The sequence below is a fragment of the Eptatretus burgeri genome, chromosome 17 (genome assembly GCF_056783735.1).
Source record: "Eptatretus burgeri isolate ZD-2024b chromosome 17, Ebu_testis_v1, whole genome shotgun sequence".
NCBI lineage: Eukaryota > Metazoa > Chordata > Myxini > Myxiniformes > Myxinidae > Eptatretus > Eptatretus burgeri.
The window spans coordinates 10,227,037-10,299,125 of NC_140977.1; the positions used below are offsets into that span (position 1 = coordinate 10,227,037).

The window sequence follows — 72,089 nt, forward strand, 5'->3', positions numbered from 1 at the left end:
GTGTGATGGAACCAAGCTTGATTGTACAAATGCATGTTTATGTTCCACCGATGTTTGGCATCATCTGCCTTGGAGCAGTCTTGGCAGTTTCACTTCCCTTTTTGTTTGCTTGTGTGTGGACTGGGGACTCATGTGACAAGCACGGTTTTTGTTTTTTTTTTACTGTCATGTTCGATTGATTTAAAATAAAGTTATGAGTCATTTAAACCTCGAGTGTTGGTAGGTTGCCTGGAACATTCTTCTTTTTTTAAAGAACCATGAAATAATGGCTGTTCCAAGATAGTAAAAAAAAAACTATTTCATTCTCGTCTCGCTGCTGTGGCTGAAACGAGCCGACATGTCAAACTCGCGTCGCACTGTCTGTCACTGGCTCTCAGGCTTCATTCAACTCTTCCAGATCTTCGCTCATGTTGCAGGCCATAGCAGAAGCAGCCGAGGCTTCTCTCAGAGCTGCCATGGGATGTAAATTGGACGAAACTCGATTGATACTCGATCAGCCGAAGTGGGAGGAAGAAGCTGCTGTAACTCAAGCCCGTTTGGATGTGATGTCTGGCGCTCTGAGTTTGGGTGAATTTGACTTTTTTGACACCTGGATTACCTACATCGGCAGAGAAGGTGGGAATGCTGTTATCCAGGAATACCACATCTCCGTCGCCAGTAATTTTGTCTGACGACTACATTGAAGATATTCCACAGCATACCCGGGTACGCTCTGGCCCAGCTATGTCACTCGCACCAGTGCCATTTCAATCAGACCCCCTTTCACCAGCCGTCAACATTGCATGGCCAATATCCATGGAGAATCCATCAACATAAATTGTGTCCAACAGGCAAGTTCTGTTTGCTCAGACCATTGTTAGGGTTAGTCATCCTCCTTCTCTAATGCTGCATATCAAGGTTGCACATCAACCCCCATTCTGTTAACATGCCCTGCTATGAGCTCATGGGTCAAAAATCCAGCTCCAGCTACAGCCACTGGGCATCCCACAATGCATACTGATCCCACGTCGGTGTCAATTGCGATTACAGCCAACAGCTGTACCCGTATCTTCTGTTAGGACACATACCACACATCTGGCAACAACATTAAAAGTGTTTGGCTGTTCACCATCAAATCTGGTGAGACATAAAGCCGTCAATCATGCCAACAGTGATGCCTGATATGTAGGATTATGTGGACTATCTGTCTCATCGAGACTTAGTTTCAAAGAAAATTTCTATGTTTGACGATCAGGCTTGGTAAATTCAGACATGCAGCCATCCAGAACATGATCAAAGGAGTAGCGCTCATTTACAACTAAAATGGCCACCAGTCGGCCATCTTGGATCTGATCTCAGAAAAAAAAAATGGCGTGCGTATGTAAGCCATCATTCCTTATCTGTTTGCCACGTTTGAACAAGATCAGTAACTGCATGTCAGATAAATGATTGAGGACATGTTCGACGTGAGTTTGTTGTTTTTTTCAACTGAAGTGGCTGCCAGTCGGTCATCTTTGATCGCGAAACAAAATGATGTGCAAATGTACACCATCATTTGTTGTCTTTTTGCGAAGTGCGAATAAAATCGGTGTCCGGGATATGGATGCGGACGCACACACGCGCACGCATGGACATGAAACTCGAGACCAAATGTATAAGCTCCCATTTCAGACCAAGTCTAATGGGGGCTCATAATCCAGGATTGGATGAAGAGAATAAGTCCGGTTTTAGAGTGTTCGTGAGGAGTGGTACCGCCTGCATAAGTCGGAGTAAAAAGATGCCGATCAAAAGTGACCCCTTGTTTAACCAGACCGTGGCAAATGTTTGTTTTTGATTTTCGGTGAAGGTGCATCGTCAAGTGGAGATAATAATCCCACGGCACAAATTAAAAGTTCACAGAACGAATTTTACAAGGCAATGGAAAGCGCTCAGCTGTTCATCAGTGAGAACGTTGTTGTTCTCCTTTCGGCTGCTCCCGTTAGGGGTCGCCACAGCGGATCATCCATTATGATCCGCATACTGATTTGGCACAGGTTTTACGCCGGATGCCCTTCCTGACGCAACCCTGGTCACCTCTTACGACACAGGGATAAGGATTGGGTTTCGCCATGATTCCGGGCTGCCCTACACCCTCTCATAGCGCGGCCCAGCACAGAGCACCCGTCCTCGAGCGATCCTCCAACCCAAGCCTCCGAGTAGCCGGATTACAGGCGCACGCCACTACGCCCGGGTCTGTTCATCAGTGAGAACACCAAATTCAATTTCATCATGAACTTCCTCTAATTTCAGACCACCCTGCCCTTTCAGATTCACGAGTTTTTTTTTTCCATTAGCCCCCTCCTTTATTGACCTTTTTGGAAAAGGAGGAAAATTAGTTTGCCTGTTTGAGACCCCGTGCGTTTCTTCCTATCATGTGCAGCGAGTTTTGGTTTAGATTCGCTTGTTTATCCCTTCCTTTATTGTAATGAACTGTTTTCACGTGGTTTGCAGGTAAAGCTCAAGTAGTGAAGTCAGAAACTTTCCAAAACGACCTTCTTCAGACTTCCCAGAAAGCTTTGAGTAATGATCATGTAAAGCAGGAACCGTGTGATTCTTCACCCACGGAGCCTAGCAAAGCTGCTCAGCTGCTCAAAGGTAATCCTCGCTCTCTGTAGAACGATCGCATTGTGTTTACTCGTTTTGTTCAATCCTTCATAATGAAATAATTTCGTTCCACATCTTGCACAATAATGGGTTCTTTTTTTGTATCCATTGTCGAGGCTCATATTAGAGCTAACACACAAAACATATGATAAAGGGAGCAGGAGACAAGAGGGGCAGGAGAGCGAAGCACAAAACAATCGGGAACAGAGACATTAGAAGATCTGTGGAAGGGAGAAGGATGGGGTGTTTACATGGGGTAAACAAGATGGACACTACAGGGACTTTCAGGAAAGAAAGCAGGGAATTTGAAGGAGGTGGGTTTGGGATCCCAGGATCCTGAGTTCAAATCCCCCTTAGCTGTTGAATTAATAACAGGTGAGGTTGATTTTGCCTGTCATCCTTCCGAGGTCGGCAAAATGAGTGCCAGTTTGCTGGTATCCTGTGTTGGAGTGGTGACCCTGTCCAGGATTGTACCCACGAGCCAAAGAGACTGCTTAGGCAGCACCAATGCTTTGCGTAGAGTATGGTCCCAATGAATGGATGGATGGGTTTGGGGTGGATTAACAGTAGAAAAGATCATGGTTTTGGATGGAGAAGATATGAGATGGTGGTGAACAGCTGTTTTGAAGGCCTTTGAGGGAAGAGTGGGATTGAAGAGAGTGTGGGAGTTTGTTCCAAAGGTGGGGAAAAAGAGGAATGAAAGAGTGAAGGTCAGCAGTAATTCTTGATTTTGTCAGATTCACCAGAAGGGGGTTGCTGGCAGACCTTGAGCGCCCTGCAGAAATATGGGGGGGGGACAGATCACAGACAGAAGGGGGGGTGAAATACCAGAGAGGAGACGGTAGAAGACAGAAATACTGTTGTGGAAATGGGCCCTTAGTGGGTTATTAAATATAGGATTAGCCCAGATCCCCCCTTAAATGCATGTTTAGCCAGGTTGTTTGGTAATCGGACGTTACATGTGTGTCGGGAGGTGCAGCAGGCTGTGCAATGTTCACACAGTGGTGGTGTACCAAGAGGCACATTCTTCTTCTTCCTTCCCCCCTCCTAACTAGCCCCCACCCAGCGCCCTGACAGTCGGTCAACAAGACGTGTCAGCAACCCATTGGCGGAGAGCTGCTGCAATCTCGAACGATGGACCAATCACGGGTCCGCGGATGCGGTCGGAAAGGGCCCGCCCCAAAAGGCAAGAGGAACTGGCTGCTGTGTGAGTCTGCCATCTGCTTCATGAGGAGTGGTTTGGTCGGCTGTTCTTCCTCGGTTATGAATCCAGCCTGAGGTCATCCACAGGTTCATCCTGAGTCCAGTCATGGAGCCTCTGACTGTCCTGACTCCCTACATGGGTCGACACGTCTTTCATCCCATCGATCTGCCTGCGGAGCCCAACACCTGGATTGGCCTAGTCTGGTGTACGGGCCAGGCCTGGATTCGCATACTGGACCTTGTGAGAAACCAGCTGGAACACACCATAGATCTTTCTCTCCTGTGCCGTCGACCTTACAGGGGCTGAACGCACCGTGGCTGGTGCGTGAACGGTGCCGACAAAAAGGAGGCCGTCACCGCCATCTTGCCACGCTGCATGCTCGAGCTGGGTGCTCGAATCTGACGCCATCGGCTTGTCGCGAGCCGCATTCGTGCCTTCGACACTTTTCCTCTCATCCATGAGGCACCACCAAGTACTCTGTGTCTTGTCTGCATGTTTTGCCAGGCCTAAGGTTTATTTCGCTAGGGCTCCCTTCGAAACCCGTATCCGCAGCTCCCTAGTTGAGAGGGGTTATAGATGAATGATAACGTTTGTGAATGCTTTGCTTGTGCCGTGTTTCCCCGATGTGTCCCCAATGAATCTGGCTGATTCATATGAAAGTTGCCACCTTGAATTTATTCGTGCTGCGCTGAGGAACAATCGCTCGATTTGTATTTAAAACCAAAATGATTACGAACTGGCAGACTTCCCTCGGTCTCTGACAAAGCCAGTCTGTAGCCGGGGTCTATATCCCCAACTGGTACGGCCCAGGTGTATGTTGGTATCGTGATCTGAGGCACGTGACCCGAGACCTGTGCCAAGCTAGCCGGCGTTATAACCCCTGAGACGGCGGTGCTGTTGAGTGACGCCGAATCTTCAACATTTGGTGTTCGGAGTGGGGTGCGAATCCCTCCACCGCCGATCCTTCAACAATACCACCAACATGCCAGCAGTGACAGAGTGAGACCCAAAGACTCAGCCTCATCGTGGGAAATACCAATGATCCTAAATGCTTTGGTTTCCACAGTGTGAAGCCAAGAAAAGTGAGAGGCAGGAGCACCAGCCCAGATGGGGAGAGCAGTACTCCACCAAGCTGTGGATGAAGGCTTTACAAATGGATATGATGGGACTGCAGATGTTCCCATCTATCCATCGGGACCATACTCTGTGCAGATAGTTGGTGCTGCCGAAGCAGTCTCCTTGGCTACTGGGTACAATTCTGGATGGGTCGCCACTCCGACACAGGATACCGGAAAGCTGGCACTCATTTTGCCGACCTCAGAAGGATGGCAGGCAGAGTCGACCTCACCTGGTATTCAACAGCTGAGGGGGATTTGAACTCAGGATCCGAGGATCGCAAGATCACCACCCTAACCATTAAGCCAACACCAAGCATGCAGATGCTCCAAGGAAGGACTTTGTACGTTGGAGGATGCTCAGTTCGCAACAGGCTTTGGAGGAAAGATCATGGCTGATAGCCAGTCTGGCCCAGGAGTTTGAGTGACTGAACTTCCTCAAGAGGATTGTTAAGAAAGGAGATGGGAAGGTTTGCCATGCATTCCTTTCGGAGAGAATGTGACATTTGTCAGGATTGAAAGACATATTCCAAGTGTTGACCAGCTCGTGATTTTGTCAAAGTGTGAAGAGCAGGAAGAGGATGCTGCCTGCCTATCTGAAGGATGAGCGATTGGTAGAGGGGCATAGCAATGGATGGATTCAATAGAATATTGATGTATGTATGCTAACTGCCACCGGAAGCACAGAGAAGCTGATATTCGTCAGACAAACCTCTGATTGTTCCATCGTTCTGGATAGTGTATTATGATCGAACTGTTGTTGAGTAACGAAGCTAAGTTCCAAATTTCAGTTCCAAAATTCTTCCATTTTGAATCCCAACTGGACTCTCTCCCTGGAGTGGAGTATCGAGATATGGAGAATGTTTCAATTAATTTGTGATATACTTATCAAATATGGACAACTTGGTGTGAATTGTTAATGATTTTTGTGACTTGTCTTTACAGAGAAACAAATGAAACCGGATTCTTGTTCCAACTGTTCCCAGTCGTTCAACACACAAGTTTTTAATCGTCACTTGACACAGACTGTTACTCATGAAACTGACACATTCAGCAGCGAGTCTTGTAAACGTTGTACAGAGACCCTCAAGAATATCCAAGGAAGTCTGGGACCACACAGGTGTTCCGTGTGTGGCAAATCATTTACAACGTTGTCATCTTTAAAAGTGCATCAAACAATCCATACGGGTGAGAAGCCATTCACGTGTTCCATGTGCAGCAAGGATTTTGCTCAATCATCGCATTTACACGTTCATCAAAGAACACACACCGGGGAGAAGCCTTACAAGTGTTCCGTGTGTCCTAAAGAGTTTATTCAATCATCAAATTTAAAAAATCATCAAAAAACACACACACAAGCGAAGTCACACAAGTGTTCGGTGTGCAGGAAGACTTACGCTTATATCTCCGATTTGAAAAATCATTTCCGAACACACACAGCAGATAAGCCATACAAGTGTCCTGTGTGCAGCAGGGAGTTAACTCGCTCATCCGATTTACACAATCATCTAAGAATACACACAGGAGAGAAGCCACACAAGTGTTCGATGTGTCCTAAAGCCTTTATTCAATCATCAAATTTAAGGAAACATCAAAGAATTCACACGGGAGAGAAGCCTTACAAGTGTTCTTTGTGTCCTAAAGATTTTATTCAATCATCAAATTTGAAGAAACATCAAATAATACACACAAGAGAGAAGCCTTACAAGTGTCCTTTGTGTCCTAAAGCTTTTATGCAATCATCAAATTTAAGGAAACATCAAAGAATACACACGAGAGAGAAGCCCTACAAGTGTTCCCTGTGTCCTAAAGCCTTTGTTCAATCAACACGTTTAAGGAATCATCAAAGAGTACACACAAGAGAGAAGCCTTACAATTGTTCTTTGTGCGGCGAGGCATTTGATTCTCCATTATATTTTTCCAAACATCAAAGAATACATACAAGAGAGAAGCCCTACAAGTGTTCTTTGTGCAGCAAAGCATTTGCTTCGTCATTATTTTTTCCCCAACATCAAAGATTGCACGCAGTAGAGAGCAAACTGGTCGCAATTGGAAATCAATTTGTTTTGGTGTAATACAAATTAAATACAAGAGTGATAATTACTCTGTTTCCAGGTTTCACAAACAGTCGCACAGTTCAAACACGGCAATTATATCACTCTTGCATTTGATTTGTCCGACGCCAAAACGATGATAATTTACATTATCAGTCAACATGTGTGGGTATAACACTGGGTTGTGGATGATTGAACATTCTTTGAACAATTCTTTATTATTACTTTTTGAAAAACATGCTTTTCATGTTTTTGACGATGTTGTTTTTCAACATTTTATCGTAATTTTCCACCATGTTTCCGATTTTCTGTGCCTCCTTGATAAGGTGCCACTCTATCTCAGAGGTTGGTGATTCCACAATGTTTGGTTGTATTTTATCCAACTTGGTAAAGTGAGGTTCAAGCGAGTGGAGTAACCTCTCTCGCTCAATCTGTTTGTTTATTATTCCACAGTTCAGACATTCTTATTGAAATATCTGTGACATGGTAGAAATCTGTGACATCACATGGGCCCCGAAGGATGTCACACGGATGAATTTGTAACTCCTTGTGAATTTAAGTAATCCTGATCTCTTTGCTGATTTATCATCGTGAAGAACGGTAGAACACTATTATTCTTCAAAATACATTTGGTGAACCCTTTTACGAGAACCATATTATCCCACACACTTGAGGAAATATTTTGCATTTTTTTTTTTTTTGTTGTTCTGTTTGAATTGCTTTTGGTAATGCTTTGACAACAAACTGCATCTCCAACTTTTCCCCTGTGTTTGGAATACATTTCAAGGTGTTTGTAAATGTAGTCTATACTAATAAATGTCAGTGTGTGCGTCTCCTCCATAACTCCAAAACCATGAAACCGAGCAGCCTGAACCTTTGCATGGATACCAATAAAGCAGTGCATGAATGAAAGCTGGGTGTTTGGGTTAATTTAAACACCCCTTTTGAATACAGTATAATTAACTACATTATTTAATTTTATCAAGGCTTCATCCTTGGTCAGCCCCTTGCTCAGCTCTCCCTTTGCAGGGGTCTTAATTCGCCTTTTTTGGCCACTTGAAAAAGCCTTGGTGATTTTCCACGATGACCTGTCACGGACAAATTAAAGTGTGTCATGAAAATATGGTTTTGGTTTTAAGGATCGGATCACATGGACTAAATAATCTGAAGTGAAATCTGAAATTTTCAAGAAACCAGTGATGTTTTGATTTTTGCGGATGTGTCCCATTACCTATCAGCTTACTATCACTTGCCAAGATGGCCGTTCCTTGTGAACTGGTTCGTTGGATTGCTTGCTTGAGTGCTTAAGCCACTTGGCGATGTTACGTGAGCTGTAAACCGCAGCCCCTGGCGAGGGGGTGTGGCATGCGGGGAGCGGAAACGGAGCACGAGTGAAGCGGTTTTGGGCTACGGCGGGATACCGTGCCGAGCGACGTTGCATGCTTAGTCTAGGATATTATGTAGCTATTTGGAAGATTGCATTGTTTTTAGATCCTCGTGGAGGATCCTTAAGTCTTACTCACGTTGTTGTTCTTGTGGACTTTTTTGTTTCACAGCCTACAGTTTTCATCGAAACTTCCTGAAACTTGGCGTATATATGTAAAAATACTCCGCGCAGACAGTAACGATCTCCGATTTTGAAAATTCCTCCGAGAAAAAAAAAGTTATGACGTCAAAATATCTCCGCTAATGGAAATCCCCTAAAAAATTATCTCTGAAACTAGGCAAGCTTTTTGAATTCTGTTTGCGGGAATCAAACAGGGCATTAGCAGAGATGAATTACCGCACATATGATGCATCACTATGACGTCATATCAATTTTTATGACGTCATTCCTATTTTTTGACATTTTTTGTTTCACAACCCAGAGTTTTCATCGGATCTTCATGAAACTTTCCATGTATGTATATGCAGAAAGTCCACGCGCAGGCAGTAACCATCTCCGATTTTGGAAATTCTTCCTAGAAAAAAAGTTGACGTCATAATATCGCCGCTAATGGAAATCGCCGATCCCATTATCTCTGAAACTAGGCAAGCTGTTTGAATTTTGTTTGCGGGAATCAAGCCGGGCATTAGCACAGATAATTTATCGCAAAGCTGATGCATCACAATGATGCCATTCGTTTTTATGACGTCATAATTAACAGGACGAGGATATTAGCTTATTTGAGCTTGTTTTTGCTAGATTTGGTAAGAATTTGACATGATGCGTAGTGGACACTGGAGAATCAGAAAAGTATTTGCTACATTGTTTTTTTCATGTGCAAAGGGGGGGGGGTCACCAGAAATTTCAAAATGGCCACTATTTTTTTCAATATTTCTACTAATATTTCAAGTTTCTTGACATTAAAAACTTATATTACATTAAAAATGCACCTGACATCAGTCAGAAATAAAATCGAAATAATATTCAACATGATTCCCGAATCATTACATTATAGCTAGGCACTAAAAATCCAAAATGGCCACCATTTTGATAATTTAATGCTATTTTAAGAGTTTTGTGAAATAATGATTTAATACCAGGACTGAAATACACCAGTAAACATCAAGTATGGACCTGCAACAGTTGTGAAGATGAATCCATGTAGAATTACTGGAACACCCAAGCCTTCCTCAAGTCCTCGCAATGTAAATTTCAAGCTGGGGCAAAACAGGCACGAGGTCGACTATGCTCATCAAACTGATACAGCATGGTTACTTGCATGTTACATACAGCGACAGGAACCAGAAAGAGTAGCTTCAACAAGCTCAAATGATCAGTCTCAAACCGTACCAGTTTGGCGAGCCTATAATTCGGCAATATCATCTGCAATCATTCATTCTAAGCCACTAGATAGGCCACATACAATACCCATCATGAACGCACCAGCATGAACGCACCACGAGTGGCAGACAATCGTAACAGCAATGGATGGTGTATACAAGCTAAATAGGCTAGCTTGTCCTGACAGTACTAATCCAGTACTGATGACCTATGACATGGATTTGTACAAGAGGGCTGTTAAGCTAGAGTTTCTTGATACTGAATACAAAGGAAAGTGGTGGTTAGTTCCAGGAGCATTGCATACAAGCTTCTTTGGAATAAGATGTCGTGGAAAGACTATTGAAAACAATGGTCTTCCAAGTTTATGGATTGATGCCAAGCTGTACAGTTCAGTTGTAGTCAATCAAATAATAAATGGAAGTCACTATGGGCGTGCAGTAGAAGCACATGAGATCACACTTCAAGCATTGTCAGATCTTTGGTTTGACTCTTTTTTTTTTTTTTTTTTTTTTGCAGAGTACCCCAAGGTTTTGAACATTCTAACTGACAGCATCAGCAAACTTTCTGAGGCATGCAAAAGCCAGAACAATATACTTAACAAGGAAGCTCATCAAGAGCTTCTTGTCCAGCTTGAGAGCATGAATCTTGAGATGCAATTCAAGGTGCATCATGAGAGCCGTATGCATTTCCCTTTATACAGATGGTTCAGTATTTATATGCAACAGGTTGAGACTCTGCTCCAATTCCACCAATCCATACGTGAGTCCAATTTCGGCCTCTACTTGGCATCCCTTGAAGATTTGGCTCCATATTTCTTCGCATATAATCGCATGGACTATGCGCAGAATATCATGGAGTTTCTGGCACGAGCATATGCGTCAAGAGAAATGCATCTTAATATATGGGGTAGGTTAGTATCTGGAGAATTTGCAGTGACCAAGAGCAACATTCCATTCACGACAGCAGGAGCAGACCATGGCCAAGAACAGGACAACAAAGATATCAAAGGCGACGGTGGACTGCAGGGTATAACAAATAAACCAGCGACTTCACTCAGATACTGTCTTGCTGCGCCTGTCTCAAGTCACATCTCAAAGGAAGCAGAGGATATGTTGGGGTTTTTTTTGTCATCATCCAAGAGAAATACTGATTCGCATCATCACCTGTCAGAAACCAGACTAAATAAAAAGGAAAGTGCAGTGGGTGCAGTGAGAGAGATACTCAGTCCAATGAATATATTTAAGGATGAGAAGGTTAAACTCCATCACCTCATTACCAAACAGGTGTTAACTGATGATTCCGAGGTCAGTATATTGCGTGTAGTTGGCAGAGGGGAGTCGGCCAAAGTTGCATTTGTGCAAGAGCGAATAACAGGTGGAAGAAACCTATGGGATAGGATGACAAAGGCCAAGTATGTTAATGGGGATGCTTTAAATCAAAAGGTATCAATGAAGGGCCAGACAAAGGACTTTCAATTCAGGTCAACATCCAATCTCTTCAGCAGGCTGTTGGTCATAGCTAAGTCTGGACGTGACCTTGATTTACAACAGGCAATATCCGAGTGTGAGTTTAGTAACATCAATCCTGTACTTATGAAGCCTGATGGTACCCTGCACCCTTGTGTCAACAAAAGCCATCTGATCCATGCTTTGGAAGGTCTTGTAGAGCCTGAAGCTACCAAAGAAAGTGCACCATCACAGGCCGACGCAGATGTTACATCAACAGAATTAGGAGATGTTCAAGTAATGCCATCACCAGTCACACCAAATGTGAAACGCTACCTCATCATTGATGGAATGGCAGTCGTCCAAACACTGATGAATGTTCAGACTTCCAGCACCTGCAAATATCTTGGTGAGGCATTTGTGGCGGACATGGATTCCCTACTCGGCAAATACCTTTACACTGGTGGTCGTGTCATCTTTGACAATTATGATAAGACCCTTCCGCTCAAGGACGATATCCGATACCAGTCATGTCCAACAAACATGGTAGAAATTCTTGTTGAAGATTCTACACCAATTACGAACAAATTAGTATTCTTGTCAAGCAGCAAAACTAAAGATCAACTTACAATTTATCTTGCCAAAAAAAGCTGTAAAATATTGCAAACATCCTATTGTAACAGCCACACAACAAGATGTGAACACAAACACACCAGAGGATCCCCCAACAACAACTGTGAGTACCCAAGAGGAGGCGGACACGCCAATGATTCCTCATGGAATTGAAGTGGCCGCTTCACCAGGAAACGAGGTTGTTTTCTTCACACAAGATACTGACTAGTTTGTGTTGATCCTGAGAAGACTGCCACAGCTGGGCAAAAATAGTGGCATTGTAACAGGCACATGTGACACTAGAAGAAGAGTTGCACTACAACCAGTATATAATCATCTGGGACCCGAACGGGCAGCAGGACTCCCAGGCTTCCATGCCATCACGGGATGCGACATTACTGGTCATATCAACGGTGTTGGTAAGAGAACAGCATTAAAAACGTACATGCAGTCGCCACCTCAAGTTGTAAACGCTCTAGCCAAACTCGCAGAAGGTAGTGTACCATCTTTAAATGTAAAGAAGGGGTGTGAGGCATTTTTGTGCCATCTCCTGAGTACCAAGAAAGTATCAGGTGAAAATGCTTCAACCCTCAGATGGAAACGTTTCAAAGCATTTCCAAAAAATAAAGGTGGAGCCAAACTGCCACCAACAGCTGGAGCATTGTACCATCACATTCTTCGTGCACATCTGCAGGCCAATATATGGAACCGGGATGTTATCATCCACCCAGTAATTCCTGATCCGTGCCAACTGGGCTGGTCTAAAGAGGATGGTCGACCAAGACCGGTCTTCTCAGAGAAGCAGGCTGACCCGAAGCAGTTGTGGAGCTCATAAGATGTACGTGTTCAACAAGTACATGTTCACGTAACACATGCACATGTAAGAGACATAATCTTGAGTGCACTGAATTGTGTAACTGTGAAGTAGAAGTTGGTGCATGCAATAACATTCCAATGCCAGATGTATCTGATTCATCAGATGGTGAAAGTGATGAAGAGAGCGAGTAATACAGATCAAAATAGGTAAGTATCAAATGGATACATGCATAAACATTGTTCATATCAGAACATATTTGAATAACTGTGAAAATGTGTAACAGCGTGTGTAACATATAAATGGCGGCCATTTTGAAATGAACAGTTGGTGTTATCGCAGTTATAGGTAATGATTAACAAGCAACATTTGATATTGATGTTTACCGGTGTATTTCAGTACTGGTATTAAATCATTATTTAACAAAACTCTTAAAACAGCATTAAAATTATCAAAATCGTGGCCATTTTGGATTTTTAGTGCCCAGCTTTTATGTAATGATTCGGGAATCATGTTTGATATTGTTTATATTTCATTTCTGACTGACGTTAGGTGCATTTTTAATCCAATACAGTTTGCAATCCAATTAGCTACCTGACCAGCCACTCCACAAGCGCTCACTTTGGCTAAAATTATCAAATGCCTTCTTAAAGTCTAGATATACTATGACCACTGCCTTTCCATCATCCACCCAATCAGACGCTGCCTTATAGAACTCTAAAAGATTTGTTAAACAGGAACTACCTTTGGTAAACCCATGCTGACCACCTTTAATTAGTTTGTATTGGTTTAAATGGTTCCTCATCAGGTACTTAATTAATGTTTCCAACACCTTCCCCACAACTGGTCAAGCTAACAGGTCTATCGTTTCCCAATTCTTCTCTGGATCCTTTCTTAAATAATGGTGTTGCATTTGCTACTCTCCAATCCCCCGGTACCTTTCCTGACTCCAGGGAACTATTGAAAATATCCGTTAACATCTCGCTTACCTGCTCAGCCACCTCCATCAATACTCTCAGGTGTATATTCTCTGGACCCGGAGCCTTATCTACTCTTAGATTACCTAGTTCTTCCTTTACTTCCTCTACTCCAACCTGGATCTTCTGTAAAAGCCCTTCCTCACCTCCTCAATAGATACTCTCAGCTATTGGCAATTCTCCTGACTGTTCTTGTGGAAAAGTTGAAGCAAGATACATGTTTAATAAGCCTGCCGTCTCACTTTCATCACCAACCACTCTCCTGGTGCTATTCCTCAATGGGCCCACACTGGTCCTAACCTGTTATTTTCCCCTGATATACTTAAAGAAAGCCTTGCTATTATGTTTAATATTCCTAGCCATGTCCCTTTCAAAATGTCTTCTGCTTCTCATTTACAGCGTTCCTTATCTCACTGCTCAACCACCCTGGCCTCTTTCTGCCTCTAGTTTTACACCTCATTGGAATGTACTTACTCTGCACTCTTCATATTTGCTCCTTGAAGGTTTCCCATTTTTCTGATGCTGATTGTCCTGTCCTTAGAGTCTCCCAATCTACATCACCCAACTCTCTCCTCATACCCTCAAAGTTTGCCTTCCTTAAATCTAACAGCCTGACTCTACTTTCCTGAACTCTAACCCTTAACAGAATCTTTGCACACACAATGTTATGGACACTTACTCCTAAATGCTCCCCAATCTCCACCTCCTCCACCATATTGGGATCGTTACTTAAAAGGAGGTCTAACACTGCACTCCCCCTCGTGGGCTTATCTACAAACTGGGTTAAAAAGCAATCTTGGAATAAAACCAGGAACTCCTCATCTGCTCTGCCCTTTCCCTGTTCCTGGACCCAATCTATCCCTGGAAAGTTAAAATCCCTCATAATCAATACTCTTCCCTGACCACATGCCCTTTTGAATTCTTCATGTACTCCTTCCTCCTCTTCCTTCACACCCGGAGCCCTATAAAAGCATCAATACAATTTCCTGCATTTTTGTCATTTTACCCAATTGGCGGTGAATATTTGTTGATATTTTGTTTTCTGCTTTTCATTTGTCATCTTTGCAAACATTTGGGTTGTGTTCATTGTTGTTTCAAGTTCATACGTAGCATCTTGCGTTCGCACCCGTCTTGCAAAGACTTGTCACGTGAATTAGAGATATCGTTTCTGCCTTGGTGTCTTCGTGTTTGAGTACAAATTGGATTTGGTAGTCTGATGAACTCTTCATGTAGTCAACTAACCCGACACTCGTCAGTCGAAGCACTTCATTGAGGACCATCATGCCGCCACCTCCTTCTCATTTTGGCATGTACATTCTTGGGATTCACTGGTTTTGTGGAACCTTTTTATGGATAGTGAGGAGTTTCTTTGTTTTGGTGTCGAGTTTCTTGATTTCCAATTGTGACAAGTTTAATCTCTCATTGGTTGTTGTCACCAATTGCGGGTTTCAGGAGGTGGGAGGGAGTTCTAGCAGAACTCAAAATCTCCAGCTCATTTTTGGTTATGCCAGCGGTTACTACGACGTATACCAGCGTGCTTCAGCGTGCTCTTAACGTATACAAAACTTACCCATAACGTATTCGACGTGTGCCAGCGTATCCGCCAAATTTTTCATACGTCGGCATACGCTGGCTAAAACGTCAAGGTGTGACAGCGGCTTAATATCCGTAATTTGCAACTGTCTTTGGGAGTTTGTTGCTAAATGGATTAATGATCCCTTTTCTGGTTTGTTGTTTTCTTGCTTATGTACAAATCACATCAGATAGTCTGTTGAGCTTTTCTCATCCTCCACTAATCCTACACACGATGTTCTGTGCACTCGGTTAAGCTCCATCAGACCGCCTTCTCCTTCTCGCCTCAGTAAGTACAACCTTGGTATGTATTGGTTTTTGGAAGAACAACTTGTGAATAGTTGGAAGTTTCCTTGTTTTGGTGTCTAAATTGTTGATCGCCAATTGTGGCCGGTGTATAATTGGACAGCTATATTGGAATACCAGCACTGCCAGTTGGTTTATAGTTTTGGTTTTGTTTCTTGGAGGGATGACTTCAGAATTAGTCTTATTCTGCGTAGGTACTCTTTGGTGATTATTTTACAAATTGTTTTGTGTTGGACCTGAGGGCCTTCTTCTATTCCTCAGTATTTGGGGGATGCTTTGTTTTCTTGCTCGTGCATTGTTGTACTTTCATCCATCAAAATGTTGTCTGCTCTTTTTGTTTTTCCTAGTACAAATGTGCATTTTTTTTTTGTATACCTTGTCGAGGCTCATATGAGAGCGAACACACAACGCACAGCAAGGGGGAGACAAGAGGGGCGGGAGTGGAAAGGACAAAACAGTGGGGAACAGAGACATAAGGAGATCTGTGGAAGGGAGAGGGATGGGGCGGGGAACACGAGGTATACAAGATGGACACTACAGGGACTTTCAAGAAGGAAAGCAGGGAATTTCAAAGAGGTGGGCTTGGGTGGACATTTGTCAAGACCAAACTGTCAATTTGGCACATTTGTCAAGACCAAACTCCATTTGGATGTCCTCCAAGTACTGTGTTCCTAGTGTTCGTTGATCTGCCAATTTCTTATCATTTGAGGGGAAGTCAGCCTGGTGTTGGCTAAGTGGATAGGGTGGCGGCTTGGGATCCTAGGGTCCTGAGTTTCAAGCCCCGTTGGCCGCTGAATGAATACACCAAGGGGTTGACTCAGCCGGTCATCCTTCCGAGGTCGGCAAAATGAGTAGCAGTGCGTACTGGTAGAGGGGCACTGCATCAGCAACACAGTCGTGCTTCCAAGAAATGATAGCTACCCTGGCAGCTAAGCTACCATACGCAAGAAGAAAAGGAAGGGGAAGAGTTTTCGATTATCCATGTGTAATGCAGTCGATGTGTTACCTTTCTCGTTTCTTTCATCATTTTTCTGTTGCATATCAGATGGTAATCGTGTCCTTGTTCATTGATGAGGTTACTCAGTGGGTCCAAAGCAAGACACAACAGGAGGGGGGAAAGGCTTGTCAGATACCACGTCATATTATCTTCACTCCTGAGTTCCATCAGGTAGTATCAGAGTTGTATTCCAGAATGTCATTGCTTTCTCAATCAGTGTGACTATTTGGGGGTCAATTTTGTGTACTTGCATGGACTATATAATCCATGAATGTAGGTCACTATCAAAGGATTTTTTTGTAATCTATCCAGGCTGTGTGGTTGGTTTGTCGGAGCTTGCAGTTTTCGAGGATGGTTTTATTTAATAATAAATGGTCTATTGTTCCATAGCATCCTCTCTAACATCCTTTCTGCTCTGCCTCTCAAGCTCATTGTTCAGTGAGGTGGTTGTAAATTGCATCAGTGATTACACCTGTTAAAAGTTTTAATGTTGTTGGTCAGCATGTCATTGGTCGATATGAAATGGGTAGATGGGTTGCTTCAGATTTGGGAATCAGAAGAATGTTTCCTTCTGTGAGCCATTCATCCATTGGCTGTTTCCCTTGGATGAGCTCATTGAATGCTCAAGCGTATTGAGGGTGGAGAGCATCTAATTGCTTTAGCCAGAAGTTCGGAATCACATCCGGGCCTGGGCATTTGAAGTTTGGTGTTTTTGCAAGTTGTTTTCTCATTTTTTTTCCTCGTCATTTGTCATTGGGTGCATTTCCTGGAGATGTTGGTTCACGAAAAAATATTTTCACGAAAAAATATAATTGGTTCACGAAAAAATATAAGTGACCACTATATTCGTTATTGGTGTGTGTCTGTCTGTCTGTCTGTCCCGAGCATAGCTCCGTGGGTTTTGATCCGATCCTGATAAAATTTTGGTGGGAGGTTTATATCACGATCCAGTTGTGTTTTCCTGAGAATGGGCATGGTGCGCCTATTATGGGCGGAGCCACGCCGAAAAAACATGTTTTTAGGGGGTAGCCGATTTCAATTTGCATCTTCTCCTCGGGGGTTTGTCGAATCTGACAGGGGTTTCAGTATTTGGTTAGCCCAATGACACCTGCATAGCCCCACGGAGCTCGATTTTTCATTTTCGGCCCAAGGTCAAGGTCACAAGGTCACGAACTTAGAGAATTGTGAATTTTGACATAAAAATCCATCTTCTCCGAGGGGTTTGTCGAATTTGGCAGGGTTTTCAGTATTTGGTTAACCCAATGGCACCTGCATAGCCCCACAGACCTCGATTTTTTTCATTTTCATCTCAAGGTCACGGTCACAAGGTCACGACCTTAGAAAATTGCGAATTTTGACATAAAAATCGTATGACCACCCAAACTTTGAGAGCTGGGATGACAATATTTTTTTATGCATAATCTTGAGGTCATTCCCCACCCAAAGTCTTGAAACCATTTTTCTCTTTCTCGAACACCTTGCCCGTGGCGCCAAGTTTCACGTGCCCGTGGCCAAAGCTTGTTTTTACGCTGATTTCATCAAAGTCTGGTTAATCCGAGGAGTGCGAAATGCCATATAGCCTTTATGACGTTATATTGTTCCTGGAATGTTTCAGAGGAAGTTTTGCACCAAAGGTCATAATCCTTGACCTTTGACCTTTAAAGTTCACAAAGGTCAAATTTTCAAAGTTGTAGGAATCGAACCGGGTTTTCGACCTTCTTCGACGAACTAACTCCAATAAGCTATAGCACGTATCCTGTTTCCTTATTTTAATGTCCACAACATTGTTTTGTGACCTTTAAATGTTATGCAAAGGTCAAATTTTGAAAGTTGTCGAACGAAACCGGGTTTTCGACATTTTGCAGCTAATAACCTGTCACTCGTACCACATAATGTTGATCATTTTTATAACTTGGTCAAACATTATCACATTGTCTCATCCTTGACTTCTGAAACAATCTACATCGTCAAATACCGCTCGTGAACCATCGTCATCTTCAGACTTGTTGCTTTTTATTTTCCAAGTGTCGTATCCACTCTGCTTCCTTGTTGTGTTCTTTTTCATCTTTTCAAACGGCTGATTTTTGGTTTCTTCTATTGTTGGCCTCATCCTATTTTATTTTCCTTGCTATCAATTGCATTTGGAGTTTATTAAGGGTCGCTAATGGGTCTGGATCGTTTTTTATTTGTCTGATTCTTTTCATGAGCTTTAGGCTTCTGTTTCTCTGCTCAAGTTGTTCTATTTGTCCTGTTTCCACCCTCAGTCAGTCTCTGCTTCTCAAGACTGTGTCCGTGATGATGTTTTGTTTCTGGTCAGGTTATCAGATCAATATTTTTGTGTCATTGTTTTCCTGTTATTTTCCTCTTTGACATTAAATGCTGTTTTAAAACTCACATCGATAATTTATCTTCAGTTAGGTGATTTTGGGAGCATTTTAACGATTGCTTTATTTATTCTCCTTACTTGTATCTTCAACTGTACTGTTTATTATTGTTTATTCAGTGAAGACGTAGTCTTTGCTTTGGTGATATTGTTGTGGATCCGGAGTCACGAGGGCAAGAAGGTGGGGGTATTCCTGGTTCTCCCCAGACTCACCGGGAATCGAGGCTGTCATACACGAATAACTTAGTGTCAGGGTGGGTCACTAATCGACCACGAATACAAATAACTTGACCACGTGACTCGAGGTCCTCCGTCTGACACCCATTTACCTTCAAACACGTGATCCCCTTCCAAGGAATCACGCTATTATCATTATTAATGTGGCCGAGCTTTCCGCGAGCACAATGCCGGACTGGTATCAGAGCCAATTAGTTGGGGAATTATAACCTCCTGGCTAATCTCCATACGGACATCGCTGGACCAATGGAAGAAAGGACAACCACGGGCAGACTGGAACTATAACAAGAATAATTTATTTACAATGAGCGACGAGGGAAGGGAACTCGAAAGCTTTAATGGCATCAAAGGGGAAATGCAATGAAAAGAGCAATCAAAATGTGTAGTTACAAAAAAGAAAGAAAATGTACAAGTTGCAGACTTAGTTTAACCGAAGCCTCATCTATTGGATAACAAAACAGGGTACCATCAGACCACACACATACAGGGTCTGTTTACCAGTCGTGTTTAGATGGAGGGGAATGAACAAGGATTAGAGAAAACGAAATACAGTGCAGGGGAAGACAGCAATAAATTACATTACAGGGAAGATGTCCATATGGACGAACAGACAAACAAGGACTTTGTGGGGCTTTAAACAAAAAATGGCAATTCGAGAATTTGGCACGTGTTCCAGAATGCTGGTGTGAGTCACACACGTTGAACGCCATGGCAGTAAAACACGCACGCCCTATGTGATGACGGCAGTCATGGCACACGTCATCACGCGCCGATGTCTTTATTATCCCAGTAGGTTGAGAGGGGGTGCTAACTACCCAACCCAACGCATTTAATTACATAATAACCACTAAAGGGAAGGCGCTATTCTTCACGTTCATTACGGAGATAACTATTCTAAAGAGTGTACATGCTGTGTGCGTTTCAATCTCAACATGCCGTTTATAAAACCACAACAATGTTAATTTGATTTCCTCTACTCTATTAGCCAGCTACCATAACCTCGGCTGTTCATCGTCAACCTCCTCTTCCTCAATCTGTTGTCCATTATTTTCCTCCTCATTGTAGTATATCCTTGTTGCTATTATCTGTTTTGTTTGCAAAGATGCTATTTGATCTGAGTTTGTAACTTCAAGTAGATATTTCTCTGCGGGCGCTGCTGCAGCATTTCCTTCAGTCATTCTCTAGTCCTGATGTGGAGTTTTCAGTTTTGTTTCTTGATTCAATTCTCCAATCTGTTGCCCAATTTCTGTTTCTGATATTGTGATTAAATTTGAAATCTCATCTGTTTCTGTTTTCCTCTCTCTTGCTCTACTTTCTGTGTTGCATCAATAAGTTCTGTTGGTTGTTGCATTTCTTTGGGAGTTTGTCCTCTGGGAATCTCGTTCCAAACGTATGTCCCGTCATTCCATTGTGGCATTGGCAGTGGATCACCATTTATAAGTGACCAATCATTTATTCTCTTGTTGATTGTTATTTCCATTTACGCGTTACTCTCTGAACTCAAAATCTCCATCTCCTATTTTTTGGTGACGGATCGTGATTCATGAACCAAACTGTGAAACTTCGTTCTCATCGCCTCGTTCCAAGGGCTCTTTTCAGAATCTTCACTGAAGCTCCGATATCCTCCACTTGTAGCTCGTTTGTAGTGATATTCCCAGGAATGATTTTTAAATACTCCGTAAAGGTTTTCTTCATCATTCCTGTAGCTCTACCTATCACTAGTACAATTTCGGCTTTCTTCAATTTCCACATCCTCTTGACCTCATTTTTCAGATCCTGGTATTTGGTCATTTTCCTAATTTCTGTAACATTGTCCTTTTTTTTTTTTTTTCGCTTGTTCACTTGTTCATTTTCGAGGATCGGCTCTGGTTTGTGTTTCCATGATTGTTCTGATACCGGGATGTTGAAATGTTCACAGATGTGCTAGTGGATTACTCCGTCATGCTTTTCTGTATACAGCTTTTCCGACATGAGTTTTTTTCCATCCCGAAAGGAGGTGGGCTGGTACCTTCTGTTTGTTCCCAACAAAATCTGCATTTGTCAGATTGCCTCAATCCCACTATTTTCTTGAAAGCATTAGTGCAATGTCCTTGGTCTTGGGCAATGATGATGACTTGTTCTCCATCCAAACTAATTTGACCTTCTCTTAGCCATTTCAAAGCACCTTCCTCGTCGATCCCTGTGTCCTGTCGAGCTATTTAAAAAAATCTTTCCCTCTTGTGTGTATTATTTGATGTCTCCTTAAATGTGAGGATTGAATAAAGGCTTTCAGACACAAAGAACACTTGTGTGGCTTCTCTCCAGTGTGCACTCTTTGATGATCTCTTAAATGAGATGATCGAACAAAGCCTTTAGGACACAAGGAACACTTGTGTGGCTTCTCTCCTGTGTGCGTTTTGAGATGGGTTTTTAAAATAGTCGAATCGGCAAAGGCTGAAGGACACAAAGGACACTTGCATGGCTTGTCACCTGTGTGCCCTCTTTGATGTCTCAGTAAATGTGATGATTGATTAAAGGCTTTAGGACACATCAAACACTTGTGTGGCTTCTCTCCCGTGTGTATTCTTTGATGAATGTGGAAACCTGATAAGCGAGTGAACGCCTTGCTGCACACAGAACACTTGTGTAGCTTCTCTCTTGTGTGTGTTCCTTGATGTTTCTTCAAATATGATGATTGAATGAAGGCTTTAGGACACAAAGAACACTTGAAGAGTTTCTCATCTGTGTGTGTTCCTTGATGTTTCTTCAAATATGATGATTGAATGAAGGCTTTAGGACACAAAGAACACTTGAAGAGTTTCTCATCTGTGTGTATTCTTTGATGAATGCGTAAATGTGATGAGCGAGTAAACTCCTTCCTGCAAATAGAGCACTTGAACGGTTTCTCGCCCGTGTGTATTCCTTGATGTACCTTTAAAGATGACAACGTTGTCAAGGATTTGTCACACGCAGAACACTTGTGTGGTCTCCGACTTCCTTGGATATCCTTGAGGGTTTCCATACACCATTTACAAGGCATGCTGCTGAATGTATCAGTTTCTTGAGTGACTGTCTGTGTCATGTGACGATTGAAAGCTTGTATTTTGAACAACTGGGAACAGTTGGAACAACAAACCAGTTTCATTTGTTTTTCTGTAAGGATAAGCCACAAAACAAATAATCAATAATTCACACCAACTTGTCTATGTTTGATAAGTATTGCACAAGTAAATTTAAACACTGTCAATATTTCTGTCCTCCACTCTCAGGAAGTCCAGTTCGTATTCAAAAAAATAAATAAATAAACAAATAATTAAAATCACACCCATGTCCGAGGAAGCGGTTCAATTTGGCATTTTTAACATGAAAGAGGCAAAGCCTAGAAACTAACAAAACCCACAAGAATTACCATTTTGGAACTCTTTATAACCCATTGGAATTACTCGTGGGCATGTTGGTCCATTGGACCAAATCTCCATTGGTCTTGAAGGCCTTGTTGCATACCTGTATAAGGCAAGCCAAAATGCTAAGCTAGCCAGAGTTAGATTGAGCTGGATTACTGTGGGTATCCTTCCTTTTTTCTCTCTCTCTACATGTTTGATGTAAATAAAGGCTCTTCTCTACCAAGACCAGTGTGGACAGCGCTCTATCTCAATCAGCACGGACACCCTGATCTCAACAATCACACTATTATTATTGTTGTGCATATTATTGGTACTCGCAGATACCCCTCCACGACGGGTATGGGGGACAGGATGCATCACAATACTCGGTTAAGGGAGTTTCTTTGCATGTTTTGCGCCGCATTTAACAGCTCAGTTCATATTGGTGGCGTGTCTGGGTGCCCATGGTAGCGTTTGAGACCAGTCGCTTTAGATTGTTGGCCTTGACACATTGACCATGTCCTCGTTAACGGTCGCTGGAGGATGATCCAGAACTGCAGGGTCTACCAGAATGCTCAGTTCCTCATTACTGACCACCGGCTTGTTGTAGCAACTCTAAAGCTGCACCTTAAATCCTGGAGAATGGTACCATCCCAGCCTCGGCCGGATGTTGGCAAGCTCAAGGATGAGAGAGTAGCTGAGGAGTTGCGAACAGGCTGAGTGGACACTTGGGGTGTCTGGGTGCTTTGGGGGGTCCTGAAGAGTTGTGGAGCGCCTTCAAGAACACCTTCCTTAAAGTTGCCGGTGGATGTCTTGGAACTCACTGCAGGGCAAAGAAGAATTTTGTCTCTCAAGGGACACTGGATACCATTGACCAGAGTCGCAGGGCCAGGCTGAATGGCAGAGCTGAGCTGTTCAGGGAGCTGAGGCGTAAAACTACGTGCACTGAGGGTGGACAAAGAGGCCTATGTGCGAGGAATCTGTGAGGGGGTGGAGTATCACCTGTGGGCAGGTGATTCTCGTCCCACTTACAGGGGAATTCGTGCATTGCGTTCATCCAAGCCCATCCCTCGGAGCACTGCAGTTAGAGCAGAGAGTGGTAGGCTCTTGACAAAGGACTCTGAAGTGAAGGCCCGCTGGGCCGGTTACTTTGAGCAGTTGTACCAGGCTGATCCCCCAGGTGTCAAGTTGGACGTCAAGGGTGTTACAATCCCTGTTGCTGACCCTCCAATCAACTGTGGTCCACCTTCTCTTGTGGAAACACGGGCTGCGGTGAACCGGTTGAAACGGGGTAAAGCTCCAGGGATCTGTGGCATCCATGCTGAACTTCTCAAGGCTGGTGGAAATGCTGCACTCGTGTCATTGCATGCAGTTTTGTGCTCTGCCTGGAACACAGGCATCATCCCAACTGATTGGAAGAGGGGCCTTGTTGTCCCTCTCTGGAAAGGGAAGGGTGATCGCCAAGACTGCAACAACTACCGAGGGGTGACACTGTTCTCAGTGCCGGGCAAGGTCTTTGCTCTGATAATTCTCGATAGGGTTCGCCACCATCTGCTTGAGCACCAGCGTCCAGAGCAGTCAGGCTTTACACCAAAGAGGTCAACGATTGACCGATCCTTGCTCTTCGTGTCCTCACCGAACGCAGACGAGAGTTTCGGCAGGGGCTGCTTGCAGCCTATGTTGATCTCTGTAAAGCGTTCGATTCAGTGAATCGGGATGTCCTCTGGAGGATTCTTGGTCTTCGTGGGGTGCCACCAAAACTGATCGATCTGATGTCTGAACTCTACTCTGGTACTGAGAGTGCTGTGAAGTGTGGTGGTACCATCTCTGACTTATTTCCAGTTGCTACTGGAGTTCGTCAGGGGTGTGTACTGGCCCCCACACTTTTCAGCACTTGTATGGACTGGATTTTAGGGAGGCTGTCGGAAAGATCAAGCTGCGGTGCATCGTTTGGGAATGTCAAGATCTCGGACCTTGATTTCGCAGATGATGCAGTCATCTTTGCGGAGACTTTAGATATCCTTTTGGGGGCCCTCGAGGTGCTGAATGAGGAGTCGGAGCCGCTGGGATTACGGGTTTCTTGGGTCAAAACTAAGATCCAGGCTTTCAATGACATCTTGGATGCTGCTGTCCTGTCTGTGTCTGTTTGTGGTGAGGATGTTGAGGTCATGGAGAGATTCACTTACCTTGGCAGTGATATTCATGTCTCTGCTGGCTGTGAGTCAGAGGTCAATAGACGTCTGGGTCGGGCCTGGAGAGTCATGGATTCACTGGATCATGGGGTGTGGCGCTGCCGGTACCTGTGCGGGAGGACGAAAGTCCGAGTCTTCAGGTCTTTGGTGCTTCCAGTATTGCTCTATGGATGCGAGACTTGGACTCTGACCAAGGATCTGAGACGGAGACTTAATTTCTTTGGTACCAGGTCTCTTCGGAGAATCCTTGGCTATCGCTGGTGAGATTTTGTGTCCAACGAGCGGTTGCTGAGAGAGACTCGGATGAGATTTGTTACCTGCATGGTCCGTGAGCGTCAGTTGCGGCTGTATGGACATGTGGCTCGTTTTCCTGACGCTGATCCTGCTCACCAGATTCTCTCAGCGAGGGAGTCTCATGAGTGGAGGAGGCCAATGGGTAGACCACGTGCCTCGTGGTTGCAGCAGGTTGACCATCATCTCAAGTGTTGGGGATGGGCCTGGCATCTGCCTGGGGGAAGGCCAGACGGAGGCCCCTGGAGTACCGGTGGGAAGTGGACGCAGCGACGTGCTGTTCGGGCACCTGCTCCCATACCTGACCTGACCTGACACATTGTGCCGGATGAGTAACAGGAACGATTTGACATATTCATAGTTTCTATATAACCTCCATCAACAGATTAACAACATGGCAGGATAAAAGTCGTAAATGCTGAGTTGAACAAACGTCCTGAACTCATGGACTTGGTTAAGTAAAGCACGTCGTCTGGGACCCAGCTGTCGGTTTGCCGCCGAACGCTGCTGATTGTGACTTCGTCGATTCCATCTTTGAAAATTCTATCTATATTCAATTATTTGAATCCGCTATCACCTGCGTAAATACATGGAACACATAATGTGAAGATTTCGGAAGTATGAACAGAATATGTTCGGAGAAAAGTGTGTTCGAAGTTCCAGGCTTACGCCCATTATATTATGATGACTTAATTTGTGGTTTGCTTCAATGTTATCAATATTTTTGTTATTTATTTTGTAAATAGAATGCCATGCCAGGGAAGGACCCATTAAGCCGCCCTATACACCTTAACATGGCATGCATTTAAAACATGGGCATTCTTCCGGGTTATTGGTAGTTCATTAGCCTAATCAACTCAGGAGATCATTTTGGTTTGTCATATTCCACATCAGAATGCTCCAGTAGAACTCCACAAAAAACATGCTTCACACACCTCATCCATTTTTCATAGTGTCTTAAAAGGATTTACAAGATCTACAGGATCTTCTGGGTCTTTGGGGCCTTTTGTGTCATCTGGGTCCTCAGGGTCCTCTGGTTCTTTTGGGTCAGGTCAGGTATTTTGGGTCTTTGAGGTATTTTGTGTCTTTTGGGTCCTTTGGAACTTTTGGGTGCTCTGGGTCTTGGGGTCTTAAACAGTCTTCAAAGGTCAAAGGGGTCTCATTAGACTAAAGGGTCAAAAGGATCCATTTTTCAGATAAATACTGTTAGGTTCTTCTTAATTTATGATGGATGGATGGATGGATGGAAAAAAAAAAAAGAAGTCAAATATCAAAGCAGCTTCACCGCTTAAAAATGGAAGAATTTTGGAACTGGCAAAATTCATCAGTTACTGAGCACACACAAGCTGCCTCAGCAAAAGTTGTTCGATTGTTCTAGACAGTGTATAACAATGACAGGCTTGTGTGTCCAATACCAGCTTCTCTGTGTTTCCAGAGGTTAACATACTTCGATCAACGTCTTGTTGAATCCATCCGTTGTTCTGTCCGTCCACCAATCCCTCATGCAAATCCTCCTGTTTACTTTCTCAACAATCCTCTTCAGGAAGTTCAATCATTCAAACTCCTGGGAGTAGTCGGGAAATGTTGGTTGTAGGACCAACCACTCGACAGAGACTCTGAGCCACATATCATTTTGTGATTGTAGTAAAAAAAAAAATTTCCATCGATTGCTTGACATCCATTAAATATTTTTCAACCTCTCAATTTATATGTTTTATTTACAATTGTCTTCATTATTTTTTTTCAACAAGACTTTTTTAGATAATTACTACATTTGTTATGTTTTCTGTTTAAATACCAAGGCTGTGATTTTCTCCACTCTTTGGTTTGGTTATTGCTTGGTTCTATATAATTGATATACCAGGAAGAACTAGAAGGGAACTCTTCGAAGTCACATCGCCAGATATGCCAATGCCCACATTATTACATCATTATACACACTTGGACCAAGCTGGATTTAAATCCCTGAACCAAGATCAAAACATTAAATAATTCTGGCTGCCAGACAATGCATCCGCCGAGGTTGAAATTTAAAACGTACATTTGTTCCCCATGACTACAAGACCAGAACTGTGAAGTTTCACATCGATTGATGAAGTGGTTCAAGAGAAAGTACTTTTTAAAAAGATAACCATTCAATCCAATATGTCTTCTGGACTGTGTGACCTATTAATTATTTGTGAATACCCTGAAATCCCCAAGGCTTGGGGAACGTGTGTGTGAGGTTTCCCCTCAATCTGTTCAGCCATTTCGGAGAAGAAGATTTTTGAAGGTTTTTATTTTTAAAAAAATTAATAAATTGCTGCCAAACCACGTGACCGATAACGTCATCAATCCCCCCCTCTCACTCCCCAATACAATTTAGCCCAAGAGGACCCTCAAAAAATGTTCATACTGACCGGATAAAGCGTTCAACATATGCAATTATGACGTCATAAAAAGCCGCATATGACATCATCAAAAAAAACATTCATTTCCCATGGAGAATACTTGACATGTGCCAAGATTCAATTTTTTTCCATAGAGCGGTTTCGGAGATACAGAGGTCCAAAGTTTTCCTTTTTTTCCAACATGGCTGCCATACCACGTGACCTATGACATCATAATTATCATTAAAACATTCTGCACGAGTCATTGCACTTGTGGTGAAAATTTTGTGCCAATCGGGTAAGCGGTTGCAGAGAAAACAGAGAAAATTAGCACGGACGGATAGAGGGGAGAGAGAGAGAGAGGAGACTGGGACCATACTCTGTGCAGAGCATTGGTGCTGCTTAAGCAGTCTCCTTGGCTATTGGGCACAATCCTGGATGGGTCACCATTCCGACACATAACAGTATACCAGCATGCTGGCACTCATTTTGCCGACCTCGGAAGGACGACAGGCAGAGTCAACCCCACCTGGTATTCAACAGCTGAGCGGTATTTGAACTCAGGACCCGAGGATCCCAAGCCCACCACCCTAACCATTAAGCCAACACCAGGCATACGGACGGATAGACAACCCGAAAACATGATGCCTCCGGCAACTTCATCAGCGGAGGCACAAAAAATGTGTCGGTAGATATTTAAAATTACCCCCAACCTAATTCTTTTTTTTTTTCTTCATTCTTATGTATATTTTAACTCTTGTACTTATGCTGTACATCTTAACTCTGATGTACATCTTAATTCTTATACTTGCTGTATATCCCTCAATTCTATATATACATATATATTTATTATATCTTATGTAGATATCCATAAGTTGTTGTTGTTCGTCTTTCGGCTGCTCCCGTTAGGGGTCGCCACAGCAGATCATCCGTTATGATCCGCATACTGATTTGGCATAGGTTTTACGCCGGATGCCCTTCCTGACGCAACCCTGGTCGCCTCTGATGACACAGGGGTAAGGATTGGGTTTCGCCATGATTCCGGGCTGCCCTACACCCTCTCATAGCGCGGCCCAGTGCAGAGCTCCTGTCTTCAAGCGATCCTCCAACCCAAGCCTCTGAGTCACCGGATTACAGGTGCACGCCACTACGCCCGGTCTGTAGATATCCATAAGTGAGGGTGTCAATTCCATTTTCTAAAATGTATTGTTACGGCTGTGGAAATTCGCCTTACACCATAAAGGGCCCGCAGGTGAGATATCTCGATAGGTACATGTGTAGTTAGCCCAAACCCGTTGTATAGAGGGAATTTATGTGATTCATCTGGGCTGCGACGCTTTGAGTTAGCCATTTTTTTTCTGTCGTTATTTTGAACCAACCACGTCTCAACCACCATCACACAACAACCACCTTAACCACCACGCCAGCCATCGTCACCAACTACAACCACGCTCCAACCCGCAGACAACAACCACAACGCCAACCCTCACCACAGAAGACCCTCCACCACCTTCGCCTTTACCTTCACGAATTCATCCCACATCATCGCTTCTACGGCCATTCCCGCACCACCTGTGAACACTGAACGTCGGGCTGTCTCGGGCCCGTTCGGCGATTGGTGCCGAACGCACCGAGCCGCGAGCGCGAATGGCGGCCTTTCCGAGGGGAAAATTCGGATCAGAAACGCTTCACGCCCACTTCTCCTCCGTCCAATTGGCGAGCGTGGGGCGGTTTGGCCCCACCTCCAAGCGTGTGTATGTGAAGTCCGAAAATGGAAATTTTAGGATCAGGAGAGGTTCACGCCAATTTTTGCCCGACCAATGGCTGACCGGGGAGGGCGGCGTGGCCCCGCCTCCAATCGCGTTCTGATCCTAAAATTTGCATATTGGCTGCTCCTGCCGCCTATAAAAAGGCGAGCGCAAGGCAAATTGGAGCGAGTTGGGTTTTGGAGTTGCTTGGAGAGTGTCGTCGAGAGGTTGCTCTTGGGGACAAGGAGCGTTGCGTTGGCGGAGTTGAGTCGAGTGCGCGCGGTGGAACTGCAAGCAAGGGAGCTCAGGTCCGAGGCAAGAAGGTCGGCGACGAGGTTGCGGTGTGGGGGATCGCTCGTCTCGTCGCGGGACCCAAGCCAGCCAGCCACTCCCCTCCCCCAGGGCATCAACAATTCCCCCTTTCCCCCGCACTGAGATAGTACAAAAGGGGGCCCCGTTCCCACCCCACCCCAAACGTGGTGCCAACGAAACCCGCCAAGGGGCACGGAGTTGGGGCACAATTGCGCAGCCACATTTGCGGCTTGCCCGCCAACGCGTCACGAGGACACGGGTACGACCTCCCCGGTCTCGCGGACCTGGCCGCTCCTCCAGGTCACGCGCACATTTGGCCTATGGGCCTGTCTGCCTCCTTGTCTGTGAGGGTGGCTTCTATCCTTTGCTTTTGTGTAAATGTGTATTGGCGCCGTCTGTGAAGTAAAACTGTATAAGTGTTGCCGTGTGTGCGCGTAGTCGGTTTTAATTCTTACATTTGCTTTATGTGCATTTTGATTCTGTATGGCTGAATATACGTGCTTTCCGTGTGCCGGAAAATAAAATGCTTCCTTGTTGAACTGTGTCCGTTTCGCTTTGTCTTTTCTCTATTGACTCTCCATCCTGCTTCACGTAAGGGGTTCGTAGTGGGTGCAACATCCCGGTAATTAATCGGAACCGTCGAGGCCGACAATAACACCGCTCGGTTATCACTGTAGCACGGAACGGACCGCTTAAGCGGTTCGTGTCCGGAGTCGGCCTGTGGCGTGGTACGATCGCCCGGTCGACCATTCGCGCAGGTACTTAGGTAGATCGATTTTGGCGAGCAACCCTATCCTGCTCGGGTGGGCAATTGGCACGATCGTGGTGAGGTTAAACCCCCACCCGTGACAAGCTCCCGGCATTGTTCCGAGAGGGTCACGACAGAATTGTCCATCCGGTGGGCGACGCCTTTTTATTTACTTGTTCTGTGTTTATAACTTCTTATCGTCTTCGTTTTTCTTTACTCTTCTTTCTGAAAAGCCAAACAGTTGTAATAATGCTCAAAGTTTATACTCTCTTTCATTACATTTCTCTTTATCCCCTTTCACTTTTTAATCACATTTGGAAGCATGCTTATAAGCATAAGCCTTTGTTCTCAGTCCCACCAATTATTTCTCCACCAAACTCATCTTTAAATTTCCGAAGAACCTTTTTATTTTTTGTAGAGAACAGACTACTATTCGGTTTGTAATTTCTTGTGTTATAAATACCTATGTCTTGTGTCATATCCTCAAACATCTTCTGCCTTGATTTCTAACCATATAAAGTAGATCAACACTCCATTGTCACATTTATTTCTGAAGGTTGTTGTAATCATAGTAGTACATTAACAACTTTGACAAGTGAAGAATTGATATCCCTATATAAATTAGATTATCCATTTCAATACTCTCTTTAATCATGTGAAAAGCACAAAAGTTCTCAGAAAACACCTCAACTCTTTGAAAGCAGGGTTTATTAATTATTTTGCATGCCTGTTTCCAAGCTGTAGAGAGAGAGAGGGGGAAGGGGCAGGGTACACGGAGTAAACGAAACAAGTAAACACAATGTGATGATCTATAAAGAGCTCGGCTTACCTTCGAGCAGCTGAGAAGCTTTGCTTGGCTCCATGGGTGGAGAATCGCAGGGTTCCTGCTTCACCTGATCATTGCTCAAAGCATCCTGGTCAGTGTGAATAAGGTTGTTTTGGAAAGTTTCTGAATTCACTACTTGAGCTTCACCTGTTCATTACAATAAAGGGAGGGAAAAACAAGGACATCAAAACCAAAACAATCATTCCATGTAGTGAAGAGAAACCCATGGGGTCTCCAATGGACAAACTAACTTTCCCACTAAACCAAAGAGGTCAACAAAGGAGGGGGTTAATGGAAGAAAAAAACAAACAAACTCGTGACCGAAAGGGCATGGTGGTCTGAAAATAAAGGAAGTGCATGATGAAATGACAATTTGGTGTTCTCGCTGATGCGGAATACCTGGGTGTATTCTATTGCCTTGTAAAATTAATTATGTGAACTCTTAATTCGTGCCTTGGGATTGTTATCTCCACTTCACGATGCACCTTTGCTAAAAATGAGTTTCAAACATTTGTAAACAAGGGGTCACTTTTGATCATCACCTTTTTCTTTCTCCTATTTCTGCAGGTGATACTAACCATCACACCCACTCTATAACCGGATTTATTCTATTCATCCACTCCTGGATTATAGTCACTGTCATGAGATTTCCCAACAGAGAGTTGGGCAAAAAGGTGGGAAAATACTTTTCACACGTTTTCGCTTTGTTCATGAAAATTCAAAATAAAGACCAATTACTGCACCGTAGTCCCAAGAAGGAAGCCAGGCATAACAATACGTGCGTGCACGCACACACTGTACTGGTAAGTACTTACAAAAGTTATTTTATTTGAACTTATAACCTTCACTTATAAGCAATTTACTGATTTCCTAACTACCCGGATCATCAGCAGGGCACCGTTTTTCATCGAGGTTTCAGTCCTTTCAGCCCAGGACCTCTCCAAACGACGGATCCACAACCCCGGTCGTAGGTCCACATCAGTAGATTACTTAACATCAATGGACCCACAACCTCAAAGTTGTGTCCAGACAGTCAGTCAACACAGCAATGCAATATCCTTATTCAAACTTATTTAATTATTATTTTTATTTGAAGTATTACTACATTTGAATAACTTTAATCAAACACCACATTATGTGATAATATATTAAGCGATAAACACTTTACCTTGTGAACGTGTCCATTACACAGCACCTCCATCGAACCATAGACTCAAACTGTCGTTAATAACCAATTTTAACATGCTGCACTGCGTATCTTAGCAACCACCAATAAATTTTAATGCTCATCAGATGCTCAAGGAGAGCGAAGAATGTGGAACTTCACCATGCCTCACTCGCAGTAGCCCAACGTTCGACTGGGAGTGTGGTCCGCCAGAAGGAGCATCAGGATTGGCCGCCCACCGAGGAAGAGGACCCCTTAGAGACCATGGAAAGGTGCCAAAGGCCAATGGGTGACTCCCTTTGGCAAGAATACAACCAGAAGGAGTTGTTGTAGTGCTGGGTTGGATGGAGAGTCCAGGATTTTCCTCCGGATAGGATTTTGCACCACACACTCCCACAACATCCCCAACTCCACATTGTAGGACCTCCCCACTGCCAAATTGAGGCCAAAGTTGAAGGTAATTGTGATTTCCAGGCTTTGATAGAAAGCATAGCGATGAAGGGAATGGTTATTGATGTGCTGTGTTTATTGGAACATTCAATTCTTTCGCGTGTGACTTGACATGTACTTTGGAGGACAGATACCCCGTGAAATTGGAAGGTAGATCGGTATATATTTTTAGCATCTGATCCATCTTTTTCCCTGAATACATGATAAATAAACCCTTTCAATGATAAGAAAATTTTTCCCGCCTTTTGCCTTCTCGCTCCACCGACCACCACTTTTGGCTTGCATTTGGGCGATCCTTGGGTGGAAATTAGATATCAATAATAGTACTGTATGTACACAGTATCATGAATTCAACATTGTTTTGGTCATTCACAGATGTCTTAGGCCTCCAGCTCAGAATGCCTGCGTTAGCTGGGCATCTTATGGGACAATATTTAATCAAACCAGAAAATGCCCAAACCTTTGACGAGGTGCAATTACAACATCACTTTTCTCCTTATTTTTATGTTGTTTAATGGAAATGTCGATCGTGAATGATGATGTGGTAACAGAACAAAATGAATTGTAGAAAGAAAGGGGAAACACATCAACAGCTGGGTTGAGGGACAAAATTGAGACAAGTAGGGGATGGGTGAAAGAACGAGAGGTCGGGGAGGTTGCAATGGGTGAACAGAAACAAACTCTCAGTAAATTTAACCGGAACATCACAAACAAATATTGTGATGCTTCAATGTGCAGAGAGGATTCCGTTATTAATGAGATGGGTCATTGAATCACTCTGTGGCCGAAAGAAAAATCCAACAGCAGCATCTCTCCAGATAATAACCTCAGTATGTACAATGTATATGCACATATGTAACTGGAACTGGAACAAGCACAATGTTGATGTGGTTCAGACCTTTCTCTTGAAACATTGATTCATCCTCAAACTCAGATTCCACCTTCACTTTCACAATCAGATCTGAAAAGAAAAACATCCTTAAAAATATTAAAATGAAAACAACTAGAAGAGCACTTTGGAGAGCGCATACCTCCGCCATGTAATGCCTGATCCACGAGACCATATCGGGCCCAATACATTTTTGAAATATCATACTACACCGTGCTATACCCCCTGCTGGCTCTGCCCCTTTTGTCATTCTGATCTGATCTTGCCGTCAAACGCGGACAACGCGGACGTGGTATAAATCACCGGCTTTCGCTCCAATGAGGGAGTCCCTGGGTCTGTCGGCAGAGATGCCGTTCGTCTATGGATCTCGTTGCTGGCGAAAAGATGGTGGCGTTTGTGGAGATGAAGGTGAGGAGATGTTGTTCGTTGTGGCGAAGGTGGTGAGGAGATGTTGGCGGTTGTTGGTTAAGGTGGTGAGGAGATGTTGGCGGTTGTGGTGACGGTGGTGAGGAGATGTTGGCGGTTGTGGAGACGGTGGTGAGGAGATGTTGGCGGTTGTGGCGACGGTGGTGAGGAGATGTTGGCGGTTGTGGCGAAGGTGGTGAGGAGATGTTGGCAGTTGTGGCAAAGGTGGTGAGGAGATGTTGTTTAAAATAACGATAGGAAAGAATAACACGACCTCAAAGGTTCACAGCCCGGCTCACGAATAATTCCCGTTAGACATCGGTGGGGAAATCTAACCTGGACACACACTTATCGACATAACTAATCTTCGGGGAACCTGAATGGTGTTCTGTGAATTTCCACAACCGTAACAATATATATCGATATCTCTATATACCTCTCTATATCCCCCTCTCTCTCCCTCCCCCCTTTAAAATTACCGTCAGCGGAGCGACGGGTCGTATTTGCTCGTAAAAAATTACAATTTTGGAATCGCTGGTGCATTTTTTAAGCAGGCTGTCCACCAGACTGCCTGATGCTCGTTTCAATCTCTGGCAAAATGTGATTCATGCAGTCTTTCACATACGACATTAAGCCGGCTATCTCTTCTGCAATGTGAACATTTACCATCCCAGAAGTTACCTTTCGAAGGTCGAGCACAACAACCGATTTACAAACGTTCTTCCCACGGTGATCCGAGGCTCCATCACGAGCACCTCATACATGTGTCGCTTGCAGGGAGGAAATATGAACAAACATCAGTTTTTAACCTTCGTATCGGTTACCAGGGCAACAAGAACAGCACGTACCGGGTCCGAACTCCTTGTGGGCGGGAGATCCTCCCGGACCGACATCGGGGACACTCGTGGGTCCATGAGGGTTCACCTCGTGCTCCTCACCGGAGAGATCGCGGGTCATCGCACACAGCACACGGTGTTCTCAACTTCGGGACAATTCATTCAGGAACCACAGCACTGAGTGTGGAGTATTTCGACAACAATGAAGCACGTGCTGTTATTCCCCTGCTTCTTCTTCTTCCTCTTCCTCCTCCTATGAATTTAAACGCGCTATCTGGGCCGCGAAGCTCTATGTTGGCCACACACACATAAACACCACGAGCCAGAGCCTGGTGTTAGCTTTGGATGCTCGGGTCCTGAGTTCGAGCCCCTTAACCGTTGAATTAACACCAGGGGGTTGATTCAGCCTGTCATCCTTCCGAGGCCGGCGAAAGGAGCACCAGCGTGGACTGGTAATCGGGACCCCAAACCAATGATGCGACCAGCAGCTAAAAAGGCTGTACACGAAGGGAACCTAAACACTCGGAGCTGGAGCAAGCAAGTGCAGCACAATTCATGGAGTGCTGCGCAGCAAAGCACGTGCTCGTCTCTTCTTCTTCTTCTTCTTCTTCTTCTTCTTCTTCTTCTTCTTCTTCTTCTTCTTCTTCTTCTTCTTCTTCTTCACCTTTTCTTCAAGTGCAATGTCGTACTCACAGCTCTTGTTGAAGTTCTCCCGGTTCTCCCCACACGAATGAGAAAACTTGGGGACGGAGACCACGCCCATGATTGTTCTCTGTAGACCACGCCCATGATTGTTCTCCATAGACCACGCCCATGATTGTTCTCGAGACCTCGCGGTTGCTGCCCTCGGTTGCTGCCCTCGTACCGTGTGACCTTCAAACTTGGACATTCGGACTAGTTCGTCCTGTTTCACATCGTTAATAGTTTATAAACAGGTTCCGCCATGTTTACTTGTTTATGTTTTTATGTGAATCCCAGCTGAGTCATGATTCGGAGGAACCCAGGTTCAAATCCCGTGTCATGTAAGTGCCCACTGATACCTCCTCGCCCTCTGTACACAAGGGAAGTGTAATTAATTTATGAATGGAACACACAGCCGGGTAGGGGTTCAGGGAAGAGCTGTAAATGTTTTGGCGATATTTCCGTACGTAATAAATGTATAGATGCAGTGAAAGCCCCTCATGTCGTGATGAAAGTCGTGTCTGCAGGATTTGATGGATCTCCGGCGGAGGTGCACGTTGGTGACGTCACAATCAGGAATGGCGGATCCGGGAGGGGGGGGTCGCATGGACCCAATGAACTCCCCCCACCCCCTCCCTCAGCCCTTACAATTATGTCATGTGATCGTCATGCGAGATATCACAGGAGAATCGGCAATTAATCCGATCCGTGATACTTTACTGCCGCTGGTTCTGTATTAATCCCTTCGACTCGGTCTTTAGTTCTGGCTCTCGTTCCTGGAGACACGCTGTCGTTCTGGTGTACCTTCTGTCTTCGGACGTAACATTTGGCGATGAGTAAGCTGTGGCTTCGTACGGGCAAAGTGGAGGAGCTCAACCCCAGGCAGTCATGGGATGTTTCCGTGGTGGAACGTTTGTCATTTTACCTCGAGGTGAACCAGATCACTGAAGACGGCACAAAACGCGCCATTCGGTTGTTGGTTGTGGGAGACAAAACATACACAGTCATCCGGTCACTTGTGCGCACCCAGAAAACCGGGAGAAGTGGATTTTGAAGAGATCGTGAATACTTTCAAAGAGCTTATTTATCCAAGGACATCTTCACTTATGGCTCACAGACTTCCTCTCCTGTCGTAGTCAACGTGTGGCCCCAAATGGAGTTCTTTCATCCCCTCTTCCTGTCCAGGCTGGAGTTCCTCAAGGTAGCGTTCTGGGCCCTGTTCTTTTTCTGGTTTTCATCAATGATCTCTCCGACTCTCTGGAAAATCTTCCTTCTCTCTTTGCTGATGCCTCCACCCTTTGCCATCCGTACCATCTGTCATCGCTCAAACCGGCAAGCAGCAGCTTCTTCGCTCTCTGCACATCTAGGTAAAATCACAAACTGGTCCAACACGTGGAACATATCTTTCAATCCTGACAAATCTCAAAGGACCTCACGATGTCTCTCCGAAAGGACCGTCTGGAACCCCCTCCCCTCTATCTACTTTCTCAACAATCCTCTTGAAGAAGTCCTTTCATTCAAGCTTTTTGGTTTCACTACCTGACATTATCTTTCCTGGAAAAGCCACATTTCCAACCAGGCCTGCAAAGCCAGTCGCAGACTGGGCATCCCACATCGTGCAAAGTCCTTCCTCAGCAAACCTGAGCTTTTAACCACTTACAAAGCTTTCATCCGCAGCCTAATGGAGTACTGCTCCCCCTCTAGAGTAGAGCTCCTGCCTCACACCTAGCTCGACTTCACCCTGTGCAAACTACGGGTTTTAGGATAATTGGTTTCTCCCGCGATGAAGCTGAGTCTTTGGGTCTCTCATTCCCTCACTGGAGGCAAGTCGGTGGTCTTCCTGTCTTTTACCATCTCCTCTCTGACTTTGTCCCCCCCCCCCCATTGCTCTGTCTGTGATCTGTCCCCCCTATATTTCCTCAGGATGCACAAGGTCCACCAAAAACCCCCTTCTGGTGAAACTGCCAAAATCAAGAATCACTGCTCACCTTCACTTTTTCATTCCTCTTTTTTCCCACCTCTGGAATAAACTCCCACAATCTTTTCAATCCCACTCCTCCATCCAGGTCGTCAAAGCAGCTGTTCACCTCCATCTCATATCTTCCCCCATCCAAAATCTTGATCTTTACTGTACTGTACTGAAATGGGAGATGCTTAGCAGGCAGACACGAACCGGAGACCCAGTCCGAGGTGCGCCAGCCAGTCTCGACCCAACAGGGGGGGCCCCTCCCCTCGTACAACGAACACCGAGAGCTGGGCGCGTCGATCTCGGTAGCGCACTGAGACGTCGGCCCTCGCAAGCGGTGCAATCGCCTCACCGGTGTACGTGTATAACGACAAGGCCGTCTTGACCAGGCGAATACCGCGAAGACCACGAGCCGCCCGCTCATCCATGACCGACACTGCTGCCCCAGTATCCACGCAAAACACAGTCGGTTGGCCATTCACTTCGACCTCAACCGTGAAAGGCGTCGTCATCTCCGAACCAACGGAAAACAGACTCAACCGTGGTTGCATCTCCCGCTCTGGCTCGCCGGCATTGTCAGGCCCCGGTTGCAGGCCGATCTCCGGGTCACTGGGGTCCTCTCGCACCTCGTCATCCAAGACCCCAACGGTGGCCCCCGCCATCCGACACACACGCTTCAAATGTCCCACCTTGTGACAATGCAAACACACGGTGTTCTTATACGGGCACATTTGTTGCAGGTGCGGACCCCCACACCCCCAGCAGCCGCGGAAAGTCCCTTCGCTCCAGGTGCGACCGTGCTGCGGTGCCCCCTTGCTCCAGGCGCGACCGTGCTGCGGTGCCCCCTCGCCCCCGGTGCGACTGTGCTGCGGTGCCCCTTCGCTCCCGGTGCGACCGTGCTGCGGTGCCCCTCGTCCCGCACCGCCAGGTGCGCGTGCGACCTGCGGCACTTGAGCCACCGCTCGGACTCCGGGCTGCGTGACTCGCGGCACTTGTCCGGTTACCGCGTGGACTTCGGGATTAGCCGCCATACTCCAGCTGGAGCTACTCATTGCGTCCTGGCCAGCAATGGCACGGACATCCGTGAGCGTCTGCTCGACAGACGAAGCAGTCACGACCGCCGAGTCGAATGTGATGTCGGTTAATCGCAGGATAGCCGCTACCATCTTCGCGTCTCGCAGACCAGAAATAAAACGATCTCTGAGCCGTGTCGGACGCTCCTCTGCCGTGAATTTGCAAGGCACAGCCGAATGCTTCACTCGTGCCACGAAGTCCGCAACGCGCTCCTCGCCACCCTTAGCGAGATGATCGAACTGGAACCGCGCGAGATGTAACGACTTCTCCGGCGCCAAGTGGGTCTTCATTTTCGCCACGATGTCCTGAAAGGATAGCACATCATCACTGGGTCTATTTGGAGCCACCAAATCACTCAGCAGGCGGTAGTGCTCCGTTGATAGCGAGGCGAGCAAGATCGCCTTGCGTTTCTCTTCATCCTCTACATCATTCGCCCGAAAGTAGCAACCCAACTGTTCAGAAAACAACTCGAACTCATCTCCCCCGAACACGGGTACACGTCCGTGTGCCGTGCCGCGACCTTCCGCCATGCTCGGTGAGACCCTTGGCTCCGTAGCTTGGAACCGCCCTTACACACGCCGATCCGCAGATCCTCGTTCGCCAACTGTACTGTACTGAAATGGGAGATGCTTAGCAGGCAGACACGAAGCAGAGGAACAGTCGAGCCGGGCTGTGTTGCACGAGTGCGAGCGCGGGCGTACTGTGCCCGGCAGCTCTCCTTTATTCGTACTCGGTACACTCACGAGCCGGGCGACTCCAGCATTACTACGACGCCTCAGGCGGCGTGCACACCTCATATCCCTTGCCGACCCCACGGCCACCCCTCTCATCATCACGCCCACCATGCATCATCACCATGCCCTTCCCCATAGGCCCGCAGACTCCACCACATTTACAACCCCCTTAATCCACCCCAAACCCATCTCCTTCATATTCCCTGTTGTCCTTCCTGAAAGTCCCTGAAGTACCATCTTATTGACCCCGTTGTCCCCACCTCATCCCTCTCCCTTCCACAGATATCCTATTTTCTTTGTTCTCCACCATTTTGTTCTTCCCTCTACCACCCCAATTGTCTCCTGCCTTGTTATATGTTTCTGTGTATATATATATATATATATATATATATATATATATATATATATATATATATATATATATATATATATATATATATATATATATATATATATATATATATATATATATATATATATATATATATATATATATATATATATATATATATATATATATATATATATGTGTATATATATATATATATATATATGTATATATATATATATATATATATATATATATATATATATATGTGTATATATATATATATATATATATATATATATATGTATATATATATATATATATATATATATATATGTATATATATATATATATATATATATATATATATATATATATATATATATATATATATATATATATATATATATATATATATATATATATATATATATATATATATATATATATATATATATATATATATATATATATACAAGTAGATAAAACAAATACAGTACGTTAATAAATTTAATTACAAATGAATTAAAGGATATAAAAAAAAACATAAACATCCTACAATGGACACAAAACTTTGATTGCCAAATAACGGAAAAATAATTTACTATAATCTCAAAATGATTTACCACAATCTCAAAATGATTTACCACAATCTCAAAATCATTCAAACCTTGAAAAGGTACATCCACAGGTCCCCAGCAATATACCTGGCAAGTTTCAATTATACCGGACCAGTGGTTGTCGAGAAACAACGGTCACAGACACACAGACAGACACGCACAGAGAGATTTCTGGAATTATAGATAGATGATTTTGAGATTGCAGTAATTCATTTTGAGATTGTAGTAAATCATTTTGAGATTGTTCGGGTTTTTGAGAATCAATCATTTTGAGAATCAACAAGGCAGAAGACAAGTATATCATTTCCCAATTATGGCCACTTATTTACCAAACCAATGACAGGACCACGATTGACGTTACAATTCCTCTTTGTTACTTACGAAATCTAAAGATTTCGTAAGTATATTGATGACTTCCGTTTCTGTTTGTTTGTTTGTTTGTTTGTTTGTTTGTAGGCACGATAACTCGAGAACGGAAGAAGCTACCAATGTCAAGTTATACCACGTGATTCAGGAGGGTGATGGCTAGTGCTGATTAGATTTTGGTCGAAATCGGTCAAAGGTCAAGGTCACAGTGAGGTCAAACATTCGATTTTTGATGGTTTGGTACAGATAACTCGAGAACGGAAGAAGCTACCAATGTCAAATTACATCACGTGATTCAGGAGAGTGATGGCTAGTGCTGATTAGATTTTAGTCAAAATCGGTCAAAGGTCAAGGACACAGTGAGGTCAAACATCCAAAAAATGATAACTCGAGAACGGAAGAAGCTACCAATGTCAAATTACACCACGTGCTTCAGGAGGGTGGTGGCTAGCACTGATTAGATTTTGGTCAAAATCGGTCAAAGGTCAAGGACACAGTGAGGTCAAACATCCAAAACATTGGATTTTTGATGGTTTGGTACAGAATCATCGTAGAAACTTCTGGTTTGCGCCGCTACCTTCTGAAGAGACAGCTTTTATCAGACAAGGTCAGAGGTCAAGTTGACGATTTCGTAAGTACCAGTCTATGACTGCTTGTTTGTTTGTTTGTTTGTATGTTTGTAGGCACGATAACTCGAGAACGGAAGAAGCTACCAATGTCAAATTACACCACATGATTCAGGAGGGTGATGCCAAGTGCTGATTAGATTTTGGTCGAAATCGGTCAAAGGTCAAGGTCACAGTGAGGTCAAACATTCGATTTTTGATGGTTTGGTACAGATAACTCGAGAACGGAAGAAGCGACCAATGTCAAATTACATCACGTGATTCAGGAGAGTGATGGCGAGCGCTGATTAGATTTTGGTCAAAATCGGTCAAAGGTCAAGGTCACAGTGAGGTCAAACATCCAAAACATTCGAGTTTTGATGGTTTGCTACAGAAACAACGTAGAAACTTCTGGTTTGCATCGCTACCTTCTCTAGAGACAGCTTTTATTAGACAAGGTCAGAGGTCAAGTTGACGATTTCGTAAGTACCAGTCTATGACTGCTTGTTTTTTTGTTTTGTTTTTTTTGCACTTACGGCAACACACGTACGGGCATGCGAGAGCGAAGGAACGGCCTGTGTGGTTGTTGTTTCTGGCACGTGGTTTGAATTAAAAAAAAAAACATTTTGCACGCACGTACGGGCACGCACGTACAGGCCCGCACTAGTTTACTATAATCTCAGAATGATTTACTACAATCTCAAAATGATTTACCACAATCTCAAAATGATTTACCACAATCTCAAAATGATTTACTACAATCTCAAAATGATTTACCACAATCTCAAAATGATTTACCACAATCTCAAAATGATTTACTACAATCTCAAAATGATTTACTACAATCTCAAAATGATTTACAACAATCTCAAAATGATTTACAACAATCTCAAAATGATTTACCACAATCTCAAAATGATTTACTACAATCTCAAAATGATTTACCGCAATCTCAAAATGATTTACTGCAATCTCAAAATGATTTATCCCAATCTCAAAATGATTTACCACAATCTCAAAATGATTTGTCCCAATCTCAAAATGATTTACTACAATCTCAAAATGATTTACCACAATCTCAGAATGATTTATCCCAATCTCAAAATGATTTATCCCAATCTCAAAATGATTTACTGCAATCTCAAAATGATTTACTGCAATCTCAAAATGATTTACTACAATCTCAAAATGATTTACTGCAATCTCAAAATCATTGATTATAATCTCAAAATCATTAACTATAATCTCAAAATGATTTACTACAATCTCAAAATGATTTACCACAATCTCAAAATGATTTATCCCAATCTCAAAATGATTTACTACAATCTCATAATGATTTACCACAATCTCAAAATGATTTACGACAATCTCAAAATGATTTACCACAATCTCAAAATGATTTACTACAATCTCAAAATGATTTACTGCAATCTCAAAATGATTTACTACAATCTCAAAATGATTTACAACAATCTCAAAATGATTTACTGCAATCTCAAAATGATTTACTACAATCTCAAAATGATTTACTGCAATCTCAAAATCATTAACTATAATCTCAAAATCATTAACTATAATCTCAAAATGATTTACCACAATCTCAAAATGATTTATCCCAATCTCAAAATCATTCACTACAATCTCAAAATGATTTACTACAATCTCAAAATCATTTACTACAATCTCAAAATGATTTGTGGCTCAGGAGGAGCTCAGACCTGAATGTTGAGATGGGACGGGAACGCAGCATGAGGGGTGGAGCAGACGGCAGTTTGAGGACAGGGGAGGTAGCGTGAGGGGGGGTAGCGTGAGGGGGAGGGGTAGTGCGAGGGGGGTAGCGTGAGGGGGGCGAGGAAACATGAGGGAAAGGGGAAGAAATGGGAAGGCAGTGTGAGGGGAGGATTCGTCCGGACGTAACCACTGTCAGGACGATGGGTATAAGGGGGGGTGGGGGGGAGAAAAAGAGGAGAGGAGAGAGAGACAGTGATAGAGGAGCGAGGAGGTGAGGCAACCCAGGAGTGATGGGTGAGTGAGGAAACAGGGGAGACGGAGGGGGTAGCGAGGAGGGGTGGGGGATTTGAGAGGGGGAGGAGGGTTGGGGAGCGAGGAAGGTGGGGAGTGAGGAAGGAGGGGGAGCAAGGTTAGGGGGAGTGAGGAAGGGGGAGCGAGGAAGGGGGGCATGGAATGGGGAGCGAGGAGGAGGGGAGTGCGAGGAGAGGTTTGGAGCGAGGAAGAGAAGGAGAGCGAGGAGGAAGGGGGAGAGCGAGGAGGAGGGGGAGAGCGATGTGGAGGGGAGAGAGCGAGGAGTGGGGGTGAAGAGCGAGGAGGGGGGTGGAGAGCGAGGAGTGGGGGTGGAGAGCGAGGACTGGAGGGTGGAGAGTGAGGTGTGGAGGGGTGGAGAGCGAGGAGTGGAGGGGTGGAGAGCGAGGAGTGGCGGGGTGGAGAGCGAGGGGTGGAGAGCGAGGAGTGGAGGGGTGGAGAGCGAGGAGTGGAGGGGTGGAGAGCGAGGAGTGGAGGGGTGGAGAGCGAGGAGTGGAGGGGTGGAGAGCGAGGAGTGGGGGGAGAGAGGAAGTAGTGTGGGGGAGGGGAGAGAGCGAGGAGTGGGAGGGGGAGAGCGAGGAGTGGGAGGGGGGAGAGCGAGGAATGGGGGGGGGGAGTGTGAGGTTTGGAGGGGGAAGGGAGGAGAGCAGGATTAGTATTAACTTGTGATTGGAATGATGCTGTTTGAATTAAAATATCGAGAGGTTGAGTTTAAAGCAGTATGAGGAAATTATGAGGCTTTCCACCCGTAACACTCGCGGATTCGACGTCAGTAGTTTCACCATTTTTGTTGCAAGTCCTTGATGAATTGGTTGTCCAACGACTGTCCAGACCCTCCCCCAAACATAGCATGGTTACCTCGTTCGTCTCTACCCATATACGTACATTTACCTTATGGCAACTTCGGACAGTACCTCCCGTTTGGGACAGGAACTGCACCGCCGTCCGTTGTGGGGCACTCGGCAAGAGGCTTAAGCACTCAAGCAAGTACTCCAATTGAATGGTTGGCAAGCGATGTTGATGTCCGAATGTCCAAACTATATCCCAATTGGAGAAATGAACACTTTTTTTTAGAAGTCTGAACTGCTGATACTTTCAAATCTGGAGCGTATATTTTGTAATTCTGCTTAGTTCAAGAGATTCTCTCAGTTATTCAAATGCAGAAATGAAATATAGCCACGAACGCTGGCGTCTCCGGGCGTTTACAAGCATTGTAATGTACCCAGCGATTCGGAGCAATGATGAACAGGCATTCGATAATGTGAGTGAGGAAAGTGGAAAAAAACAACCTGATCGTTAAGAAATCGTTGCGGCCTGTTCCACGTCAAGGCATGGTGGAGCAGGCCAAAAAACATGGCGGCGTCAGACCCCAGGGAGATAACCTAGGAAACGCCTTAAGACCTCATAAACAGCGGTGGCCGAGGATCACCCGATTAAGGATGTAATTAAATAAGGCCGTTAATTATCTCCAAAAGGGGTGTTTTAATAAACCCAAACATCCAATTTTTGGTTCACGAAAAAATCTTTTCACGAAAAAAATAATTGGTTCACGAAAAAATATTTTCATGAAAAAAAATAAGTGACCACTATATTCGTTATTGCTGTGTGTCTGTCTGTCTGTATGTCTGTCTGTCTGTGTGTCTGCCTGTCTGTCTGTCCCGAGCATAGCTCCGTGGGTTTTGATCCGATCCTGACCAAATTTTTGTGGGAGGTTTATATTATGATCTAGTTGTGTTTTCCTGAAAATGGGCGTGGTGCGCCCATTATGGGCGGAGCCACGCCCAAAAAACGTGTTTTTAGGGGGTAGCCGATTTCAATTTGCATCTTCTCCGAGGGGTTTGTCAAATCTGACAGGGGTTTCAGTATTTGGTTAGCCCAATGGCACCTGCATAGCCCCACGGAGCTCGATTTTTCATTTTCGTCCCAAGGTCAAGGTCACAAGGTCACGAACTGAGAAAATTGCGAATTTTGACAAAAAATTTTCTTCTCTGAGGGGTTTGTCGAATCTGCCAGAGATTTTGGTATTTGGTTAGCCCAATGGCACCTACATAGCCCCACAGAGCTCAATTTTTCATTTTCGTCCCAAGGTCAAGGCCACAAGGTCACGAACTTAGAAAATTGCGAATTGTGTTTTTAGGGGGTAGCCAATTTCAATTTGCATCTTCTCCTTGGAGGTTTGTCGAATCTGGCAGGGTTTCGGTATTTGGTTGGCCCAATGGCACCTGCATAGCCCCACGGAGCTCGATTTTTCATTTTCGTCCCAAGGTCAAGGTCACAAGGTCACGAACTTGGAGAATTGCGAATTTTGACATAAAAAACCATCTTCTCCGAGGGGTTTATCGAATCTGGCAGTGGTTTCGGTATTTGGTTAGCCCAATGGCACCTGCATAGCCCCATGGAGCTCGATTTTTCATTTTTGTCCCAAGGTCAAGGTCACAAGGTCACGAACTTCGAAAAATTCGAATTTTGACATAAAAATCATACGACCACCCAAACTTTGAGAGCTTGGATGGCAATATTTTTTTATGCATAATCTTGAGGTCATTCCCCACCTAAAGTCTTGAAACCATTTTGCTTTATCTCGAACACCTTGCCCGTGGCGCCCCCTTCGACTTTGTTTTTACGCTGATTTCATCAAAGTATGGATAATCCGAGGAGTGCGAAATGCCATATAGCCTATATGACGTTATATTGTTCCTGGAATGTTCCAGAGGAAGTTTTGCACCAAAGGTCATAATCCTTGACCTTTGACCTTTAAAGGCCACAAAGGTCAAATTTTCAAAGTTGTGGGAATCGAACCAGGTTTTCGACCTTCTTCGATGAACTAACTCCAATAAGCTATAGCACGTATCCTGTTTCCTTATTTTTAGTGTGTACTAGGTGCAGTGGGACGCAAGAAGCACGCGGGCCACCATCTACTCCGCTTTATTGCGTGACCAGAAGCACAGTCCTGCCACCCCTAGCGGGCGAGGCATGATATACGAAAACCCAATCACGTGACACAGCACACTCCTCCCCCCGTAAAATGACCCGTCACATAACGAACGGATACTCACAACATGACCATCAGAAACCCATCAACACTCATAATCCTCCAAGGACCGCGGCCGCACCCTGACCCGCCTCGGACGGGCAGCGCCACCAGACAGTCCAGGCTCATACGCCTCCCGGCTCGGTCGAGGTGACACCCTCGCCGGACTCACACTTTCCGCAACACCGGCTACCCCCGACTGCCCAGCCTGCTCGACGTCCCCGGGTAGGACGGCACCAGGCGAAGACCCCCTCGGCGCCGGCCCAGCCAGTCCCGGCGATACAACGTCAGGTGCCGGCGAGACTACCGGTGGGGGCCCCACAACGTTCGGCTCGGGGAGGTGTGGGGGGGGGGGTGACGTTGAACAGCGATCATGCATCTGGTCCACGTGCCGCTTCCACACATCTCCACCATCAGTCCGCACCATGCAATTCGCCGGCCCCAGCACCCCAGAGACCACCGCCGGCACCCACTTGGAACTGTGGAAATAATCGTGTACCATCACCCGCTGCCCCACCTCGAAGCTGCACAGCCGCGCCGGACGCGACATAGCCCCACTCACCGACCCTCCAGGTCGCAGCAAATCTAGCCTGGACCGCAAAGCCCGTCCATAGAGACGAATAGCAGGCGAGTCACCCGTGACAGGATGAACTGCGTTCCTGTAATGGAGCAAAAAAACATCGACCACCGTCTGCACAGGTGCAACACCCCCCCCCCCCTGCGCAAAGCCCGCTTCAACATCTTGACAAACGACTCAGCTTGGCCATTCGTCTCAGGATGATAAGGTGCGGACCTTAGATGTCGAATACCATTCTGGCGCATAAACTCATCAAATACACCCGCGATGAACTGCGGACCATTATCAGAGACCAGGATCTCCGGCAACCCTTTATTAGCAAAGATCGTCCGCAGCTTCTCTACTGTAATGCTTGCTGAAGTATGCTGCATTACTACAACCTCCGGCCATTTCGAGAATGCATCAATCACAATCAAAAACATCTTGCCATTAACCGGTCCCGCAAAATCTACATGGACCCTCTGCCAAGCTCGGTCTGGCACAGGCCAGAGACCCGAAGCTCGACGCGGGTTATCAGCATCTGTCTGGCACGTGGTGCAACGCTTAACCAATTGCTCAATGTCTTTGTCCAACCCTGGCCACCACAACAGGCTACGAGCAAGACTCTTGGTCTTCACGATGCCCAGGTGACTGACATGCAGTTCTTCCAAACACCGCTGCCTGAACCTCGGTGGAATCACGGTCCTCATTCCCCACATTATGCACCGTTGGACCAACGACAGCTCCGCTGCGTGTGACGTGAAAGGTCGAAATGCCGGTGTCGAAGGCAGATCGCTCCAATTCCCTGTAGAAATCGCCTGGACGACACGGGCAAGCACCGGATCACGAGCCGACTCCACCGCGACCTGCCTGGCCGTGACCGGCCCGCTTTGGACCTGGTCCAGCGCAAACACGTCGACCCTGTCGCCCAGCTCAGACGCAGGTGGACCCTCCGCACACGGCAAGCGTGAGAGCCCGTCGCAGTTAGCATGCTTCTCGGTGCTTCGGAACTGAATATCATAATCGTAAGCACCCAGAAACAGACACCACCGCTGTATTCGCGCGGCTGCTACCACCGGCACTCCGCGTTCGGGTCTCAGGATGAATTGAAGCGGTTTGTGATCCGTCTGTAAAATGAAATGCCGCCCCAGCAGATATTGATGAAACCTCCGCACACCCCAGACGATGCTGAGAGCCTCCCGTTCGATCTGGGCATATCCGCGCTCTGCTGCGGACAGGGTCCGGGATGCAAAACAAACAGGCCGCTCGGAACCATCGTCCATCCTGTGGGAGAGCACTGCCCCGATGCCATATGCAGAGCTGTCGCATGCCAATAGGAGAGGACGCGCAGGCTCGTAGTGCACGAGGACCGTATCCTCTGTGAGCAGCCGCTTGACGCGGTCGAACGACGCCTGGTGTGCAGGCCCCCAAACCCAGCGCTCGTCCTTCTTGAGCAACCGCGTCAACGGCGCAAGTTGTGAGCTGAGCCCGCGCACGAACCTTTGGTAATACTGGGCCATGCCAATGAACGCGCGCAGCTGCGTCTTGTCGCGAGGCGGTGGCATGCGCTGAATCGCCTCCACCTTCCGAGGACCTTTCAACAGCCCCTCCGGTGTGATGATGTGCCCGAGGTATTCCAAGCGCTGCTTGAAGAACGCGCACTTGTCCCTGTTTAAGCGCAGGCCGCACGCTTCTAACTTCGTCAGCACTCGGGCAATGTTCGCCAGATGCTCGTCCGCCGTTTTCCCCGCAATGAGTACATCGTCCAGGTAGGTCTGAGCGGGCAGGCCAATGCAAACCTGATCCATAGCTTTCTGCCACAAAGCTGGAGCCGAAGCAATCCCAAAACAGAGTCGGGTATATCGATAGAGTCCTTGACACGTGTTGATTGTTAAAAGCTCGCTACTCCCGGGATCCATCGGCAGGTGAAAATATGCATCACGCAGGTCTAGCTTCGTGAAGTATCGACTCCCCGCCAATCGCGCGTATATCTCATCGATTGACGACAGTGGATATTGCTCCACGCTGAGCCCCGGGTTAACTGTGGATTTGAAGTCCCCGCACAATCGGACGTCCCCATTCCGTTTCAGCACCGTGACAACCGGGGTGGCCCAATCCGAGCATGACACCCGTTTGATCACTCCACAGGCCTCTAGCCTATCCAGTTCACCCTTGACCTTGTCCCGCAGGGCATACGGCACCGGACGCGGTTTACAAAACCGAGGAATCACCCCCTCCTTCAAGAAGAGTTTCGCCTCCATGCCCTTGAGTTTCCCAAGGTCGTCTCTAAACAACCGTTGATGTCTTTGAAGAATCTCCTCCAACTGATCCTCCCACTGGCTCGGCACGGGTTGCACAAGGTGAACTGCGGCCCAGTCTAGCCTGATGCGGGTCATCCAATCTCGGCCGAGGAGAGACGGCCCCCTCCCCCGTACGACGTACACCCGAAGCGTGGCGACCTGGCCTTGATACCGCACAGACACGTCTGCCATCCCGACTGGCGTTATCTTCTCGCGGGTGTACGTGAACAGCGTGAGGTTTGACCTGATAAGCTTCAAGCCGTTGAGTCTACGCGCGGTCTGTTCGCCGATGAGCGACACCGCTGCTCCCGTATCAACCTGGAACGTGATCGGCGTTTCGTTCACTTCGACCTCCACCGTCATCGGGCGCGCCGTCGTCGGGCCAACTGAACACAGGCTCAACGACGGCCGCTGGTTCTGCCCCGAGTCGCGTCGCACATCGCCGTCCACGACTTTAACGGTGGCCGACGCCCCACGGCACACACGCGCCAAATGACCCACCTTGTGACAATTCAAACACACGTTGCCTTTATACGGGCATGCACGGCGCAGGTGTCGACCTCCACATCCCAAGCATGTCCACGGTGTCACCCCGCCGCACGCGTGGCCGCGCGGCGACGTCCGACCCGCATCGAAGGTCGTGCGCGCGTCCCGGGGCGCTCGTGACCCCGCGTGGCCGGTGATGGCTCGAACATCCCCGCGAATCTGCTCAACCGCCATGTGTGCTTTCATTTTCTCCACGATGTCCCGAAACGCCAGCCCGTCATCCCGGGGCCTGTTCGGTGCCACTAAATCACCCAGCAGCCGATAATGCTCCGGCGAAAGCGAAGCGAGCAAGATCGACTTCTGCTTGCTCTCGTCGACCACATCGTTCGCGTGGAAATAGCAATCCAATTGCTCTGAAAACGGGCATAAGTCCGTATGATCCCATCCTCGTCGCCAACTAGTGTGTACTAGGTGTGGTGGGACGCAAGAAGCACGCGGGCCACCATCTACTCCGCTTTATTGCGCGACCAGAAGCACAGTCCTGCCACCCCTAGCGGGCGAGGCATGATATACGAAAACCCAATCACGTGACACAGCACAATTTTAATGTCCACAACATTGTTTTGTGACCTTTCAAGGTTATGCAAAGGTCAAATTTTGAAAGTTGTTGAACGAAACCGGGTTTTCGACATTTTGCAGCTAATAACCTGTCACTCGTACCACATCATGTTGATCATTTTTATAACTTGTTCAAAAATTATCACATTGTCTCATCCTTGACTTCTGAAACAATCTGCATCATCAAATACCGCTCGTGAACCATCGTCATTTTCAGACTTGTCACTCTTGCACTTCCTTGGAGTTTTCTTAGCATACATGCAGAGTTTCATCGTTTTGGAGGACACACACACGCATGCACGCACACACACACACACACACACGCACACGCACACGCACACGCACACGCGCACACACACACACACACACACACACACACACACACGCACGCATGCACTCACGCACACGCACACACACACACGCACACACACACACACGCACACACACTATTAGTATCGATGGAAATATCACCGAAATATTTACACCTCTTCCAGTCTTCCCCCAACCCCCACCCAGGTGTGTGTTCAAGTCATTAATTAATTAACTTCCTTTGTGTACAGAAGAGGGTTAGGAGACATTAGTGGACACGGACATGAATTACACGGACAGGAGGAGATAGATAATAATAGACACATGTACGGTACACGGGATTTGAACCTGGGTTCCTCCTGATCAAGACTCGGCTGGGATTCACATAAAACACATAAACAAGTAAACATGGCGGAACCTGTTTATAAACTGTTAACGATGTGAAACAGGACGAACTAGTCCGAATGTCCAAGTTTGAAGGTTACACGGTACGAGGACAGCAACCGCGAGGTCTCGAGAACGATCATCGTCATTCAGGACGAGTCCAGGTTCGGTTTGGGGGCGTGGTCTACGGAGAACCTCGAGGTTCGGTTTGGGGGCGTGGTCTACGGAGAACCTCGAGGACGTGAACACGTCACTGCATTTCAAGAAGAAGAAGAAGAATAAAATAAGAAGAGCATGTGCTTTACTCCAGTGCAGCCCTCGGTGAATTGTCCTGCACTTGTCTGCTCCAGCTGAAGTGTTTCGGTGTGCGGCGAACAAAGTCTCGCGACCCAGAAAGCGCGTTTTAAAATCATAGGAAGAAGAAGAAGAAGCGCAGAATAACAGCACGTGCTTCATTGTTGTCGGAATACGAATGAATTGTCCCGAACTTGAGAACACCGTGCTGTGTGCGATGACCCGCGATCTCTCCAGTGAGGAGCACGAGGTGAACCCTCCCGGACCCACGAGTGTCCCCGATGTCGGTCCGGGAGGATCTCCCGCCCATAAGGAGTTCGGACCCGGTACGTTTGTTTGGTGGAAGGTTTCTCTCAGCTCGTGTCGGTAATTCTGATCAATTAATTTACTGTACTGTGGTTTCAAAATTTAAGCGCACAAAATTAAGTTTATAAATGATAACATGATGATTTACAATTAATATTATAACTTGTAAGGGGGAAAAAAAAGATCTGAGGAGAATACCTGAGGGAAGAGGAAGGAGAGAGGTTTTTCTCGACTCGTGTGGGGAACATTGTTCTGTGATAATTCTGATAATTGTTCTTCTGTGATTACTAAATTAAGTTTATAAAGGATAACATGATAATTTATAACTAATATTATAACTTAATATGGAATAGGCAAAGCCGAGAAGCGAACGTAGAATTGGTTCACGAAAAAATATTTTCACGAAAAAAATAAGTGACCACCATATTCGTTATTCGATCGAGACGAAATTTTTTTTTTTTTTTTGAGATTTCTACGACCCTTATTATCAGTATTTAAAATGACGATTTCAGTTAATACAATGGCGCTTTCGATGAAACTTGGTTGGTAGGTTCATACCATGACCTAGTTATGTACAAATGAGAACCGTTGCTATGGACACCACCCTTGCCTCGCAACGTAACGGGACTTTGAAATTTTTGGAAAATTATTTTTTCGAAAATCAAAAATCGGGCCACGAGCGACTGTGGGCAGTACATTCAGCAATATTGTCAAAAATTTCCAGCCGGATCCAATGAAAACTGTCGGAGAAGATAGACTTTGAATGAATCTGGTCGAAAACAATAAAAAAAAACGAAGTTCGCTATATCTCAGAAACTATGAGTCAGATATACATGAAACTGGTATGGTAGGTTCATGTGAGAGAAAGAACCGTTGTTATGGACCTCTCCGTTGCCCAGCAACGGCCGAAAAACCTCTAAATGTGGGGGTATTTTAATGAAAAAACAATCTGCAGCATTAACCCTTGAAGCTAGAATCATGAATTTTCTTGTGCTTAATCCTCAGTTCATTCCCCCATCGAACGGGCCCATCGCGTCAGGTTCTATTGGGTAGTCGACTGCCCATGTCCGCCTACCGGCTTGTCTGTCTGTCTGTCCCGAGCATAGCTCCGTGGGTTTTGATCCGATCCTGATAAAATTTTGGTGGGAGGTTTATATCATGATGTGGTTGTGTTTTCCTGAGAATGGGCATGGTGCGCCCATTATGGGCGGAGCCACGCCCAAAAAACGTGTTTTTAGGGGGTAGCCGAAATCAATCTGCATCTTCTCCTAGGGGGTTTGTCGAATATGGCAGGGGTTTCAGTATTTGGTTAGCCAAATGGCACCTGCATAGCCCCACGGAGTTCGATTTTTTTTTTTTTTTTTCATTTTCGTCCCAAGGTCAAGGTCACAAACTTAGAAAATTGCTAATTTTGACATCAAAAATTATCTTCTCTGAGGGGGTTGTCGAATCTGGCTAGGATTTCGGTATTTGGTTAGCCCAATGGCACCTGCATAGCCCCATGGAGCTCGATTTTTCATTTTCGTCACAAGGTCACGAACTTAGAAAATTGCTAATTTTGACGTAAACAATTATCTTCTCCGAGGGGTTTGTCGAATCTGGCTGGGATTTCGGTATTTGGTTAGCCCAATGGCACCTGCATAGCCCCACGGAGCTCGATTTTTATTTTTTATTTTATTTTATTTTTTTTCATTTTCGTCACAAGGTCACGAACTTAGAAAATTTCGAATTTTGACATAAAAATCATACGACCGCCCAAACTTTGAGAGCTTGGATGACAATATTTTTTATGCATAATCTTGAGGTCATTCCCCACCTAAAGTCTTGAAACCATTTTGTTTTCTCTCGAACACCTTGCCCGTGGCGCCCGCTTCAAGTTTGTTTTTACGCTGATTTCATCAAAGTATGGATAATCCGAGGAGTGCAAAATGCCATAAGCCTATATGACATTATATTGTTCCTGGAATGTTCCAGAGGAAGTTTTGCACAAAAGGTCATAATCCTTGACCTTTGACCTTTTAAAGTTCACAAAGGTCAAATTTTCAAAGTTGTGGGAATCAAACCGGGTTTTCGACCTTCTTCGACAAACTAACTCCAATGAGCTATAGCACGTATCCTGTTTCCTTATTTTAATGTCCACAACATTGTTTTGTGACCTTTAAAGGTTATGCAAAGGTCAAATTTTGAAAGTTCTTGAACAAAACCGGGTTTTCGACATTTTGCAGCGAATAACCCGTCACTCGTACCACATCATGTTGATCATTTTTATAACTTGGTCAAACATTATCACATTGTCTCATCCTTGACTTCTGAAACGATCTACATCGTCAAATACCGCTCGTGAACCATCGTCGTCTTCAGACTTGTTCTTCTTACATTCGATGCTGCAATTTCCGGTTACTTCGGCCTGGATTCGGGATCAGCGATCAAATGATGTAAATCACGATTAAAAATTATTTTTTGATGATGCGGGAGATATCTTTATTATAAAATTAAGTAGACTTAAAACTGCTGGAGTATTTACTCTCGAGTTTTGTTGTTAATGTTTTAGTCATAAAGGTGTGATTGGGTATATTATAGATCAAATTAATTATTTGTGCATTTCTATAACCGTGATAACACTACTGCATATTACCTCACCATTACCTTCACAACGACAACTACACCGCCTAGAACAGGATCCCATCTAAAAAAAAAAAAAATATTACCTCAACATTACCTTCACAACGACAACTACACCGCCCAGAACAGGATCTCATGTAAAAAAAATAAATATTACCTTCACAACGACAACTACACCGCCCAGAACAGGATCTCATGTAAAAAAAAAAATACTGGAATTGAACGTAGAATTCTTCTTCCATTCGCTTCTGACTTTACCTATAACTTGTTCACAACTGTATACACAATTTCCGGTTACTTCGGCCTGGATTCGGGATCAGCGATCAAATAATGTAAATCACGATTAAAAATTATTTTTTGATGATGCGGGAGATATCTTTATTTTATAATCAGTGGCGGAAATATACACCATGTCTGATATTTGGGTCTTTCATGTCTCCAACGATGCCTTTATCTCCCGGCATGCATCATTCCCCATGACAAAAACCAGAAGCAAAAAAAACCGGAAGCAAAAGGGTCAGAGCCAACAACATGGATTCCAAATTGCCAGGGTATTGTGTTGTTGTTGTTGTTGTTTCCTATTCTCTCATCTTATTTTTAGGGGGTAGCCGATTTTCAAGTTACATCTTCTCCGAGGGGGTTTGTCTAATCTGGCAGGGGTTTCGGTATTTGGTTAGCCCCACGGAGCTCGATTTTTCATTTTCGTCCCAAGGTCAAGGTCACAAGGTCACGAACTTAGAAAATGCCAAAAAAAATCTATAAATTGGGCATCGAGCTCCTAGGGTTTTCAACTGTTTCGAATGAAAGTTGGTATGCAAGTAGTGCTCTTCGAGTACTACAACTTTCATCATTTACGTTTGTCCCGATTCCCGCCAGTTTGCCTGTGGCGTCCCCTCGAAGGTCAAAAAATAAAAAAGGCGAACCGTGTACATTGCTCGTGAACCATCGCCGTCTCCAGACTTGTCATTTTTAAAGTGATTCTTCACCATTATTCCTGGTGTTGGCTTAATGGTTCGGGTGGTGGGCTTTGGATCCTAGGGTCCTGAGTTCAAATCCCGCTCAGCTGTTGAATTAATACCAGGTGGGGTTAACTCTGCCTGTCATCCTTCCAAGGTCGGCAAAATGAGTGCCAGTATGCTGGTATCCTGTGTTGGAGTGGCGACCCGTCCAAGATTGTGTCCAATAGCCAAGGAGACTGCATAAGCAGCACCAACGCTCTGCACAGAGTATGGTCCCAATCTCCTCCTCCTCCTCCTCCACCATTGAGAGATCGGGCCAGAAATGATAGAAAGCACGAGATCTCGAAGTTATGGACAGATTCGGATGAAACTTCGTGGACATGTTGGGCGTGTAACGAGGAACAAATGATTCAATGTTGGTGAAGATCCGGATGTGGATCTGATAATTTTTTAAGTGATTCTTCACCATTGAGAGCTGGGGCTCTCTCATGATATTTCAAAAATGTATTGGACTGGATATGTTCTCGTGGATCAGTCATGACAGGGCGGAGGTATGCGCTTTACTGAGTGCCCTTCTAGTTTTGTAATTTGTTATTTTGTCAAATATCACGAGAAAAAAATAGAAGAAACAAGTCTGGAGACTGCAATGGTTCACGAACAATGTACACGGTTCGCCTTTTTTATTTTTTGACCTTCGAAGGGATGCCACGGACAAACTGGTGGGAATCCGGAAAAACGTAAATGATGAAAGTTATAGTACTTGAAGAGCACTACTTGCATACCAACTTTCATTCGAAACAGTTGAAAACCCTAGGAGCTCGATGCCCAATTTATTGATTTTTTTTGACATTTTCTAAGTTCGTGACCTTGTGACCTTGACCTTGGGACGAAAATGAAAAATCGAGCTCCGTGGGGCTATGCAGGTGCCATTGGGCTAACCAAATACCGAAACCCCTGCCAGATTCGACAAACCCCCTCGGAGAAGATGTAACTTGAAACCGGCTACCCCCTAAAACACATGTTTTTGCACCCATGACCAAAGGAAGCTGTGCAGTGAAACTGCTGCATCGCTTAAAAAGTAGCTCCGTGGGAGACTGACGGTTACTTCCCCAACAGACTAAATGATAACACAAAAAACTAAACTTAACAACAACACAGGAAAAACTAAAGAACAATAAACTATAAGCAAATGAAACACGGTGGGTTCGGAAGGTGGTTGTTCTTCATTTTGATGGACGGATGGAAGGAAGTACATGCGGTATATTGAAGCAGTTTGCGCCACTTTAAAATCCATATCTTCGTGTACGACTCTTACACCATTCTTTGAGTTGATCTTTTTCCCCAATGTCAATGCTGAGTTTTTATAACTTCTGCCGAGTTGGACCAGGGAGTGCTGGTGAGTCCACATCCCTCGTATGTAAATCTGTTTATTAAATGTTGACTGTAGATCGATATAGGAAGATGGCATCGCCAATAATTTTAACATACACGAAGTATGTTTTTTTTATAATACTTTTTTTTGTGTTTGTGTTTCACCATACTTTTATCATATATTTGTTTGGAACTGTGGATTGTATTTTTAATAGGCTTAGTGAGTGTGTATGTTACGTGTTAGGTATATGACACACGTCATATTTGTTTGCGGTAAAAAAAACTGGCTTCTCGGGTACTATACTAAAAGCCGGCCATTTTGAATAATAAATGTAATAACAAAATATAAATAATTACAAACCAAATAAAAAGGGCCTCCTTCCTTTAAAAAAAAACAAAAAATCAGGATGATCAACTTATATATTTTTCTTTTTTAACTGGGTCTTAACCGAGCCCATAAGGTTGATGCAAACCGATCTGTTTAACAGCTCAATGGAGTTAGGACAGGTACCAATTTATTTATTTATTTTGTATACAGAGTCGAGGCTCATGGAAGAGCTAGAATTGGTACACCAAACAGATCAGGATACAACGGGACAAAAAGAACAGTTGAGAGGAGGGAAACACGAACAATGGAGTTGAAGGCCAAGATAGAGGCAGACTTGAACAACAATGGGTGTGGGGAGGAATGAGGGTAAGGAGAGGATGCATATGGTAGACAAGATGGATACAGGAGGGAAAACTGGAAATGATAGAAAGAGGGCTTAGGGTGCATTAATAAGGTCAGAAAAGATCATGGTTTGGGATTGGGTTAGATCAGAGGTGATGATGAACAGATGGTTACTTGAAGACCTGGAAGAAAGGATGAGATTGAAGAGAATGTAGAAGTTGGTTCCATAAGGTGAAAGAAGAGGAACAAATGAGTGGAGGTGAGCTGTGATCCTGGATTTAGGTAGTTTAACCAGAAGGGGGTTGATGGTGGACCGTGTGTGCCCTGCAGAAACCTGTAGGGGACAAAGCACTGAAAGAGCAGAGGGTACAAGACCAGAAAGGAGGCGATAGAAGACAGAGAGACCACTAACCTGTCTGCGATGGCAAAGTGATAGACTCATCGACTGAGCTTCATCATGAGAGATTCCGATAATCTTGAAGACCTTGGTTTTTACTGCGTCAAGGAGAGCAAGATGTGAGGCAGGGCAGCCAGCCCAGAGGGGAGAGCAGTACTCCATAAAGCTGCAGATGAATGCCTTGTATGTGGATAAGAGGTGGAGTCGAGGCCAACTTCGATATTGTCGTGGGGATGCCCCACAACCGTAACAATATGTTGTTTGCCCAAGAAAGATCATGACTGAAAATGAGACCCAGGAGTTTGAATGACTGAACTTCCTCAAAATGATAGTCAAGAAAGTAGATAGGGTTTGCCAGATGGTCCTTTTGGAGAGAGAGTGAGAGTGTGAGATTTGTCAGGATTGAAAAACTTATTCCAAGTGTTTGACCAGTTTGTGATTTTAATTTGGGTTGTGGGGAAGGTGTTGGAGGAGATATTATTACCTTCTCCACCTTCGGTGGAAAGGGGTTATGTTTTCACCTCTGTTTGTTTGTCTGTTTGTCTGCAGGATATCTCAAAAAGTTGTGGATGGATTCGGATGAAATTTGGTGGACACCTTTGTATGTGATGAGGAACAATTGCTTCGATTATGGTGAAAATCTGAATCCATATCTAGATACGAGAATTTTTTTTTAATTTCTAAAGTGATTCTTCACCATTGAGAGATTGGGCCAAAAATATATACAGCAAGATATTTCAAAAATGTGTTTGGCCTGATATGTTCTCATGGATCAGGAATTGCATAGCGGAGGTATGCGCTCTACCAAGTTCCCTTCGAGTTAAGAATGGATCGGACAGAGAACCATTTAGAGAAAACCTCATCATGATAAACCATCCCTGAATCGGAGCATTGGTTCTGCCGAAGTAGTTACTTGGCTATAACCCTGGTTGGGTCGCCCCTCTGACTTAGGATGTCAGGAAAGAATTTGTAATTTATTCAGGGTGGCATCAACAGCTCACATAATCTTTGCAAATGACACCGTGAGATCTTTAACGTCCACCAACTATTGCCGGCAGATGGGACGCCCAGTTCAACGTCCATCTGAAGGACTGCACACACGCTGATGAATCACCCTGCCTGTGAAACACCGGGATGACCGTTTATAACTGGGCCGGGATTCAACCCCAGACTCGACAGCTTAGAAGCAATGATGTACAATCCCTTAGTAATGTGTTTAATATCTTTGGCCTTATGCTTCTCATATTGCCTTTTGACTTGCCGAGTTATATTCTTAATAAGCCACTTTTTACACCTCTACTAATACGAGCCCAATTCCCCTCCCTTTATAAGAAAACTTCATAAACTCCTTCTGCTTATCCTGAATAGCACTCCTTACCTCCATCTTCAACCACCTTGGTCTCTTTCTGCCTCAGGATTTACACATGGCTGGAACATACTTACCTGATACACAGCATATTTGTTCCTTGAAGGTTGCCCATCTTTCTGATGCTGATTACTCCCCTGTTAATTTTGGCCCAATCCAAAGCACCTAAACTCTATCCTCATAACCTCAACATTTGCCTTCTTGAAATCTAGTAGCCCTATTCTACTCTCCTGAACTCAGAGTGCTATGCAATGTTATGATCTGACCGACTGTCTCCCCGTGCCGTCGGGCACACAAGGCAGAAATCGTCCGACACCATGTTATCCGGTCTTTGGTGCTATCTTCTATCTCGTCTAGGTTGATTCCGATGTTTCTGGCCTCCGCCATTATATTATGTCTCAGGGTCCCTCTTGGGTGCCCCCAATTTCGCTTTCAATTTGGCCTCCAATGCCAGGATTGTTTTTGAATTCTGTCATCAAACATTGTCAACACGTGCTCGAGGTACGTCCATCTCTTGATGGTTGGTTGTATTGATGTCGTCAGCACCTGATCTTTCCATGACTCGTCATTGGTCACAAAATCTGACCACTTTATGATGAGCACATGATGAAGACATCTGCATTGAAAACCTTTGAAATGTCTTTCAATAGTTTTATTTGTTCTCCATGTTTCTGACCCATACAAGAGATCACTTGACATTGCTGTTGAATATTTTAAGCTTTGTGTGCAGGGTCAGGCTCTTTGTTTTCTATGAGGCTGTAAGTCTCTGGATAACACTGCTGGCTTTTCCAATTCTTTTCTCTATTTTGATCAAAAGATCTCCATTTTGGCTCATTGTACTGCCAAGTATATAAACTTGTCCATCTTTTAGGGCATCACCTTCAATGTTGATTTTTTTTTTTTTGAGGTGTCGAAGGAATTGATCATCATGACGTCCGTTTTTGACTTGTTCACGATCAATCCCACCTTTGTTGTTGTTCTTCCCAGTCCGTGTGTCTGCCTGCATCTCAAGCACTCATGTATTCAATAAGCAAATATCATCTCCAAAGTGTAAATCTCCACAATTGCTCGACAACCACTGAATCCCTTTCTTACATGCTCCCATTTGTTTCAAAACAAAATAAATAACGACGGCATTTCAAATATCAGAAGGGATGTGATTCAACCTTGCCTCACATTAGTGGAAACAGCGATTAGATCTGACAAAGCAAAAGAGGAGGTAAGGTGAGCAGCAGGTAAGGCAGATAGTAGAAATGGAGGTGATCAGGATTACAGAAGCAGATAATCTTGTCTTACAAAAGGAGATAAAAATGTTCACTAAACATTTTACACCATCACTTGTGTTCTATTGCTTGACAAAATCAGTGGGTTTTCTGGTACTGAAGAGTAAATATGATGGTTCAATGGTTACATGAACTACTAGTTTTGGCAAGCATTGACCAATGGGGGCAGATCATTGGATTTACTTTTTCAAACATATTTCAAATAAAAGTTTATTGGAGATGGAAAAGTAAACGCCTTCTTGAACATGTATTGTGATAAGAAGTTTGTTTAAAAAATGTTCCTTAAAATTGAGTTTGACTGTGATGTTTCTTTTTCAGATGTTATTGCGGCTGTGAATGTGGAGTCCGAGTTTCTGGACCAGTCCTCCTCGCTGAATAAAGGTATGAACGACGACAATCTTCATGTTATAGTTTTACTTGGTAATTCTTTCCTATAAAATGGGAACGCAATGTTTGTTTGTCTAACTGAGGTTTCTCATCGAACTTGACCAAATGACAGTCATAACTTATTTATGAGAGATGAGATAGTGTGTTGTTGGGCGGTGTTTTTGTTCAGTGCGATGTTCATGCTAATTATTTTTGTGATTTGACATGGAATTAGTTGTTTATTATACAGTAAACCCTTGTTCTACATGAGGTTACAATTTGGAAGCTTGGCGGTTAGGTTCCGAGCTCAGTCCTCTCACCAATAACTCGTGAGTCATGTACTCGTGCGGTTTACCGCAGTCACCCTCTCGTTCGTCGTAACACCAGAGCATTTACCATGCCTTACGTTTTCTGCACATTTCTTCATTTGGTGGATACTGGACTCATTAACGTCGAAATGTTTGCGCAATGAGGCAGCACTGTCGCTTCAACCAAGCTTATCTAAAACTACCACTCTCTGCAACAAAAACATCATTTTCCTCAACTTTTCTGCACTTGGTTCACACCTAGCAATACTTTTCATATTGGGTTTTCAATCGTTTTTAATGACAGTAATGATGGAAAATGAAGGAATTCATCATGATTCGACAGAACGCATTCCATTCATCCATCCATTGGGACCATACTCTGTTCGTTTCTGAGTGTGCCTTTATTTTATTTCCACACACGGTTAATAAAACGCTGCACAAACTCTTAATCTGAACCGATTTTCAAAATTTAAATGGTGGAATTGAGCTTAACAGAAGTTCTGACTGCTGAAAATATTTTTTAAAGTGTTCATTTGGAGTATAATTGAAATTTAGCATTGGTCCTTTTGTAAGACTGAATTTTTTTTTCCTATATCCGTGTATTAACTGCACCCAAAATTTTTACCTGTTTTGCCGATCAAAACGTGCGGTTTATACAACGGACAATACGGTAACTGTCAAGTTGATCTAGTATTGCTGCAAAATGAAAATCCCAGGTATGTCATCCTGCTGAACATGCAGGTATTCGATATAAGGTCGCTGAAAAAATCGCAAATAAAAGAACGCTAGACCTTTCATATATAGTATATACAGTGCCAAAGCTTTCAGCCTTCATTGGTTTTGTTTTTTTTGAGGATGTTTTTTTCTTTTCAGATTCGATTGTGAAAGTGAAGGTGGAATCTGAGTTTGAGGATGATTCAATCTCTCAAGAGAAAGGTCTGAACCAGATAAACATTCTGCTTGTTCCAGTTGCAGACAGGAATGTGTACATTGCTACATCCTGTGTTTATTATATGCAGAGATGCTGTTGGACCTTTCTTGAGGTCACATAGTAATTCAAAGACCGAGCTCATTAATAACTGAGTCCTTTCTGCACATTGAAGCATCGCAATGTTTGTTTGAAATACTCAAGGTCAACTTACTGAAAGTATACCTGAATTGATCTTATTGACCCATTGCAGCCTCCCCTCCCTCTCTATCTTACCCACATCCCCTAATTGTCTCTATTTGTCCCTCAACCCTGCTTTTCATGTGCTTCCCATTTCTTTCTATAATTATTTTTTGTTCTGTTACATCTCGATCTGTTCTCTGTCCTAACTCCTTCACGAGCCTCGACTTTGTCGACAAAAAAACAGAAAAGAACATGCATGTACTGATGGCTGTGATGGAAGTAGTTAGATGAGAAATAAATTGGTAAAAATATTCGGCTTAACCACATCATCATTCACTATCGACGTTCCCATTATGCAACATCAAATAAGGATAAAAGAGGTGTTGTGTTTGCACATCATCAAACGTTGGGGCATTTTCGGGTTTGATTAAATATTGTCCCGTAAGATGCCCAGCTAACGCATGCGTTCTGAGTGAGACGCCTAAGACCTTCTCGAATGACCGAAATTATGTTGAATTGACTATACTGCTTTTACACTTATTGCCATTTATGTTCCGCCCTTTGGATTGCCCAAATGCAAGGCAAAACTGGCGGCAGGTTGCGCGAGAAAGTAAAAGGCAGGAAGATTTTCTTTTTTATACAATTGAGAGGGTTTATTACCTTCGCATTCTACGAAAGGTTATGTTTTGGTCGCTGTGTATTTATTTATTTGTGAATATGTGTGTTTGTTTGTTATTCGCATAACTCAGAAAGTATTAAACCGAATTGCATGAAAATTGGTGGGATGATTCGTGATTATCCAAGGACGATTTGATTAGATTTTGGGAGCGATTGGGTCAAAGGTCAAGGTTAAGGTCATGAAAAGGTCAAAAACAAACTTTTGAGCATAACTTCCTTCATAAGACAACTATCGACATGCAACCAATGCCATATTGTTCCATGACGAAATACCTTTCGGGTACGTGGTGTCAGATTTGATGTGACGTCAAAATGACGTCACAAGATGACGTAACTTTTCTATTTTCGACCTCATCAGTTTTGATCATACCATTTTGTAGGACTTACCTTAAGGACATCACACACCAAATTTGACGTCGTTCGGACTGAGCGTTATGACGTTATTGACGTTTGAACATAACGTTTTTCAATTGTGGCTAAAATGTCCTGATATTTTAAATTCAAATATCTATGTAATTTGTAAAGGAAATTGTCCCAAATCCAGGCATTAGGATCAGTACCAAAATATCTGCTTATTTATGAACAGGTTTTGCAAATTAACTCTATGGTCAAGGTCACACTCAAGGTCAAAATATACTTGTACGCATGACTTCAGATCTAATAGAGCTCTTGACATGAAACCAACGTTAAAATGTTCCGTGAAATAAAAGCTTTCAGGATGGTAGTCCGCGATTGGTAGTGACGTCATTTTTAAACTTTCGATTTTTTTTTTTTCAGTGTTTATCATTCCATTTTGTTGGACTGCCCTCAATGACGTCTAACACCAAATCTGACGTCCATCGGACTGATGGTTGTGACGTCATGGACGTTTTTAAATGACGTTTTTCAAATGTGCCCGGAAAAAAGTAGCGGCGGCGAAGGTATGCACTCTACCGAGTGCCCGTTCTAGTTTATAATGTATTCAGGGAAAAGGATAGGATGCTATAAATATATACAGATCTATCTTCCAAAGCACATATCTAGTCATGTGACCGAGTGGAATGTTTCCTTGAAACAGCACATCAATAACCATTCCCTTCATCACTAGTCTTTCTAATCAAGGCCTGGACATCACAATTACCTGCAGCTTTGGCCTCAATTCAGCAGTGGCGAGGTCCTACAATGTGGGGGTCGGTGTGTTGGAAGTGTGTGGTGCAAAATCCCATCTCAAGGGAAATCCTGGAATCTCCATCCATCCCTCCTGAAATGCCCCCTCTCAAAATGCCCCCCCTTCATAAAGCACTACAACAGCTCCTTTTGGCTGTATTCTCACCAAAGGGGTCACCCATTGACATTTGGCACCTTTCCATGGTCACCAGGGGGTCCTACTTGGTATCCGACCGACAGATCTTGACGCTCCTCCTGGCGGACCTCACTCCCAGTCGAACGCTGGGCTACTGCGGGTGAGGCATGATGAAGAGCCACATTCCTTCTCCTTGAAAGCCTGATACACCTACGGGCCGCACAACTTCCACACCGACGAACCTTGCACGCATGATCCCCCCCAGCTACCATTCACCTTTACATGCACCTACTGTATACACTAAAGGGTGTGTCCCTCCCTGCCATAGCCTGCATGCATACTAAATCAACAAAATAAATATACATAACCATCATAAGTGAAAATTCTATTTTTCACACAAGACCACATTTATCCCTTCCACTTGATCCACATTCAAGCCTTCACATGGCCACTCTTGCCCATCACCCACACCAATTCCCAACTTGCCTGCATACAACAAAGCATGATGGGTTGTGACAATGGGGGAAACGTAAATTTAGTTTTTCCAATTCCTTCTACATCGGAAGCTTGTTTATTGCCCGTCGTGCCTGCCGCAGTCATTATTATTCTTTCCATTCTGCCATTTCAAACCCAGGGCTCTTACCATACTGAGTCAATTAATCACAGCGGACTATCTGTGGAATGTTATGTGGGCCTCTGGGCCTCACCCAATTGTGTTTTCAACTTGGCAGGATAGCTTTGCACAGATTTTTCTTTGGGTCTTCTGGTGGGAGTACTCAAAATCCAGTCCATGTGCTCTGGGACGCACATCTAGAGACCAGCCCAGCATGACAGGTCTTTCCATGCTGGCTGTCCCAGAGCATCAGGGAGAGGCTGCGAGACCGTATGCCCGAGCAGTCACTTTTTCGTCCTTCACTGGCTCTCGAAGCCACCGCCACCAAAGCACGACCCGCAACACTCCTGAGTGGTCCTCTCATCTCACTGTTGCAGGTGTCTGGGAATGACAATTCGGTCCCCCAGCAGTCACAACCCTCTCCAAGATCTGGTGATCCCACCGGCCAGAGACATTTGCTGCGCTGTCGCTGTGATGGACAATGGATGCCCCACAACACCACTAGAACCCCTCCATGGGACTGGCTTTGAACCACACCTGTGGTGGCACCCCACATCCAAATCCTGCCAGGGCAGCCCTTGTGCTGTTGTGCTTCCCAATTTCACAGTGTGGGCAATTTTCCAGGACCAAGGTCTGGTTGCATAAAACTCCCCTATCCTGAAGGAAAGATTCCCCTTAAGGTACACTGTTTCCTTATCGAAGTATTTCTTTGAGGGCTGTTACATAAACAACCCTTTGGAAGTCTTCAAGTAAGGATTTCCTTCAGGTTGAGGAAATCCTTCGGAACTGTTGCTCTGCTTGATAATGAGTCAGAATTGAGATAGGAAGAGGTGTTCGAAAACAAGGTGGTGGTGAAGCGATCGACAAATTGGCCTCAGGAAGAGACAGAAGCACAAGTGGAGGATTTTCTCGAGCACAAGAGGGATTATACATCGTATAGTTGTATGATGTGTGTTGTTGAAGTACTTTTATGTTTTTAATTACAACACTATAACTATAGTGAAAAACTGTGAAGAATCCCTCGATTTTGGTAAGATGTGGGTCCACAGGGTAAACGGTCTCTCTATGACATGGGATTGACAAATTAGAGACTGAGTCACATGCCGCGTTCAACCCATTTACAAATGCAGTTCACCTTTTTTTCTGGGGCAATCGTCGGTTGGTATCAATTGAATTGGTATCTAAATAACCTGAACACGAAGTAATAAATGTTTGCATCATGAAAATACCACAACACCTGCGAAACGGAAGCAGGGAAAAACACCTCATTCAGGTGCACCTGCAGTACCTGCACGAGAACACACCTTTACATCGGCTCAGACATCACGTGTTAAATTCCGTGGGATTGTCTGTTCAATGGAATTTATAAATAAACTGGTGTGGATCGGCTCACTACGCTCGCCTCTGCACGTGTCGTTCGAGATTTTCTTCACAGATTTGCTGTGTTGTCATGATTTACACCATTCATTACACAAACATTTATTTTGTGCAAATTTATTTGTTATATTCTTAATATATATTTGGTTGTAATTTATATGTAATATTAAAATGGCCCAAGTGGTCTAAAGCTCTAAATGGTCAAGGGTCAAAGCTGTCGAAGACATTTTCAACACTTTAGTCAAAGACCCAACAACCCAACACAACACCCCAATGACTTAGGGGGTCATCTGAGTCTTTTGGGGCTTCCAGGACTTCAGGGTTTTCCAGGACCCCAGGGTCTACTGGGTCCTTTGGGGTCTTGGTGGTGTAAAAGGGGTCTCAGCATTCGAAAGGGTCGAAAAGTACATTCCAATAACAGGTAATTAATACATGTACGTATTTGAAGTCAAGGTGCAACTGATGTTCAAAGAGTAAGTAATTAATAGACATTTAGTCCCATGGCTTCACGAGCTTCATTGACAAATAGACAGACTGACAGTGTTTTTAGTTTTTAGCTCACTTGGGATGTGGTTCCGGAGAGCTTCTGGGATGGTGCGTCGTCCGTCCATCCACAAATACTTGCAACTTCTTCTCTGAAACTACACATAGGATTTCGATGAAACTACACATAGGAGTTTCATTTTCGATGAAATGAAACCACAACCTTCATCACCCGGTATATACCAAAGTTTGTTCATGGCATTAAAAAATAATCTGGCTCTTAAGGTGTTTATGGAGGTTGTCCCCTAAAATAGGTATTTGTTTTCATCTCGGAAACTTCACATGCAATTCCAATCAAACTTGACCACAACCTTCATCACCTATGTAGTACTAAAGTTTGTTCACGGCATTAAATAAATTGGGGTCTGAGGGGCGTCCACAGAGGGAGTTTACGGCAGTTTGCCCCCTTTAAAGAGGTATTTGCATTCTCGGAAACGACACACACACCATTCCGATGAAACTTGATGACTACCTTTATCACCAACGATATACCCAAGTTTGTTCACATCATTAAAAAAAAAAATTGGAGTGTAAGGGGAGGTTGCCCTCAAAAAGATGGATTTTCTTTCTTCTCCAAAACTACACGCACAATTTTGATGAAATGTGACCACAACCTTCATCACCCATGATGTACCAAAGATTGTTCATGACATTAAAATTGGGGTGTGTGGGGCCGAGGGGGTGGGTGCGGGGGGGGGGGTAGTGGTTGCTCTGAAATTTGGCAGCAACGTTCCTTTCCTATCTGGTAACAGTAATTGCAGAGGTCATGTCGATCATGTGACCGGAAGTGTGTCAAAATGGCGGTTGCGCAAATTCCTTCCAAAATCTTTTTCTCCAGACCCACCAGTCAGAATGCTACCAGATTTGGGTTGCAACATTAAGCTAGGGTAAAGATTTTAATTGTATTATTGTGGAAGTCATGTCGATCACGTGACTGGAAGTGTCTCAATGGCCGACTTAGTCAAGTTTTGGGAAAATTGCATTTATTCCTTTAAAAATCTTCTTCTCCAGACCCACCAGCCAGAATGCTACCAAATTTGGGTTACAACATTTTGCCAGGGCTCAGATAAGCTACAGGTCCAGTGGTCCTATTTTTTTTTAAAACACATTGTTGTGGAAATGACTTCTGGGGGATCAAGAATCCTTAGTATAACTCCAGTTATTCCTTAGTACATGTTTTAGATGAGGGTAACATCATCATAGATGTCAAGCGGGTTGTGGCGGTCTCTGAAAACACGTTCACGTCATCTTGCACATCGATAATCAACCTCTTCATGACCTAGTTTTCCAATTTTACATGAAGAGTACCATTTGGAATTTCAAAGGTTGGTTGTTTAAGGACAGGGAGTGGTGGAGGGGGTGTTCTCTCAAGTTTAAGGAAACACTTAAGGAATATTCAAATATGCAATGATCCTCAAATTCAGAATGTCATTGAGGGGAACCTTGAGGAAATTAAGTAAATCCTGTAATCTTTTTCATCAAAATGCTTTATGCATTGTCCCACATTCTAACATTCTCCCGCATTGGCCTGTCATTTTCCAATTGATCCAAAACTCTATTTTACTCCTTGCCCCACAGACCTTGAAGAACACTCCTTGTTTTGCAGGCCTTCCTCTCCGTGCGCCAAGCCGACCCCAAAGGGTCCGACTCATGCACCTCGGGTCCAATTGCGACCTTTCACACACCTCAGCGAATGCACCCTCACACCGACACAGGTTTAACGATCTCGATCACCAGTGTAGGTTTGGCCAAGCTCCTTTGTATTTATGGGCTCAACCGCGCATCCTACCATGGGCTAGACCTTGTTCTCTGTCATAGGCCTGACCCCGTTTCCCAGGTTAGGTTCGAACTTTTTCACCAATACATGCTCATCCACCATTGTATGTTCGTACCCATCAATGTGACCGCTGGATCACACAGCACAGTATCCACAAGCTCTGACTTGACCCCTACAGGGTCCGGCCATGCCTCACGAGCACCGTCCCACACACCATGGAGATTGCTTCACAAACATAGGGCTTTCCTGTCTCTCTTTCCCCACTATTCTCTCTCCCTGCCTTCTCTCATGGATGATCTCTTTGCTCTTCGGCAGGTCGAGATTCACACTTGTATAATGTCCATCCAGGCTCTTACCATATTCCTGCAGGATTTCAGTTTTCTGAACACTTTCCTCTCTATTTCCAGCAATTGTATTTTCTAATCATGCCCCGCATGCTTTTAATGTCACTCCACCCTCTGCCATACCATCTCTCATCCCTCTGATCTGCAGGCAGCAGCCTCTTCATTCTGCAGACCTGGATAAAATCACTAACTGGTCAAACACTTGGAATATGTCTTTCAATCCTGACATATCTCACAACCTCACAAAGTCTCTCCGAAAGGACCGTCTGGAAAACCCCTCCATCTGCTTTCTCAACAATCCTCTTGAAGAAGTTCTTTCATTCAAGTGTTTGGGTCTTGCTATCTGATACGATCTTGCCTGGGGAAAGCCACATCTCCAAGCTGGCCTCCAAAGCCAGTCGCCGACTGGGCATCCTACATCGTGCAAAGTCCTTCCTTGGCACACCTGAGCTTCTACCCACTTACAAAGCTTTCATCTGCAGTCTGATGGCAAACTGGTCCCCCCCCCCTCTGGGGTGGTGCTCCTGCCTCACACCGAGCTCGACCATGCTGTGGAAACCAAGGCTTTTAGGATCGTTGGTACCTCCTGTGATGAAGCTGAGTCTTTGGGTCTCTCACTCTTACTGGAGGCAAGTCGGTGGTCTTTCTGTCTTCTACTGTCTCCTCTCTGGCCTTGCCCCCCCCCCCCTGTTCTGTCTGTGCACTGTCACCCCTGTATTTCCTCAGGGTGTTTAAGGTCCACCAAAAACCCTCTTCTGGAGAAACTGCCAAAATCAAGAATCACTGCTCACCTTCACTCTTTCATTCCTCTTTTTTTCCCCTCCTTTGGAACAAACTCCCTCACACTTCAATCCCACTCCTCCCTCCAGGTCTTCAGAACAGCTGTTCACCACCATCTCATATCTTCCCCCATCCAAAATCTTGATCTTTACAACCCCCGTTAAGCCACCCCAAACACACCTCCTTCATATTCCCTGTTTTCATTCCTGAAAGTCCCTATCGTACCATCTTTGTTTTTTACCCTGTGTGCCCTGCCCAATCCCTCTCCCTTCTACAGATATCCTATTGCTTTTGTTCCCCACTATTTTGTGCTTCCCTCTCCCACCCCTCTTGTCTCCTTCCTTATGTTTCTGTGTATTAGTTCTGACATGAGCCTCGAGTTGGGATACAAAATTTTTAAAATAATAATTGGCTCTGCTTTCAATTCTGCATTAATTTAATCTCATTTTCCATTCATTTCTCTCATTGCCGCTTTTATTTTCATCTACTTCTCCATTTATTTGTGCCATTTTTTTTAAACATGACCAGGAACAGTGTCGTGTCAGTCTCCTGGCTGGACTGCTTAGTACCAGAAGCGGAGGGGCTCCAAGCAATGCCAAGAGAGGGGGAGGTTCCGAACCTATACTCCTCCCCACTTGGCGCCTGCCCCCGGGTCTCCTCTGAGCATGTTCCACACAATCTGCCATTTCATAGACATCCGACATTTTGTCCACATTTCATAGACATCCGATCGCTTGACCAAATTTGAAAACGATGTCTTAAATTTATACATGCCAATCACTCTTTCTACAATCAAAATCTGTTTTTTTTTATGTATCCTGGGAGATATCGGGAAGAATCCTCCACTTGCAATACCTATTGTCTTGTCAGGAGTTACCTTTTTTTATATATAGGGTTCAGATTAATCCCAATCTTGACTCCAGTTGCTGCATTAGAGGGTCCGCTCATGTGGACGCTCTGAGATGACGTTTAAGACCTCCAATAATTACCAAAACGACGTTGAATTCACTATGCATACTCCATTCAGACTATTGTCATTGACGTCCCCCCAAGGATCGCCCAAATGATTCGAACAACAAGGAGTGAGAGAATACCAAGAGTGAACTTCGTTTGTTCCAAGAGTTCCAACCTCACTCCAAGACCGCCTTTTCCTGTCGCTGGCCCTGTGATTGGCTGTCCTCTCCCTGATGAAGATTCCATAGCCCCAATGAAAATAAAAGTCTATCATGTATTTCAAACCTAACAGTGCCTCTCGCCGCCATAGCTTGCATACACCGTCCAGACAGATCTTGATCGGCCGTTGAAAAGCCCGTCACACTTTCCATTGTGCCGTTTTGTGACTGCAAGTGTTACTCCCTACCATGGGCTGTGCTTGCCCACAAATGAGATGTTTACACATGTAATATTGTTGCGGGGCCGGGACGTCGGCAGCGGTCCGCCCGCTGGATGGAGCCGCAAGTTGGCTCGACCGATTGCCCGGAATTCAGATCGTCGCCCCAGATAAGTCCGGAGTCGACGGGTCCTTGTTTTGGACCGTGAAGGGTCAATATTTCCACCACGTGGTACAGGGTTATTTGCCAAATCTTCAAAATACCAAGAGACCATGTGGCAATCTACCGAGTCTTCACACCCTCGACGGAACTCGTACGGAAACAAGCCGCTTAGCGCGCTCGTTCCGTGTGCGATTCTGAGCGGTTTAATCGCTGAGAACCGCCAGACCCGATTTATCCTGTGACCACGGCAATGGCCAGCTAATCCCTCACACGCGACACGCTCAGTCAATGCAAGAATTGACACAAACGAACTGAAACATTTAACAAATGGGATATTTATTAACAATAGGGAAAGGGGAAACACAGAGCAGAACTAAACCGACTATAAAAGCAATGCAGTCAATGTACAGGCAAAAAGCACTTTACCATTCCTACTTCAAGACAGGGCCCACAGGACACACACACGCGCACACACAAAGACACAGGGTGACATGGACCTTCCCGCCTTGTGCGGTCTTCGATGAAACGAGCGAACCAGGACGAGACCAGCCCAGCGTCGTTGAGCTGTGACCCGTGCCCAAGATGACCAGCGAGCATCCCGATGCGACCTACGCTCGAGCTGACCAGCGAGCGTCAGGATCCAATGAGCGCAGACGCCGGCGACAGGACCAGACCAGACGCCGGCAACAGGATCAGGCCAATCTCTCTGTCTCTTTGTCCCCAAAAAATCACCACCCTTTTTTCTTTCGTAGGGAGGGGCCTCTTCCCCTGACCACTCGCCTCTGGATTGGCCGGAACCATCGCACGATTCCCTGGACACCCTCCATTGGACAGACGCACGGTAAGCGGGGAAACTCCCACCCTCCTGGGCGGGAGTTCATCGCTTGACCAAATTTGTGGTTTGTGGAGGCGTTTGTGGCTCCGCCCACCTCCTCACCTCTGACCACGTGCTTAATGGTGACCGGGTTGAGTCGGAAACGGGGAGGGTGAGACGCCCGCTCCTTGCCGATTGGCTAAGGAGGGACGCCATACCTATGCTAGACTCCGCCCACACGCGCGCCTGCTGGTGAGCGCGCGAAGAATGCCGCGATTGTCATGGTGTCAGGATGGAAGTGAAGATGGCGTAGTTAGCGTTGGTGTTGTTAAATAAAAGAAAACCTGACTATTAAAATAACTTCACAGCGCATTTACATTTATTCACCCATTAGACTGGGGGATGGATTCTAACTAGAAAACACATACTTATCGAAATAACTAAGCTATAGGAACCTGAATGTCTGTGCTCTTGGCTTTCAGATTCGCAACAATATTAACCTGACTATACTGTCCATGAATTGCGTCCACTGCCTC

At 44.8% G+C, this 72,089-nt stretch overlaps 1 protein-coding gene across 3 annotated transcripts; it reads right to left on the reverse strand.

Annotated features, from left to right (window-relative positions):
* Positions 1 to 19,221: 19,221 nt before the first annotated feature.
* Positions 19,222 to 37,230, reverse strand: LOC147009279 (uncharacterized). Of its 3 annotated transcripts, none has more exons than XM_085862082.1 (4): positions 34,711 to 37,230; positions 33,467 to 33,529; positions 30,957 to 31,100; positions 19,222 to 22,237 (listed from the first exon to the last, which is right to left on the reverse strand). In XM_085862082.1, exons 1-4 carry the CDS (start codon positions 34,817 to 34,819, stop codon positions 21,300 to 21,302), a joined length of 1,254 nt encoding a protein of 417 aa, XP_085718208.1. In that variant the 5' UTR covers positions 34,820 to 37,230; the 3' UTR covers positions 19,222 to 21,299. The 3 variants fall into 3 exon arrangements, with proteins under 3 accessions (XP_085718208.1, XP_085718207.1, XP_085718206.1); XM_085862081.1 differs by lacking the exon at positions 34,711 to 37,230 and adding an exon at positions 34,544 to 34,632; XM_085862080.1 differs by lacking the exon at positions 34,711 to 37,230 and having other exon boundaries at positions 33,467 to 34,528.
* Positions 37,231 to 72,089: the final 34,859 nt, after the last annotated feature.

What these genes read in the sequence shown, in the direction of transcription:
- LOC147009279 (XM_085862080.1), bottom strand. Translation starts at nt 33,707, where the DNA reads ATGACAAAAGGGGCAGAGCCAGCAGGGGGTATAGCACGGTGTAGTATG. An exon ending in ATCAATGTTTCAAGAGAAAG is followed by an intron (nt 31,101 to 33,466) that starts GTCTGAACCACA and finishes TGTAATGAACAG; the next exon opens with GTGAAGCTCAAGTAGTGAAT. An exon ending in AGCTTCTCAGCTGCTCGAAG is followed by an intron (nt 22,238 to 30,956) that starts GTAAGCCGAGCT and finishes TTATCCTTACAG; the next exon opens with AAAAACAAATGAAACTGGTT.